The 70,056-nt window shown below is 49.3% G+C and overlaps 3 protein-coding genes and 2 long non-coding RNA genes across 13 annotated transcripts; 1 reads left to right on the forward strand and 4 right to left on the reverse strand.

The window, feature by feature from the left end:
• Window positions 1-1,420: 1,420 nt before the first annotated feature.
• Window positions 1,421-28,512, reverse strand: tekt3 (tektin 3). 3 transcript variants are annotated; one of them, XM_049013999.1, is made up of 8 exons: window positions 28,449-28,512; window positions 8,209-8,812; window positions 7,564-7,647; window positions 7,405-7,475; window positions 7,098-7,241; window positions 6,035-6,257; window positions 3,435-3,589; window positions 1,421-2,039 (listed from the first exon to the last, which is right to left on the reverse strand). In XM_049013999.1, exons 2-8 carry the CDS (start codon window positions 8,782-8,784, stop codon window positions 1,823-1,825), a joined length of 1,470 nt encoding a protein of 489 aa, XP_048869956.1. In that variant the 5' UTR covers window positions 8,785-8,812; window positions 28,449-28,512; the 3' UTR covers window positions 1,421-1,822. The 3 variants fall into 3 exon arrangements, with proteins under 3 accessions (XP_048869956.1, XP_048869959.1, XP_048869957.1); XM_049014002.1 differs by lacking the exon at window positions 28,449-28,512 and adding an exon at window positions 11,508-11,521; XM_049014000.1 differs by lacking the exon at window positions 28,449-28,512 and adding an exon at window positions 9,524-9,620.
• A 17,419-nt stretch (window positions 28,513-45,931) lies between these two features.
• LOC125743117 (ubiquitin carboxyl-terminal hydrolase 37-like) lies at window positions 45,932-47,530 on the reverse strand. 2 transcript variants are annotated; one of them, XM_049015797.1, is made up of 6 exons: window positions 47,421-47,530; window positions 46,939-47,003; window positions 46,721-46,802; window positions 46,315-46,454; window positions 46,040-46,096; window positions 45,932-45,966 (listed from the first exon to the last, which is right to left on the reverse strand). In XM_049015797.1, the coding sequence occupies exons 1-5, from the start codon at window positions 47,509-47,511 to the stop codon at window positions 46,082-46,084; spliced, it is 393 nt and encodes a 130-aa protein (XP_048871754.1). In that variant the 5' UTR covers window positions 47,512-47,530; the 3' UTR covers window positions 45,932-45,966; window positions 46,040-46,081. The 2 variants fall into 2 exon arrangements, 1 of the variants encoding a protein (XP_048871754.1); XR_007398282.1 differs by lacking the exon at window positions 46,939-47,003.
• A 5,533-nt stretch (window positions 47,531-53,063) lies between these two features.
• LOC125743118 (uncharacterized) lies at window positions 53,064-54,151 on the reverse strand. Its single transcript, XR_007398283.1, has 4 exons — window positions 53,942-54,151; window positions 53,536-53,675; window positions 53,261-53,317; window positions 53,064-53,187 (listed from the first exon to the last, which is right to left on the reverse strand). It is a non-coding gene; the product is annotated as an uncharacterized LOC125743118 (long non-coding RNA).
• Window positions 54,152-58,428: 4,277 nt separating this feature from the next.
• On the reverse strand, window positions 58,429-66,145 carry LOC125743120 (uncharacterized). Of its 2 annotated transcripts, none has more exons than XR_007398285.1 (3): window positions 66,024-66,145; window positions 61,881-61,980; window positions 58,429-58,477 (listed from the first exon to the last, which is right to left on the reverse strand). It is a non-coding gene; the product is annotated as an uncharacterized LOC125743120 (long non-coding RNA). The 2 variants fall into 2 exon arrangements; XR_007398284.1 differs by lacking the exon at window positions 66,024-66,145 and adding an exon at window positions 65,341-65,462.
• On the forward strand, window positions 61,599-69,806 carry LOC125743116 (uncharacterized). Of its 5 annotated transcripts, none has more exons than XM_049015796.1 (5): window positions 61,599-62,035; window positions 64,052-64,140; window positions 65,496-65,597; window positions 68,304-68,685; window positions 69,284-69,806. In XM_049015796.1, the coding sequence occupies exons 3-5, from the start codon at window positions 65,526-65,528 to the stop codon at window positions 69,451-69,453; spliced, it is 624 nt and encodes a 207-aa protein (XP_048871753.1). In that variant the 5' UTR covers window positions 61,599-62,035; window positions 64,052-64,140; window positions 65,496-65,525; the 3' UTR covers window positions 69,454-69,806. The 5 variants fall into 5 exon arrangements, with proteins under 5 accessions (XP_048871753.1, XP_048871752.1, XP_048871750.1 ...); XM_049015795.1 differs by lacking the exon at window positions 65,496-65,597 and adding an exon at window positions 66,179-66,280; XM_049015793.1 differs by lacking the exon at window positions 61,599-62,035 and having other exon boundaries at window positions 64,014-64,140; window positions 64,813-66,280.
• Window positions 69,807-70,056: the final 250 nt, after the last annotated feature.

Here is a 70,056-nt window from a genome sequence, read left to right on the forward strand (position 1 = left end):
GCTTTTAACAAGACAGAACTTTGTGAAAAGTGGCACGGACTCAGCCAGAAGGCAACCCATCAGGGAGATGGATTATAAACTGTACACTAAGTGTTGGATAAGTGTCAAGGCCTCCGTGAGAGCCATTGTTAATGAGCTCAGGTGTGACTAGCTGTCATCCCGATCATTTATGAAGTTAATTATCCTTCATCCATTTCAACTGTAATGATTATGTAGCAGTTCGGCGTATTCAAATACAGAGATTAGTATATAAAAAAAAAACTTTCATTAGCTTTAAAGATGCCTTAGACACAGTACAGAGCATCATTAAGAAATAGAGACGCTTTGGCATCCCCAAGACCTTGTTAAGAAGTAGGGAACTAGGAGGAAGCTGAATAGACCAGTCACTGAGAATCCGACAGGCACCTGTAGGGGGCGCTGTGTGGCTCAGTGGGATAGGCCTCTATTCTTGTGAGCAGAAGGTCATTGGTTCAAATCCCAGGCCCAGCAGAGTAGCCCTCCCGTCTGAATAAGCCATTATGCTCAAAAAATCCTCCAGTGATACTGTATAAAAAACTAACACTGCACTTTGGCCCCAACCTTTGCTCTCTAGATATGTGTGTGTCTGAAAAAGGGGGGGGCATGATAGAATATGTGAAAATACACATTCCAGTGTAGCTGTACTTCTGCAACTGGCAAATAAAGCGTCTCTTCATTTAACCGAAGGAGCTGCGGCCCATGTGGTCAAAGAATAGTGATTCTGTGTGTGTCACAGTATTAAAAGCTCTGCAGGAAGTCAAGAAGAAAACCTCTGTGCAACAAGGCCCAGAGCAAGGCGTGCAGCAGTCTGACAATTATGTGAAACATTATGTCATGAACTCTGAGCCTGCTGCCATGGCCCAGTCAGAACTCTGCGCCTGCTGCCGTGGCCCAATCAGAACTCCGAGCCTGCTGCCGTGGCCCAATCAGAACTTCGAGCCTGCTGCCGTGGCCCAATCAGAACTCTGTCCTGAAACCACTCGGAAACCTACGGAATGACTGGACGGGGAAGTTCACCAACAGTGTACAACACAGAAAGGCTAAGGATGAGCTTTCCTGCCAGATAATTCAGATTATTACCGAGGACGTCTAGCACCTACTGCCTACTGAGCATGTGCATGGCCAGTCTGGTATACAGGCCACTCCCAATGTGTAGATCACATTTGGAAATGCTGCCTTATTTATTCATTGACTCCTTGCAATACCTCCTTTACCGCCAAATGCACACTATTCATGGACATTTACAATTATAATTCAGCATTTATTGGTTAATTTCTTTATACACACGAACCTTGTTTCACAGTCTTGAAGCTGGGCAGCCAAGCATTTCACTGCATACCATACTTAGTGTAACTGTATATGTGACAAATAAAACTGTGATTCATTTATTGACTGAAATTTGATGGGACTTCAATGGCTTTGAGGTGTTCGGTTATCAAAGCTATTTCCTTTGGTTTGTTTTACATTTTTTGAATGCTGGAGGATTGTAGGCCGCATGTGACCATATGTAATCAAAGGCTGAAGGAACTCTCTTTATTTGCCTCGTTGGTTCGCTCACTCGCATACATCGACACTTTGTCAGGGGGTGTTGGTATCTACTACCACAGCTCTGAGTGCTTATAAAAGGTGCCCTTGTGTATAGACAGTGTGCTTGCGCTGGGACATGGAGCCTTCTGGAATGGGAACTTCCTAAAGGTACTGAGACTTCATCTCTTCAGGTTTCCCCATGTTCAGCAGACACCACGTCGCCTCTAAACCTCCCCCCCAGCTGGTGCTCTCCCCCCATCAGGATACCCCTCCCACTCTATGTATACCCCACAAGGCGTGGAGTGCTGGGGAAGGTCTTCCTCATGCCCATGCACTTCTCCTGGTCTAGGAAGAGGGAGTTGGCCTTGATGGAAATATCATGTTCTAAGGACACCTTGGTCTTCACCAGCGTCTGCAGGGCTCCCTCCGCTGCCTGCAGCCTCTCCCTTAGCTGGCCCATGGTTTCCTCGATCTCTCTGACCTCAGTGACCAGCCTGCAACGAGGGAAAGGACCAGAGGTGTGATGAGGTTCATCACAAGAATGCCAGAGAAAACCGCCCCACGACCAATTTCCCAGGAACCAAGTATCTCCATAAGAATTACATGTTCAACACAAGAATTTGAAGGTTGCCAACAGCCCCAGCCAGGCCGGATAATACTATGGGCCAGAGAAAACAGTACCATTTCCATAACTTAGCTGTAGCGTACCCAGCTAATTACCCGTAGTAACCCTGACATTGGTGAAGGAGCCTTCTGCAGCTCTAAGAACACTGACACTGTATGAGACACGCCCTTTGGCGAAGGATCCTTCTGCAGCTCTAAGAACACTGACACTGTATGAGACACGCCCTTTGGTGCAGGAGCCTTCTGCAGATCTAAGAACACTGACACTGTATGAGACACGTCCTCTGGCGAAGGAGCCTTCTGAAGATCTAAGAACACTGACACTGTATGAGACACGCCCTTTGGCGAAGGAGCCTTCTGCAGATCTAAGAACCCTGACACTGTATGAGACACGCCCTCTGGCGAAGGAGCCTTCTGCAGCTCTAAGAACACTGACACTGTATGAGACACGCCCTTTGGCGAAGGATCTTTCTGCAGCTCTAAGAACACTGACACTGTATGAGACACGCCCTTTGGCGAAGGAGCCTTCTGCAGCTCTAAGAACACTGACACTGTATGAGACACGCCCTTTGGCGAAGGATCCTTCTGCAGATCTAAGAACACTGACACTGTATGAGACATGCCCTTTGGCGAAGGATCCTTCTGCAGATCTAAGAACACTGACACTGTATGAGACACGCCCTTTGGCGAAGGAGCCTTCTGCAGCTCTAAGAACACTGACACTGTATGAGACACGCCCTTTGGCGAAGGATCCTTCTGCAGATCTAAGAACACTGACACTGTATGAGACACGCCCTCTGGCGAAGGAGCCTTCTGCAGATCTAAGAACACTGACACTGTATGAGACACGCCCTCTGGCGAAGGAGCCTTCTGCAGATCTAAGAACACTGACACTGTATGAGACACGCCCTCTGGCGAAGGAGCCTTCTGCAGATCTAAGAACACTGACACTGTATGAGACACGCCCTTTGGCGAAGGATCCTTCTGCAGCTCTAAGAACACTGACACTGTATGAGACACGCCCTTTGGCGAAGGATCCTTCTGCAGATCTAAGAACACTGACACTGTATGAGACACGCCCTTTGGCGAAGGATCCTTCTGCAGAGCTTCACAGCTGGTGCTGGTTTTTATTTACAGGCTTAACTTAACTAATCTATCACATAGGACCTTCTCGAGAAAAACTCTGTCAACACTTACATAATCTTCAGAAATCAAGCTATAAGTGATGACTATTCTGAAGCAGGAGCTCTGCGGCCGGCTCCTACCGGTGGTGGGGGCTGTCCCGGCACAACTCTATGTTGGGTCGGCGCGTTCTCTCCTCAAGTCTTGTTTGGGCCACCTTGAGGGGGCTCTCCTTGTCCCGGATGGCCTTCTTCAGGACCTCAATGAGGTTCTCCGTCTGGAAAATTTCCTGGAGAGTCTGGACATTGGGCAGAGTGGGCAAGCTGGGTTCACGTATGCTTTTGGGTGATAGTAAAGGCATGGATATAGAAAACTGGATTCCGCTATTTATAATGGTTTCCTGTACAAAACAGTTCCTTGTATCTTTGGTTTCTGCAAGTCATATATTGAGAAAAGCATTGCACCCATCAACTGCTTATGTCTGAGAAAACAGCATGCTACTTGTATGTATAAAATAAAGTGAAGTCATGCAATGATGTGAAGCTCCCTTCCTATCATTTCCGGCAGCACGTCACACTGTACTACTGCTCTAAGTATGTAATTCCAGTCTGACTAACTGGGGGAATCTAATCCTGCCGTTCGAGGGATTTCAGAAATGTTATTTTAGGCAGTGGCACCAAGCCGGCATTTGGGTTACAGACACAGAGGTCAGTCTCTCACCAAACAAGGACCAGATGAAGCACATAGTGTATAATCAGGGTGCATGCGGTCAAATCAGGACCCGTCAGTGGGTACGCAGTGAAGCAGAGCGAGAAAGCCAGTGGATATGCAGCCAGAGCTGATGGTGTACCTCACAGCGGGGAATACCATGCAGAGACCTCAGCGAGTAGTGTCTACTGCCTAACCGCAGACATGTATGAGTCAGCTGCCCGGTCACTGGCCCTTTGCTTTCAGTGACCTCATGGCGATGGCACCATCATTGTTAGCCGGGTTAGCCAGTTACGTGCTACACAGCATGTGTGACAGTCACGCCCCCCACCCCACAAGGCTTGTGACGAGGCTGAATGCCTCCAATCCCACCCCACGAGGCTTTTGACGAGGCAGCATGTCTCCAATCCCACCCATGAGGCTTCTGACGAGGCAGAATGTCTCCAATCCCACCCATGAGGCTTCTGATGAGTCAGCATGACTCCAATCCCACCCCACGAGGCTTTTGACGAGGCAGCATGTCTCCAATCCCACCCATGAGGCTTCTGACGAGGCAGAATGTCTCCAATCCCACCCATGAGGCTTCTGATGAGTCAGCATGACTCCAATCCCACCCCACGAGGCTTTTGACGAGGCAGCATGTCTCCAATCCCACCCATGAGGCTTCTGACGAGGCAGAATGTCTCCAATCCCACCCATGAGGCTTCTGACGAGGCAAAATGTCTCCAATCTCACCCATGAGGCTTCTGACAAGGCAGAATGTCTCCAATCCCGCCCATGAGGCTTCTGACGAGGCAGAATGTCTCCAATCCCGCCCATGAGGCTTCTGACGAGGCAGAATGTCTCCAATCCCGCCCATGAGGCTTCTGACGCAGCAGAATGTCTCCAATCCCACCCCACAAGGCTTTTGACGAGGCAGAGTGTCTCCAATCCCACCCATGAGGCTTCTGACGAGGCAGAATGTCTCCAATCCCACCCCACTTAAAGCTTTGCCAAGCCATGATACAAAAAGCGACAAACGTGGATTTTTCCACTGGGCATGAGACCATGCACTGCAAGCCTTCTGCTCTGACTTATCTCGATGAGATAAGGCAAGAATCCAAATGTTTTTATTGCGACCAGACTCCAGGCATATTAGCCTGTCAAAGTATTGACACTAGTTATCTTAAAGTGACTGTCGAGACTCTAAGACTTTGTTAAATATTGCAGTTTGGAAAAATTTGCTCTTTCGCTCGGGTTTTCAGGGGTTATGCTATTCCACTGATCCAAATCAGCTGTGGTGGCTGTGGGTGAGCTGAGAATATTTGATCACTTAGAAGACTTTTCATTTCCCCTCCCCCTCCTGGGGTCTGCTGCCTGTAGGCCCCCAAAAACTCAAAATATTCTGCCTACCCTGTTGCCTATACTACCTGATATGCTCCATGCCCCACATGCTGTCACCTGCCTGCCCCCCACATTTAGATTCGAATCTTAAAGTTTGGACAGTAAATAAGGATTTTGCCACATTGTTCATATGACTTCCTATGCCGGCCCCTGGAGGATGGGCTCCCCCTTTGAGTCTGGTCCCTCCCAAGGTTTCTTCCTTCTAGGGAGTTTTTCCTTGCCACTGTTACCTATGGCTTACTCACTGGGGGCTTTGAGCAGGGATAATGTAAAGCACTTTGAGGCAATGTAAAGAATGATAAAGTGGAGTTGAACTGATCGCTGTCCCTTAAAATATAGGAGACTATACTGGAATAATTTGAATGTGCATGGGGACCCGAGGGTGGGGTGCTGTATCAACAGGAAGTGCTGCCCTGTCTTGCTGGCAGAGTTGTAGTCTTGAGTCTGGCTGCAGTGGTGAGTTTGTATGGATCTGCCTGTCCATCTTATGAGTTTCCTCTGGGAAGACTACTTACCTTCCTGGAAGACTTACTACTGAGAAACAATGGATGACCTGACATTTCCCTGTGTCCTCGTATGTGATAACGCTGTGATTAATGGCACAATGCAAGAGAGAGAAGCGACCAACGGGGGAAGTCCAACGAGGTGTGACCTTGGCCAGGTGGGTCTGCAGGCTGCTCTTGGCCTCCGCGATTTCAGAGATGCGGTTGGTGAAGGCCACGTTGACGCTGTTGAACTGGCTCCACATTTCGTTGGAAGTAGAGCTAAGCAGGAACTCGATGTTGTCTCGGAGCTTGTGGGAGGCCGCCCGCTCACTCTGGGACCGCAGGATGTTGTCGTCCGTGAATTTTGACCACGAGTCGGGCAGGGACAGCCTGTGATGTGAAGCAGAACCGAAGCTGCGCATTTATACTTCTCACTAAGTCACAGGGAGTTTCAGAAAAATGGAAAAAAGCGAAAACAACATCTAAAGTAAGACAGGAAACTGGCATCCTACTATATTATGTCTTTGATTTGTCCTTGGTCTTTCAAGGAGCACAAACTCAGATATGCTGAGCCAGATTAAACCAAACAATGTCAATGATGGACTTTCATGTGTTTCCAGAAATTCTACAAAGTCACTCCTCTCACCCAAGACACTAACCCTTCGCGTCTCTACCCTATGACAGGATACTCTGGGCCATCAAAGTCAGAACCTCCAGAAATGGGGACAGTAACTGGTCTCCTAAGAGCTGACCCTTTGCACGTTAGTCGGCTGGGATCCTATAACTCTTCATAACATCAACCCTGTTCGCATACAATCGCTATTCATATGTCTGATTCTCTCATTACTCATTCATTCATTGATTTTTACCCTCTATTACATACCATGCTGCCACTAGACTGTAGGTAGGCAGTCTACTGTTAAAAGTCCTTACTTGTAAACTTACATGCTATACTATGGTACGTCGACCAAACAAATCCCACCCACCCGCTTTGTGTACCCGCTTGTCACAGGGTTCCTGAACCTATCCAAGAGGCTATGGGTGCTAGACAGGGACATGGCAGAAACTCAAACCCGGGTCCCAGAGGTAACAGTACTAACCAGTGTGCCACTGTACCACACCCTCAAGACCAACTTCTTGCACGTTTAATATACTTAGCTAATAACAATATTTCTGATAGCTTCTCGCCAGGATCCCTGGCATCGATCTCCTCATGTTGGACCCACTCACGAGGGGTCCAGCCGCTCGATGCCCCGGTGGAAACTGATCCCGTCCGAGGTGTTCCTGAGCTGCCGGCAGCGGCTGTCAATGCGCTGGGCGACGGCCTTGTCGCTCAAGTCACGCTCCATCTCATGCTGAGCAGCCCGGTTGGACCTGGCGAGAGACAGAAAGGCACTGGCACGGTCCCGGGAGCCGCTCAGAGCCGGGCCGCCTCTTTGGGCCCATTGTGACTCAGCCCACTCGCGGCATAGCCTGACCGTGAGTCATGTGGCGTGCCGCCCCAGCAGACCCCGCGGCCAATCCCCCGGTGACTCACGCAAGCTGGGCAGCCGCTAAGTCCGCATGCCGCCTCATCCGCTGCTGACACGACTTCATGAGCTCCACTTCCTGCGAGAACCGCAGGAAACGCAAACTTTCATTCTGCATGAGCCCCGGTATTGCTCATGGAAAGCCTGACACGCCACTGCAGTCTCACCCTGATTATCTCTTTCTCCACGTTGTCATGGACCAGGTCAATCAACATCCTCTTCTCCCTGTGGTACAGGCACTCCTGCGCAACCTAGTAGCCAAATGACAGGCAGGGGAAACCTAGTATTATTACCCCCAAGTCTAGGATAGAAAACCTCCTGGATACAAGCCTTCCAGGACCAGGGGGCCCAGCCCCGGCTGTACACTGTTTATTAATATTTATGAAAATCGTTTATCGTTTATTGTTTAATGCTTACTGTTTAAAGTTTTGTCTCTTTATACGTGTGTCCCCAGTTTTAGTCCTGGAACTGCTCAACCAAGCATTTCACTGCTACGCTGTACAGAGTATAACTATGTATGTGACAAATAAACTCATTGACCAACTGATTGAATTGTGATTGAAGCATTGATTTCACTGAGGGAAACTAAAAATAAATTTCAAAGGGGGTCACCTATTTATGGAGGGGGGTTGGGGTCCCCTTGGCACATTCTTGGCGATGTGCCTCCTCGAGATCAAACAGATTTCAGGGGGGTTCAAACCCGGAACTTGACTGCATGGCTACATGCCTGCCATCTGTGGATCAGTACCTCATCTGGACCCCCCCCCCCAGGTCTCCTGACCGCATGTATTGGCTCAAGGAAGCTTGCGTACCTGGAAAGGTCCCTCGGTCTCAGCCAGCGCCCGGTCCAGCCTCCTCTTCACCTCGGCCAGTGCGGCGATCTCCCCCACCATGTTGTCGATCTCGTGGCACAGCTCCGAGCGCCAGAAGGTGATGTCGTTGACGCGCTCCCCAATGTTGCGGCTGGTGGACTCCTGGCTCTGCCTCGTCAGCTGCTCCTTGTCCTGGATGAGCCGTACCGTGTCCCAGCGTAGTCGCTCGGCGCTGTTCCTCGACGACTCCGATTCACGGTAGTTGCTCTGGTTGGACTTGTGCCAGTCTTCGGGCGTGTAGCGGGCGGAGAGCGCCGCCCTGCTGGATGGGTACAGCGTGGTCTTAGCCCGAACCAGGTCCTCGGGATGCTTCTGGAGGGAGGCCAAGGTTGGGACAGTGCCAGGGCTTCTGAAGTACATGTTTGTCCGCCAGGGCTGGTCCCTGGTGCTCTGGTTCAGGCCCGCACTGGGCTGGTGCCCCCTGTAGCTGGCCGCCATGGTGGAGATGGCTGGGAGGAAGTGGCTGGTTTTAGGCCGGGTGTAAGTCGCCGTTAGCGTGGATCCCAGCAGCTCCATGCGTCACTCCGAGCGAGCTGGCTGCGTCCTGGAATGCGAGGGAAGTAACGGCGGCAGTCATACGTCATGTAGCGAGCAGGACCCCGAGCCCGGCGGCTTGCTGAGTGGCCTTTCCTGCCGTTCATTTCTCTCGGCCGTGTGCACGCCAGCGATTTATGTAAACAGTAATAAACATTTCCACATGTTCACATATCTGGTAGTGCCAGAAAGCAAGCACAGGACTTGCAGAAAAGAAAAGACTGAACTGCGTTTGTGTGGCACACATTGCTTTTTCCTTATGCTTTCATTCTCTCACACTGCAGCCTAATGTGTCACCCTTTAATAACTGAAGGTGCTTCACACTGAATTACCCTGTAATTCTCACTTCACCTTTACTTCCAGCAGCAAACATAATTAATTTGCTTTGCATTGTTTCTTTCATCTATATATCACAAAAAATCCTTCTTGGACAAACAAGGATACTTTGCTAAATACTGAATACCCCTGTTTTCATAATAAATGCAAATATTTTAACGTATTTCCATCAAAGCTGCATTTGCACATTTTTGGCATTTTTTTGGTTTTGGTGCTTGGAGGAAAATCTTACTTTGTAATTATGTAATTTAGCAAGCGTCACACATTACCCAATCTTAATGAGCTGTCAAAACAATCGCATTAATCAAAGCAATCGTATAGGAGACAGACACGATAGAAAACCTTTGCTTTGGCTTAATTTAAATTAACCTAATCTAAAACTTACGTGAAAAGGGGGCTTAGTCAAATATCCTCCCCATTCAGCGCTCCAACGCTACCTCGCCCACTGCCCCTCACCGGCTGCTTTTGCGCACACCTAGCTGCACGCTCAAGAATTTAGAAAGGTATCGTCGGCCGGGCTATTGATTGACAGTATCGCTGCCCAATCACGGTTGGCATGTAGGAGCAGTCGACCAATCGCCGAATGAGGAGGGAGTTTTACCCGACGCAAAATCGTCCAGAGTTACTCAGTTGCCACAGAGGCAGTTGCCATTGGTAACATCTCTAATCCTAGTAGTGGATAGTCGGTGCAAAAAAAACACACCGATTTTTTTTTTTAAAGAAAAACTGTATGTGCGTGAACTTCTAAGGACAAAAAGTGACACTAAAAGAAAGAAATTTTTTTCTACTGTTTTATTTCCTATAAGGGATGGAAGACGTTCGGTGAATTATGCATGATCATGCTGTAAAACACGCATAAATACCCATGCATGTTAAACAGCTGTTAGCCACAGATTTCTATGGTTTCTTACCTAGTTTTAAGTTTTGTGACGACTGCTGTAGTCAGTAGAAACAGCTGCTTATATTTTCCCCTTTGTCCACTGAAAGCTAAAGGCTTATACCAGCAAAATGAAAGAAATTAACATTAATCACTGCTGTAAATATGAATTATATATTTTTAATGATATGCAGGGATTGGTCACTGCAGTTATCTCATAGCTGTGAGGGGGGAGAGAGTTGGTGGCCCCCAAAATGGGAAGTAACTTTGACTTGAATGGCACCAAAGAGAGACAGGCAGACATCAGCCTGAAGGTGATGAAACATCCTGCTTTCGGTGTCCATGCGGAGAGGAAGTGAGCCTTCTACCTGCATCACTGGGCAAACTGGAGAAGCCTGGGAGACTCGGGTACGGCGGTGTCCCGTTTGGGCTCCCCGCGGGACGCCGAGCAGCGCACCAGCCCTCGCATACCATCTCCACTGTACATGGGCTGGGCCCCGGGGACGCCTGACGTTCAGGCAGTCCATCTGTGCAATAGGGGCCACAGGCTCCTGAATGTCCTGGGTGTGGTAACATCTGGCAGCAGCAGCTGGACAGGAAGGAAGGGGTGAGGGGAGGGGGGCTGGGGGGGGTCATAAATTTTGCAGCTGTGTGCACATACGGAGCCAAAAACACAGCCGCCCCCCCCCACCCCACCCCTCACACACACACGTTCCGCAAGGAACCCAAAGCCTCACTAAAACATGGTAACGTTAAACCTCGATGGCAGAGCGGCTGACAGCTCGAGACGCACGAGGAGCTGCTCCGTCTGTTTGTGGTCCGGGGTACCGGGGTACTGCCGGCCCACGTGTGGACTGGCTGGGTTATCCCCACATGAAGCCTGCGCTTCGGGGACAAGATACGGGGGGGGGGGGGGTCCGAACCGCGGATCCTGTCTGGCTGAGCCTCCTCTCAGTATGTGAGGGGTACAGCCAAACACAGCTGCAACGCATTTCCCTGCGTTCCGTAACCAACCCCCCCCCCCCCGCCAAGAAAACACACATTTAGGCAAGTGCTGCCCCTCCCCAGGTCATGTGACTTAGGGATTGTACCAGGCAGTATAGGCCAGAGGGCTGGGCTACACCCCGAACTGGATCGCAGTTCATCAGAGCGCATACAGTGCGATTATTAATGACAAGGCAGTATAGTTAACAGGTTTAACAGTATAGTTGATTGACAAGTTTATTCACTCCAAAAATTCTCCACTAATATTTATGCTGTTTCTGGATGAACCAAGGTGAATCATTGCAGTGTTTTAAAGCACTGAAGCGCCCAATCATTTCAAAAGGCAGAGATTCCCACAATGCACCTGAATGGTGGATATAAGATGCTCCCTGTAGTCTCTGTTGAGACTAAATTACCAGGGAGTTTCGCCAGGCAGACAGGATGTTCCTGGTGCGAGACTGAGTCCACCAGCAAATACAGTGCTACTCACGCATATATTATTAATTACCTTTCTATTAGGACCATTTGATTGCAGCTGCGGCTGGATGATTGATTATTTTATTGGGATTAGTCTGTGTTTAATGTGAAGTCCAATGCGTCGAGGCTCTCTGAGCTGGCAGGTGAAATCGGAAGCGCATCCTCTGCTCAGGTGATTTTTTTTTATGGTGTGGAATCAGGTGACTCTCTTGCCTTCCAGCAGCTAGGTTACAGTCGGCCTGATGAATCATTCAGGCCACCGAGCGCACAGGAGGCAGCTTAACACGTTATAATAATGGCCGTGTCTTGTTACGCCGCTTGGAGAGAGATCCCTTACACTAATCTGGTAAGACGAAGCCAGTTTTCCACTCGCTCTGGCTCTCCGGGCCTCGCTGATGACGGCCACCTAGACTGGACACAAAGCAAATCGTTTCGTGTGCTCATGTGCCATTGGTGCTGCTCCTCGGCGTGTGCATGACATGCAGGGGGTAGGATGAAGCGAACATATCCGTTCTTTTGGGTGGGGGCGGAGGTCCAGATTCCACCATAAAGGATTCGGTAAAGTAAGCTCCTTCTCACAGCCAGGCCCAGCGATGCCCCGGAGAGAAACGACAGCCCTTCGTTTGCTCCGATCAAACCCGCGGCTGCGAATCCAGGCTGAAGCTCTCTGTCGATTCCCGGCCGGGCTGCACTTCGCAGCGGCATCTGTCTCATGTTCCAGACCTGGTGTCACAGAGGGATCCGAATTCCCACAATTCATCTGTGCACAATGCATAACCAGCCCTAGAGCCTACTAGAAGAATTCATTGTATTCATTGTAAGTCATTTTAACAGATGATTATTAATAGATTAAATCATTATTTACTTTCTCTCCTCTTCAGTTACTGTATTTCCAATTCAAGGCTGCAGTTCACCTCTGCCAGGACGCACAGGAAGACAGCAGGAAACACCCAGGAGAGGATGCCAGTCCAGGAGGGAATCAAACCCACAACCTAGTAGATGTGAGAAGGCAGCCCTACCCCTGGATCCACCAATCACACCTCCCGATTTAGGTCAGTTTAATCTGCCTTAAAGCCTGCCTTGTAACCTGAGCTTTCATATCACACCTTTCATATCACACTGGTCGCATCCTTAAGAACCACGCCACCTGCTGTTCGTTTGCATCAAATCAAATTCTACAGATAATTATAAATGTCTAAATGCTTTGCATTTAATGCTAGTATCAGTGAGTATCAGTAACAGCGCAGTGATGATGACAGTGTCGTGTTAATTATAAGGAGCTGGAACACTGCCGCTAGTAAACACTGCTAACCACCGTGATCCTGGTGATCAGAGACACACACTTCTGGCACTTTCCCAGTCAGTTGCTACATTATCTATCAAATACAGCAACAAAAACTGAGTTAAATGCTCTGCGTGATGCAACCACCCCCCTGTGAGCTGCCTTGCAGCAGCTACTGTGCTGTTACACCCCTGTGCGTAAAAAGTCTCAGTCCGCAAGCGGATCTGATTCTCTCCTTCTCAGAGGTGACTCCCACCATAAAATTACTAACAGGGTTATTAACAATAGGAATAGTATCAGCACTACCATTAAGTCCAGTGTGCCGTGATGCAAAGTATGGCATCTCAAAGGAACAACAGTCCTTAAAGGCATGGACACGCCTCTCTATCCATCCTCTACTTCATTGGCTGTCCCAGAGCTGTCAAAGATACAGAGAACCTTAGCCAGACAATATGACACAGGACTAAGGTCGTGGGAGCAGTATCGAGCCACTTGATTGGTGGTAGAGATATCGGTCCGTCTGATTGGTGGGACAAATATCAGTCCTTCTGATTGGTGGGATAGATATCGGTCTGCCTGATTGGTGGGACAGTTCCTGACTGTGGGGATGGCTTCTGCATGTTACTGAGACGCATCTGTTTTGTCCCTCAGTGCAGATCGGGTGGTAAGGGGTCTCCAAATAGAGAGAGGGTGGGGGTCATTCCATGTGAGGTATTATTCTGGACTCCGCAGAAGCATTGTCGTAAACATGGCTGTTTTTAGCAGCCGTGAAACGCAGCACTGCTGAGGTCATGTAGGACGGGGCTGCGGCCGGCTGGGGTCTCTCTGCCTTAAATATGGTAATATGTCAATAATAATGACTGGGACTGGGAGGTTTGTGTGCTGCAGTCCTGCCTGCTCCTGACACACTGCGTGCTTCCCGACTGATTGTCCAGCTCCTGCCTCGTAAGTGTACAGATATGTCTCACACTTGTCTTTCCGTATTCGCAGGTTTCTGGTGTCTGCATTAATGTGCAAATCGCCACTCCAAAAAAATCTTAAATTATTCAAATCAACTAATGCCCTTGACCTTGTAACCTGACACCTCGAGCGTGTGGATTTGGGTCCAGTCCCCGCTCCCTGTTCCTGTGACACGCTCCTGACGCTCTCCTGGTAAACCTGCTCACCACGGCCCTGTCCCCTCCCTTCCCTTCCCTGTGCGCTGAGATTATCTAAGCTGCCCCCGTATCAGTCTGACTGTAACTGTCTTTGTGGTTAAGATAAACATCCACAGATCTCTGTCTCTGTGTCCAGCTGAGTCACCGGTGACAAAACCGGTTTGGGCACCGAAGGTGACACCATCTCTGGGGTCTTGCTGAGTGATCATCAAAGAGCAGAGAGCAAAACACGTGAAAGTTTCCAACATGCAGGGTGATTGGCCATAACTGGAAAAGATGCCTAATCTGATTGGGTGGAAATGTTCTGGAAGTGTTTTCTTGCCACTGCTGTGAAAATGTGCTATACAAATAAAATTGAACTGAATTGAATTGGGGCAGGGGCGACATGGTGGTGCAGTGGTTAGCACTGTTGCCTCACACCTCTGGGACCCGGGTTCGAGTCTCCGCCTGGGTTGCATGTGTGTGGAGTTTGCATGTTCTCCCCATGCCGTCGTGGGGTTTCCTCCGGGTACTCCGGTTTCCCCCCACAGTCCAAAAACATGCTGAGGCTGACTGAAGTTGCTAAATTGCCCGTAGGTGTGCATGTGCGAGTGAATGGTGTGTGAGTGTGCCCTGCGATGGGCTGGCCCCCCATCCTGGGTTGTTCCCTGCCTCGTGCCCATTGCTTCCGAGATAGGCTCCGGACCCCCCACGACCCAGTAGGATAAGCGGTTCGGAAAATGGATGGATGGATGAATTGGGGCATGCAAGTGCTTCAGTGATAGCCTGAGGGTCATAGGAATATATTCCTGGCTGTTACTCAATCTGTATGGCTTGGTGTGAAATTGCCCCCTACACCACTTCACCCCCCCCCCCCCCCCCCCCAATCATGTGAGATTAACATGACACGGCACTTGCTCCGTCTCCCAGGAGATGGGACAGGGGTGACATGGAAACTGACTGGACCATAAAAGTCAATGAGAGGTTTACCCCCCCCCCCCCACAGAGACACCGTTGGGCTGCCTTGAAGGGTCACACGCTTACCCTCCCATCTGTGAGCCACAGGGGGTCTGTGCTTAAATACACGTGTCTGCAAGTTGGTTAGATCCATTTATTCCCACTGTGCTCTCTATCTGCCCCCCCCTCCCCCCCCAGGGTTTCTTTTTAATCTTTCACCACAGCAATTATTAGCTTAGCATATTCGCCTAGCATATTCGCCTGACTGTCCTGGGTGATGGTATATATCACTAGGGGAGGGCAGTGACAACTACTGAATCGAATCCGGTATCAAATAACTGATTAATCTGTGCACTTTGAATAGGACGTGTTCCACAAGCATCGCGGCTGTCGCTAGGAGTCTGAGGCGTTCAGAAGTGGGGGATGTACGGCCAGGGTGAGTCAGCTGAAGTGTGTTAAAAGTGCGACAACTGACCCCATTCGGCAATCAGCCCCTGCCCCCTGTTCAAAGCCCTTGGCTGTTGGTGGCTCTTTGACAGACCTTCACTGTAACTGGCTCTAATCCCGCGGGGAGGGGGGGGCTTGGTTGCCTCGACACGGGTACTAAACTGAAATTACTCCGGAGGAGTGTCCATCTGTGTAAACATGTCAGCGAGAGAATGGAAGCCATGGCACTGGACGGAAACCCAGTGGCAACAAACATCACTCAGCTGCATCCAGCCTCCAGGGAAATGATACGCTAGACGGAGATCACGTTTTCATAAGAATCTCGCTGATTCAATCCTGCCATCCTATCCTCTCTCCGTGAGGGGTGAAATACAGGATTAGCTTACAGACACAAACGTCGAACATCACTGGTCCCAGGTATGGTTACTGTCACATTGGCAGCAACAGTGAGCTCCCCCTGGTTGCTGGGGGGGGGGGTTCATTTCAACCAAACTCTCAATTTCTGTGGTGACAAGGAGTCAAATCAACGAGTCAAAGGTCCTCACTCCTCCTCACGGAGTTGCTACTTTACTACTTTCTACAAGTCAGGGTGGTCGATGAAGAATGTGTTGGACTCATCCTCAGACCCCAGGTGACTCCTGATGCCCCCCAGGACTCTGTTACCGGGTCGTCACGTTAACCGCGGCCGAGTGACTCGAATATGTCAAAGCGACGGGGGGTGGGGAGGGCGTGTAAGAGCACAGACTCTCGCCGATTATCAGCCGGACAGGAGATGGATCCAAAACCGGGAAGGACGTTCTCTGCTCCGAGCTGAGAGACGCCTCTCAGCGATACTTACATTATTTATTTTGCTGGCTGGGGTTTTTATACAAACTGCCATTCTCTGCTGAGGCTGTAAACTCTCCCAGTTTTGCGGAAGGATGTCGGCCCCCACCCCTGAGGGCCAGAAGCACGGTGACGTTCAGGAGTCAGCTTCGGCCGACATCTCCGTGCTTATCGATCATCACCTGGTCTAATGCATTTACCGATATGTTATCGGTTTCCATGGATACATTAGTGGCTCCAACTGGGATAAGCGCTTTGTGGCCCCATCCAACCATGGGGGGGTGCAGTCTCCCCCCGTGACTGCAGCTCAAAAACATGGAGGGACACGCTGGTGGGACAGCTCACAGGGTGATGACGGTGGGCTCCCACCCATTCTGGAAACCAGACATGCTGTAGGGGGAGGTTCTTTCCACCCTCTCCTGTAAACCCGCCCACCCTTCCTTCCCGAGGGGGGCGAGTGTAACTAGGTCCAGGTGGGGGCAGGGGCACCCTGTTCCGTCAGTTCTGTGACTACCTCTCCTCTCCCGATATGGCCGCTTGCGAGAATGTCGGCTTTGTTCATGGGGGTGGTGACAATTACATTCCTCCAAGGCCATCGTTGGGGGGGTGGAGGCCTCTGAAAATGGTTCTGGGTGGGATGGCCAACCAGGCTCGCATCCCAACCCGGTCCTGACACTGTCCAGATTGCCCCGGGTCGGTGGGCACCCCTTACAAGCCTACAAGGAATGTGGAGAATGTCAGAGCCTCCGACAAGCACCAGGCTTCTCCTGGCCGGAACGTGGTAGAGCAATACCACACTATGGTGGGAGGAATTCGGGAGGGGACCATGGCCGGGGGGGGGGGGGATAGTAATCAAGTGGTCAGGAGTATGATACAGGGGCGGGGCCATTGGCCCCAGGTGAAGGCTGATTGGCAGCAAAGTTGCCCCTCCCCATTAATCACCAGTTCACCAAAGGAAATCCTACAGTCACTGGTGCTAATCTATCTATCTATCTATCTATCTATCTATCTATCTATCTATCTATCTATCTATCTATCTATCTATCTACCTATCTATCTATCTATCTATCTATCTAACAAATGTCACTTTCCTCCATTTCATATCTCCGCACCCGTGAGATCATATTCTAAACATTGCCCTCTCATGACCACTCAGGGTACTGCGGGCGGCTCCAGCTGATTTGATTGCTGTGCTTTTGGCCTTGTCATGCTATTAAACCGCCTGTGTATTTTGGTTCCCTGTCTGGAGGGGATCCAGTGGTGGAAGGTATGAGTCACGCCATGTATGTGTGTGCGTGTGAGAGTGTGTGAGTGTGTGCGTGTGAGAGTGTGCGTGTGTGTGAGAGAGCAGTGGGATCTGTAGCTGAAGGACACGCTGAAATTCAAACTGGGACCGCCCCCCCCCCGCCCCCCCCCGCCCCCCCCAAGCACGCCTTGCTTCCCATTACAGTCAGCCTCTCCCCCATGGCCCAGATCTTCCCTTCCGCCTTTCGCTCACTGCCTCTCTCTTCCATTTCTGGGGGGGAGGTTTGCTCACCATAATAACCAGCGACCACTGACCGTGGTGTGAACCTCGGCGTGGCCGATATGTTAACATCGGGCGAGACTTTCGGACCCCCCTGTGGGTCAGTGTGTGACCAGGTGGCTTCACGCCGGGGCCACGCTCACACGGCGGTCTGCCCCCTCCCCCGTGGGAGAGAGGGACGAATGCGTGCACGCTCCGCACCCACAGCGTCCTCTTCCTCACTGTCACCGGAGTCATTTTAACGTTTCTGATCCAGGAGGAGCATGGTAGACATCTGGGTCAGAGTCAGCGCGAGTCAGAGTCAGCGCGAGTCAGAGTCAGCGCGAGTCAGCCCCGACCCAGAGCTGCTATCAGGTCCAACAGCACCAACCTGTTTCAGCTCTTATACTGCGCAGTCTGACCGGAAGGCCTCTGTACCAGAACACTGGGTCCATTTCTCCACAAAGAGACCACTGTACATTTCACACTTTGTTCCAGCACATTCCGACAGCTTGATTCACTCTTCCATGTCACCCAGGGCCTCCCCAGCACCCTGGACCCTTGGAAATGCCAAGGGTGGCAGGCAGGAAGCTGACTCCCATCAACCCCCCCCCCCCCCCCACCAACAAGAAAAGGCCAATTCACCCCCAGATCAACAGGCACAGAGAGCCAAGCACAGATTGGAACATCCCCCTACCCCCCAGCTCCCACTCCCGATAGATACGGGCGGTGGGAGAATGTCCCACCCCCTGACCAGACCTGCCATATTTAGAAGGGCAAATTTTAAGACTTGCTGTCTTTCCATTTGCTCCGCCCATCAGCATCATGCTTAATGGCAGCTGGGTGCTCAGCTGAGCCGAAGGCCGTCTGTGGGCCGCTGGAATGTCAGCCGTGTCCGTTACGGGTGCCAGGCAGGGGGCGGAGGTATGTGGCAAAGGCCAGGATTCGCTGCCCAACCGGGTGGCAGACAGACTGTCACCTGCGTGGGGGGGTTCCACGTCACATTTGTCCATTACGAGCAGGTAGGTAAAGCTTAAAGCAGCTATGTGGGGGGGGGGGCAGATGAACATATAGTGCATGTTTTTGAATGCTGCAGCTCCCCTCAATTTAAGGTGCCACGGTTACCCCCTGGGATTTAGCCACCTCGTCCCCTATCCCCCCCCCCCCCCCCCCCCACATCTCTTCCTCTAGGCCCGACCCCCCACTGGCCACGGATTCCACGGGTGGGGCTGTTTTTTCTCTCACGTGTTCCGGCACGCGAGCTGGTTTGCAGAGCGAAACTGAACCCTGGCTCAGGGATTGGCCAGCCTGTGCTGTCAGTCATCTGGGTTCGGAGCCCACCCCCATGGCCTGATGGGGGAGGGGAGAGGAGCCGACCACCACGTGTTTTATATGGCTGCTGGAGCCGTGCACGCCTCTGATTTGTTTCATGTGTTTCTGCAGTACCCCCCTCGCCCCCCCCCACCACACACACACTGAGCCAAACTGCATATTTGTTCACCTCTCCCTCCCGCTGGAGCCCCACAACCCCAGCCCAACTCTCACATGTGGAGAACTGAACTCTTTATTCACAGATGCCCCCCACCCCCCCTGGGCCAGTAATATGAGTCATCTGTCGGCTATGATGCTATGGAATATAAGAGCCTCAGAGGCTCCCGTGACGTCGCAGTGATCCCCCGTCCTCCTCTTTGGGGGGGGGGGGGTGATGTTTGTGCCATGTCTGCATTTGGCATGCGTGTGGTCCTTTAAGCTGGCAGCTGCCTCATGGCCAGATGCTGATTGGTTGATGCCAAGGTGGGCGTGGCTATATGTGGGTGTGAACTTGTGTTTCGAACCCCGCCTTCCCCACTCCCCAGCAAACACAGGGTGTCTTTTACGATCCTCCACTGTCCTGCCCCAAATTGGCACTGCAGCCCCCTATGTGTGAACAGCTGTCTGCTTGGGTGTCATTCACCTCCCTTGAATGGGAGGGTGGGGGGGCTACTTTCGCATTCCTCGGCAAACCCGCCCCAAACCCCTGGTGAGGCCCTCTCTGCTGACCCCGATGCCACCATACTGATTAGCATCCTGCCCCAGCCAGAGGGTGCAAGTGTGACCCCTTCTGCCCCAAAACTGTCTGCCAGGTCATGACATCACAGGTCTGAGGACCCCGTGCTGCAGGGCCCCCGCCACTCCACACGGTTATGGGTCTCTGAAACCCCCCAGGAAAGCTCCCTGCGAAATCTCCCGAGGAATTCTTCATGCAGTGTCTGACGACTGCGCTGCCCGGTCTCTCCTCTCCAGCTTACCCCTCAGAAATGCCATCCCATAATGCTCTGCCCATCTCACATCTCTGTCTCTGTGCACATTTCATCCTCCTCTTACTCCGATGTAGTTGATACTATCTAATGTCTAATATTTACTTTCGTCTAATATCATATAGGACATTAAAAAGGAATGCAGTTGTCTACTCAGCTAGTAATGGTCACCTGTAAGCGAAGGCTGTATGCCCCCCCCCAGCTTTAGAATCAGCCATGTTACCTCACTGCCCCCCTCCCCACCCCCACCACCCAGTAGAACCAAAATCCCTCTCAGCTTGTCCTCTAAAGGGGCTGGTCTTACAGACTCACCTGTCCACTTAGGGTCGTAATTGAGGACATCAGGGGGACTTATGCAATAAAGGCACTCAAACGGGGGGGTGGCATGTGCCAGGCCAGCGTGAGAACAGCTATCTGATACGCTGGGGTCATGTGACACCTAAGTGGGGCCAGGCCAGCGTCCGCACAAGACTGTTTCCACAAGAGAGAGAGGCAGCAGCTGGGAGAAGGAGTCCGCTCAGCCACACATCACAGCAGCCAATTAGCATGCAGCCATAGAAATGGCCACACCCCCTTCCTTTCCCCAATCAACATGAATAAAATCAATATTTGATGTAGCACATGAGAATAATTGTGGGTTAAGGTAAGCGCTATAAAACAATGTTGGGGAAAAAGTGTGATACATCCATCTGTTTTCTGTAGCCACTTATCTTGTGGGGATCCTGAGCCTGTCCTGGGAGCTGTGAGAGCAAGACAAGGAATAACCCAGGATGGGGCACGAACCCATCAGAGAGCGCACACACACACACACACACACACACACGCACACACACGCACACACACACACTCACACACGCGCACACACACACTCACACACACGCACACACACACACACACACGCGCACACACACACTCACACACACTCACACACGCGCACACACACACTCGCACACACGCACTCACACACGCGCACACACACACTCACGCACACACTCACACACACACACGCACACACACTCACACACACGCACGCACACACACACACACGCACACACACACTCATGCACCACACACGCACACACACACACTCAAACACCTACAGGCTATTTGCCAACTCCAAGTCACTGCTGCCTGTTTTTGGACTGTGGTGGGAAAGCAGAGCAGCCAGAGGAAACCTTACAATGACACAGGAAGAACATGCAAACACACACACATGGAACCCTCACGAAGACCTGAACACAGATCCCAGCGGTGGGAGGTGACAGTGTTAATCACAGTGGCAACTGCCATACGTATACAACCCCCTTACAAAAAAGTTGTAACGCTATAAAATGTAAATTAAAAACGGAATGCGACGATTTGCAAGTTATAAAACCTATATTTAACTGAAAATAGAACAAAGGCAACATAACAAATGGTGAAACTCAGGAGTTTTATTGTTTCATGACAAATATGTGCTCAATTTGAATTTGATGCCAGCAACACTTTCAGAGAAGTTAGGGCCGGTCGTGTTTCACCACCTTGCTGCCTCACCTCCTCTTTTAACAACATTCTGTAAACGTTTGGGAACCGAGGAGACCAGTTGCTGGAGTTTTGAAAGTGAAATGCTGCCCCATCTTGCCTGATATACAGTTCGGGTCGTATTTTTCTTGCCATGATGCGTTCACAGTATGAACGGCTGATGTGAGGGACGTTTTCTTCTGCAAGCAGCTGACGTTCAGGATTTCTGAGAGATTCAGTCAGATCAAAAATCATGAAGTAAGTCTGTCCAACTTGGGGGGAGAGGGGGTGCATGTCAGGCTTCTGAAATCAGGGCTTGAATGGTGTTGGGATTCCCCCACACCCCACTCCAACACACAGACTATACGTATTTGTGCAGATATGAGGTCACGGCCTAGGCTCAGGCTGATACCGTTAGACTCCCCATACAGTCCAAAGGGCCTTCTCCTACATCAGCCCCCAGATCAGCCCTCCGCCCTTTCTCACGGCACCGCAAGGCCTGCTCCCCCCCACGATGCCCGCTGCCTGACAGCCCATGACTGACCTTACACATCCCCCCCACGATGCCCGCTGCCTGACAGCCCATGACTGACCTTACACATCCCCCCCACGATGCCCGCTGCCTGATAGCCCATGACTGACCTTACACATCCCCCCCACGATGCCCGCTGCCTGACAGCCCATGACTGACCTTACACATCCCTCCCACTATGCCCGCTGCCTGACAGCCCATGACTGACCTTACACATCCCCCCACGATGCCCGCTGCCTGACAGCCCATGACTGACCTTACACATCCCCCCACGATGCCCGCTGCCTGACAGCCCATGACTGACCTTACACATCCCCCCCACGATGCCCGCTGCCTGACAGCCCATGACTGACTTTACACATCCCCCCTGCACGATGCCCGCTGCCTGACAGCCCATGACTGAACTTACACGTACCCCCCACGCTGTGTGCCGCCTGACCAGCCATGACTGAGTTTACACGTCCCCCCCTGCGATGCCCGCTGCCTGACCGGCCATGACTGAGCTTACACGTCCCCCCCCTGCGATGCCCGCTGCCTGACAGCCCATGACTGACCTTACACGTCCCCCCCTGCGATGCCCGCTGCCTGATAGCCCATGACTGACCTTACACATCCCCCCCAGGATGCCCGCTGCCTGACAGCCCATGACTGACTTTACACATCCCCCCTGCACGATGCCCGCTGCCTGACAGCCCATGACTGACCTTACACATCCCCCCCACGATGCCCGCTGCTTAACAGTCCATGACTGACCTTACACATCCCCCCCACGATGCCCGCTGCTTGACAGTCCATGACTGACCTTACACATCCCCCCCATGCGATGCCTGCCACCTGACAGCCCATGACTCAGCTTACACGTCCCCCCCCCCGCACGATGCCCACCGTCTGACAGCCCATGACTGAACTTACACGTACCCCCCACGCTGTGTGCCGCCTGACAGCCCATGACTGAGTTTACACGTCCCCCCTCTGCGATGCCCGCTGCCTGACAGCCCATGACTGACCTTACACGAGCCCTTTCAAACCGCCAGCTGCTCTGATTACCCTGGACGCCAAGGGCCATGTGGTGGCCCGTGGTTAAGGACTCGGAACGTGGAAGGTCCTGGTCCGCTTCCAGGACCGGCTGGGCCAGCGGGCCGAGAGCCTGAAATGATTTAGCGCAGGGACAGTTCCAGCTCAATATGTGTTTATTTTGGGTAAAAGTGAGGAGCAGGAATTCCGTGCAGGGTGTCCCCTGTGCTGCACATGTGGGAAGGGGCTCCGGGCTCCGTATTTACAAAAGATGGGCAGAGCCAAGGATCAGCATGTCAGTGTATCTTTGGATACGTCAACATTTGGTTGTTTTCACAAATGATTTTTGATTCATATTTTTACTGAATGAATGCATTGTATGATGACTGCACATTTACGAAAATGACATGTACAAATGTATTAATTGCAGAAATGTAAATTTGTAAATCTGTATGAATTGCACACAGTTTGAGACTTACACATAGTCATTGACTTCTGCATTTTACTGCCCCCTCCACCCCCCTGGGACAGTACAGACATGGTGACTTCGATGCCAAACTGGTCCTCAAACACCCAGGTTCCTTGGTTATGTACACGTTTCACTGAGCTCCTTCCTTGTGCCTGGGTGCCTGCTATGTTACGTTTGTGTTCTCCTATGTTCCTTCTTGGTGTCTGGACGTTCCCCACGTTCTGTGCTTTTGTGTGGATGTTCTCCTACATTCCCTGTTTAAGTGTGTACGTTCTCCTGTTTCACATTTAAGTGTGTACATTCCCCAGCATTCCTTGTTTGCGTTTCGATTCCGCCTTACCTTGCCTGTTTACGTGTGTACATTCTTATATGTTTTTTGTTTGTGTGTTCTATTATGCTCCATGTTTGTGTTTGGAAGTTCTCCCACGTTCCTGGTCTACACAGATAGCTTTTCCACGCCACTTGGCATGGTGTGCTTTCTGACTCAGACTGGCTTATCCTCCAGAATAGTGGTGGGGGGGCATCGCCACAGGCATGATCAGGCAGCATCAAACAAAGGGATGTTGTGTTAGGAGATCCCCCCTGTCCAGCACCCCCCCCCCCCCCCCACCCAACTTTGCTGAGCTGGGAAAAAAAATCACTGCTTACATCTTCCTGCCTACAGTCCTCCCTCGTGAGGCATGGACATCATTCCACATTCCCACCACAGCCTCGCTGGCCAGCCAGCCAGCGTCTGAAGCAGCACCTTCACAGCACCACTCGTCAGCGAGGGGGGGTCAAACAGACATGTGTGTGCTGTGGCAACACACATTGACTCTGTTTGCCCAGGCTGAACTGTATTAGAGCCGTTACCCCCCAGCCCATTTGATCTACACCATTGTTTATCAGATAGTTCACATCACCTTCCTCCCTCCACACACTAAAAGCTTTTAATAACAAATTAATATTCACAACTTTGATCAACAGCACAGTGCCAGTGGGTGTGGAGATTCAGACAACTCAGTTCATTGATTTTTTTAATATGGTGCTTTCACAACATAGTAGCCCCAAGGTACTTGGCAAGGGCGTGGGGCTGTCTATTACTTATAGAAAATGGTGTGTGAAAACGAGAAGAAAGAAAGAAAGAAAGAAAGAAAGAAAGAAAGAAAGAAAGAAAGAAAGAAAGAAAGAAAGAAAGAAAGAAAGAAAGAAAGAAAGAATGCTAGAGACAGTGGAGGAGAGGAATCAGGCTGGCTCTTCATTTTCATTCACAGGTTTGTCATCTGTGTTTATGGCTGACTCTCTGGCCAGTAGCCGTGGTAACTGTGGTAAGTGATGCACCACACTCTGGGGTAAATGACTATTTCTAGTTACGTGGCACAAGCAGCATGCGTGGGCTGTGTGGTGCGTGTGCGATGCCATTCGGTGTCCCAGCAGCACCGAGCTCTATATGCGAGACCCGATGAGAGAGCGGCTGATCCTCTGACGGTCATGTTGTGCGTTTACACTGAACCGGGCCGCTTAGAAGCAGCTTCAGTGCAGCTCCTTGCCCAATAGCTATACAGAGAACCCCACCCCAAACAAAATGCCTTCGAAGGGCTGGTGGTTGATGAGAGCCAAGGATGTAAAGCCGGCATCCTGGTTTTCCTGTGTGTTATTGTAGAGGGCTGGTGCTGTGGGGCTGGGGGGGTCATGTCTGTAACAGCATCCAGACAGTAAGCAGACAGAGTGTCAGTCTGAAGCTCTGCCGGATCGGTGTGACACTCAGCCTGTTTGCTGGAGACACGAAAAATGGCACGAACTGGAAAAAGCCTGAACACGCTCATCCTCAGAGACACACACACATACAAACTCATACACACACACGCACACACACAGAGTTGGCCTGACTACATGTGTATATGTGCCCGCAAGTCCTATCCATTCATCCTCTGAACACCTGCTCATGGGGGAAGGACTCACCTTGTCCGGCAAACTCGGAGAGGTGACATACTTGGAGAATATTCCTTGAAATTTGTTTCTGTACTACATTACCCATGATGCTCAGTCGTCTGGGCTGTCACGAAAATAACAGGTTATAAGTTCTCTTGGAGCACTTATACCTTCCCATCACATCATCAGGAATGTCCCTCTATGTCCTATGAATTCATGGGGCCCAGATTATGCCCTCAAACCCCAGAAGGTGTGGGATTATACCGGAACACGACGCGACTCCTCAGAGCCTGGGCAGAGATGGAGGCTATGAGTGCTGACCTTTCTGCGAATATTCCCGTAGGCGTGCGACGTGGCCGCCGGGTGCCTGACATTACCGCGGGCGACCTCAGTCAGAAGAAGGCCGCTTTCATTTTAGATTTCACAAGAGGCCTCCTGTGCTCGGCCCGGCCCGGTCTGCCCACCCCAAAAGTTCAGATGACAAAAATGCCATTGGCGGGAGCCAGAAGACTCTTAAATTTTGTTAATTCCACCCTCTGTCTTTATTTAAAGTCACGATTCCCCTTTTCAGGGACGCAGCCTGGTCGAAACCCACGGCTGTGTATCAGTCGGCCTCTCTGTCAGCAGGTTGGAATCTCACACACACACACACACACACACACACACACACACACGAGTGTACATGCACCCACTCAGGTCAGGGCTCTATACCTGTGCTCAGAAGGCTGCCGGTTCAAATCCCAAGCTTGGCAAAGTGACCATATTTCCACTGGGTGCTTCAGCAAGACACTTAACCCTCAGAAAAATGCCCCAGGGGCACTGAATGAATGGACCCCCTTCCGCTCCGACCCCCAGCTTTGCTCTCACCTCTACATGCGTCTCGAGAAAGATGAGATATGTGAATTCCAAAGTACTTGTTCTTGCACAAATGGCAAATAAAGGTTCATTTCACACTCACAATGTTTGGGTTTATCGAGGTGTGAGTCACACAGGAATGAACAGAAACTCAGGGCTAATAGCCAAAGGAGAGGCATTAGTAAGAGAAGAATAAATGAAAAGACGTTAGGAATGATTTCACGTGTTACTGAGGCGTGACCCACGCGGGGCCCCCCCAGGTTGTGGGGCCAGGAGCAAAACAAATCCCTTCATCATCTCCTTTCGTCTTAGGCCACCTTCCTCCAGTTCAGGCTGTGCTCTGTTGGCTGGTAAACTAGCATCATCTTCATAAAAAATTATAATGCTTTTCAAACCGTAGGAAGCCAAGATTCATATATATTGTTAGCTGGCAAAGACTAAAAAATATTTAGTATTTTTATGGTACATAAATACAGCCGCCACATGCACACACACACGCCGAAGGATAATCTGCAGGTAGCTAATTCAGAACTTCCATGATGTTAGGTGTTCCTGAATGGAGCGGGACGAGGGCTGATATTTCCCAGTGTGACTGTCCTTGTTTGGTCATGTGGTGTCCTACTGCGAGACCAAACCGCGAAGCCGCGTCTGAGCGAGAGCCCTGTGATCACGGGGGTGGGCAGGGGGGCACTCTGGGCATGTTTACATACATATTCCTGCTGCAGGCTCTCGCAGCCCCACCCACCCATCCTCCCGCGATGCTCCCGCCTGTTATTTCCTCTCCTTCCCTCCTCCTCTTCCCTATCCCTCTGTTCCTGCCATCATCCATCCCTTTTTTGACTCCTTCATAACTTCTGTCCTCTTCCCTCTTTTTCACCCTTTCTCTCTTTGATTGGAGACGAATCTTACGGCTCCGTTAACAGCACATCTTTCTTTTTTTATTAGGGGGTGGGGTGGGGGGGGGCGGTTACTTGGTGTATCTGTGAAATAATCTCTCAGATAATGATTATACAAGGCGACGCCCCCATCCCTCTGCATGAAATGCGTTATGTAAATAAAGTTCCCTTGTTTTCAATACAATTCATGTAGCACTTTATATATTAGGAAACGTTTAATTGGTGTAATAAAAAACAGGTATAATTTGTGCAAATCAGAGAGATAAACGATTATCAGAAGAATCTCTCTCGGTTATTGAGCTGGTGAGGAGGGGTAGTCAGGCTCTCAGGTAGTCAGGCTCTCAGGCTCTCAGGTACTCAGGCTCTCAGGTACTCAGACTCTCAGGTACTCAGGCTCTCAGGTACTCAGGCTCTCAGGTAATCAGGTACTCAGGCTCTCAGGTACTCAGGCTCTCAGGTACTCAGGCTCTCAGGTACTCAGGCTTTCAGGTAATCAGGTACTCAGGCTCTCAGGTAGTCAGGCTCTCAGGTAGTCAGGCTCTCTGGCTCTCAGGTACTCAGACTCTCAGGTACTCAGGCTCTCAGGTACTCAGGCTCTCAGGTAATCAGGCACTCAGGCTCTCAGGTACTCAGGCTCTCAGGTACTCAGGCTCTCAGGTACTCAGGCTCTCAGGTACTCAGGCTCTCAGGTAATCAGGTACTCTGGCTCTCAGGTACTCAGGCTCTCAGGTACTCAGGAACCTCTGTCCATACGAAAGAGCGCTTGAAAAGAATCGGACAGTAACATCACTTATTCATTGACCGGCCCCTCCCCCCCGGTAGCCTTCCCTCTTCCTCAAGGCCCCCCACCCCCAAACCCCTGACATGTGGGCTTCTAACCCCCCCCATCCCCAGGGCTCCGTCTTCCTCTGGAGCCCACAGCCTGCTTGTTAAACCTCGCCTGAAACTCCACTGACCCCAGACCAGCTGCTGAATGCAGAGGCACAACAGCATCTACATTAAATATTACAAACACTGCGCTGTGACCCTCTGCTCCCGTGTCTTCCCACACATGCCCCCCCAGAGGCCGGGCACTCTTACTGCACCCTGAGCCCGAATTCCCTGTTCCAGCATCTGGTGCCTCCCTTGCAGCAGCAGGATCAGGCAGCATATGGTGCCTGACATTCCAGGGATCTCACACGAGCATCGCAAATACAAGCCTATGAGATGGGAACCTTATTCGACCATAAAACACGCCGCTGGAAGCCCAAAGCCAGAGCGTCTCAGTGCCATATTCCCAGGAAACAGGCCATAGTGAATAAACATCACAAAGTGCTACCCTCCCCCAGCATAAAAAAATATACATACCCTCCACATTCTGCCTGTGATGGGGCCATATTACGGCCGGCCCTCTCTGAGGGGCCCCCGCCCTCTCTGAAGGATGTACGCAGCTCTAATTGAAGCCAGGGTCTGTTTTTATTTGAATTTCGACGGTCTAAAGTTACACAGACTTGGGGCTGTCATTACGCGCTGGCAAGGCTACAACCTCGCCTGCGGTGGGAGGCGGCGGGAGGCGGTAGGGGGCTGTCGGAAGGCGGGATCCCCGCGGTCACAGCATGCTTAAACCGGGCTGGGGACTAGGCTCTTCTGCGTCCTGAGAAGGACAGATGCTGGCATCTCCAGCATTTCCTGGAAATCTTTGGAAAAATGACTTTGTACCACTTCCTCCGTACATGAAGATACCTTCAGCCTTTTTGTTGTTTTCAGTTGTTAAAATGAATCAGTTCTGTTTACGTTTTATCAGTGGCAGTCACTGTCGTTCCAACTGCAATCTCGTATACAGTGTTACAGGATCCAGGCAGGGACAGGCGACCCGCCCTGGATAATAGATTATGGTAGATGGGGAGCCAGGATGTCAGTTAATGTGCTTATGTGTTCATAAGGTTACTTTGGTGATGCTGTTACTTGTACCAATAAAACAATATAGATCTGTTAGGGCCCAAATGTAGTGTTGGCAAGGGCGGAGATTTGGGTGTGGACAGCGAGGACCGTTTAGGAGGAGGGAGGTTCAGGGATGGCCCCTACAAATGCTGAAACCAAACCTACAGGGCAAGGAGGTAGCAGGGGTGAAGGCCATAAGGGGTAAGGAGAAGGAACTGGGATTTTATTTGGGGATGGAAAAGGAGGAACAAGCACAAGACACTGGTCACCTGACTTTGCCCCACTCCTGTCTCATCGGCCCCCACCCCTCCCATAATTCGAAAATATAAAACTTTCACAGAGAGCACAGCGGAGACACGCCCTCCTATTTTCGCAGCGCCCCACCCTGACCCCAAAACCAACAAAGTACAAGGAGTTGATTGTTTTTAGCACAACATTCAATAAAAACAGAGCTGCCCCCCCCATCCAGGAGGAGGGAATGACTCCCAGCCCCAGCTCTCCTGACTCTGTTCCCACTTTCTGCAGATGTCCCTGGGACTGGCCATGGTCACGCCCCTCGTTGCCTTTTACCCCCCACCCCCCCTTGCCTACCAACCCCACCGACCCCCCCGACCCCCCACCGGATGCACCGTATGGACCTTAGGGAAGGAGAGGTCAGCAGTGTGACCTGCATGCCACACAAAGCAGCACAAAAGCACTGAATCGGAACGAGCCAGGAATCTGGAAGAATTTAACACCCGCTGGATGCACACACAGAGCATCTGTGTTCGGGACAATAAGCGGGACACCCCTCCTCATCCCTCAGGAATGTGCCCCCCCCCCCAACAGTCAGCAGCTTTCAAAGCCAAGCCTCCATTCCAGCTTTAACCTGTTTCCATTCCAGCTTTATGGGCTGTTCTCTGTATCTATCATCCTTCAGGGATGAAGCGGTTAGCATCTTCATGGTCAACCATGGGCAAGATCTATGTCATTGTCATCTTTGTCAAAATGTCATTAAGTCCAGCATCAACCAGCGGCCGTTAGTGACAGTCTGCCAGACACAGCCTGCTACAAACTGGGCGAACGGCAGTACCAGCGCATTTCGTACATGTTTACATAAGCTTGCTATTATTTAAATGTTCATGCAAACATGAAGCACAGTGATGCTAATTTAATTTATGAATTAGCATGTCTGGTTGGAGACACGAGGGACACCAAAGTAATAATAGTGCCCGTGAAGACGTAGAAGGCCTTTTCTACCGGCACACCAGCATACATGACCCCTGGTGTCTGTGAGTTCACGCCCCACGCATGTTCTGCGAAGAATTTGGATGCTGCCAACCAGCAGGTTTGAACAATGGTCCAGCTGGGGTCCTTGAGGACCCCAACATCTGTGTGTCTCATGTCTCAGGGACAGGAGACTGTCCAAGGCTGTCGATCACCGGCGTGTTTTACAGCACTTGGGTGGGGCCCTTCACAAATACTCCCTTCACTAAATAGTAAATAAATGTGTTATTTAAGAGATGCTGAAGCAGCTAGCTAGTTTGCGCCTACTGACTGCACTCCTGGCTATTTATTTTGCCTTTGAAACATCTGGGGGTGCGGGGGCAGGGGGCTGAAGTGACCTTTAGGGGGGGGGGCCCCAAAGACAAGAAACCGGCCCCTGCTGATGATCTATGACACAGAGGCTGTCCTATGTCATGAAACGTCTCTCTCCTCACCGTCACCGCCGTAAAAACGAAGAGATCCATCTTCTCTTTTTGTCCGCGATCGGAAATTCAAGAGAAGCAGAAGCGTTTCAGAGCCGCGCAGACTGGCTAGTGATGTTTACCTTCAACCCAGGTCCCGGACAACTAGACAAAGATGCAGAACATGTATTACCGACAGCATGACATAATGAAGGGGCCGCATGGTTGGGTGCAGTGGTTAGCACTGTTGCCTCACACCTCTGGGACCCGGGTTCGAGTCTCCACCTGGGTCACATGTATGTGGAGTTTGCATGTTCTCCCCATGTCGTCGTGGGGTTTCCTCCGGGTACTCCGGTTTCCCCCCACAGTCCAAAAACATGCTGAGGCTAATTGGAGTTGCTAAATTGCCCATAGGAGTGCAGGTGAGTGTGAATGGTGTGTGAGTGTGCCCTGCGATGGGCTGGCCCCCCATCCTGGGTTGTTCCCTGCCTCGTGCCCATTGCTTCCGGAATAGGCTCCGGACCCCCCCCCCCCCCCCCCCTGCAACACAGTAGGATAAGTGGTTTGGACAATGGATGGATGGATGGATGACAAAATGACACAGCTGACGTGAGCGGGATGACCAGCGGAGCTGAGCTTCAGGAACTGCAAGGGCCCATGGCCAGTAAAGCCTGTGGTAACTTTAAATCTGCACAGAGAAATATGTGTCAGGAAAAGCAACCAAAACCACAGACTGCCTCCGCAAAACTGCCAGTCTTCTGAACTGAAAGAGAAAATGATTTTCTCAATTGAAAGAAGAGAACCGTTTTTCTCGATTGCTTTGGAACATGTCATGCGACATACGTAACATTCTCAGGACTATACAGCAAGAGAATTTCCCAAAACAGTTCATGCATATAGCAGCGTGGTTTAGCTGTAAAGTGCTGTACCTCATTCACCCAAAATAATGATCGTTTGTCTCACTTGCTGTGGGTTAGCACTGCTGTACTTGTTTCCCACAGAACATGATTTTGTTGTTCTTTTATTACCATTTTGGTCTTTTGTCTTGTGCAGTGATATGTGACGTTTTCATTTCTCGCTCTACTGTGTCCTGAGATCTGGAGAAGCTACGTGTGCAGGAAGAGGCCTTTCGCTTGCTCGTGAAACTTACGTAATGCAGTGTTAACACTGGCGTCTTTGACATAAATCAGTATTAGTTTGCTCATATAAAGCTAGTGATCAGGCAGTGACAATGGGAAAGTGGGAAGTGACTGTCCCTCAGCACTGTACAGCTCAGGAGCAGCAGGCTTACACTGACATACTGACAACATATCTCAATATTTTGACTCTCATGGTTAACAGAACTGAATATGAACACTTAACAGCTGAATATTCGCATATACAGCTCCGGAAAAAATTGGCATTTTTAGTCAGGCTATAGGTAAGCTACTGCGTAAAATATACATTTTTTGCAAACTTCAACCTGACTCTTCTTTATTTCTTATTAATGAAGAACATCTTCCTGGCTTTTTGGGACTTCAGTTCTGCTTCTAGGAGCCTGATATGAGCTGTCTTAGCAGTGCCCTTCACACCCGCACTTAATGTTTCCCATTCCTGCTGAAGGTCACTTGATGTCATCCTTCGATTCATAAGACACTGTCGGATATGTTGACAGTCATCTCTGGCATTAGAAAGGCAGTTTTGCCGTCTACCTGGTTAGTATTTGGTCTTTCCTAGTGTCTCCTGCTATAACTTGTTCTTGTGTCCTGCTGTTTTAGATATTTTGAAGCCTGGAAGCAACCTGCTGCTCAGTGTAGCCTCCTGTGAGCAGAACCAGGAAGAAACCAGGACTTAACAATGCAGATTCTTAAAAAATATGGAGTGGTCTCTTATTATTTTCAAGAGCTGTACGTACAAACCATTTAGAAATTTGTGTGAAGCCATGATACGTGACACATTAGGATGTGGGGATCACACTTGTTGTTTTGCAAATGTTAATGCTCCAAAGCAATCGAGAAAAACTCTAATTGTTTTGGGGGAGTTACGGTGCTTTGCAGCTGAACCGTAGTGTTGGGTTTTTAGCATAAACCGATACGAGAAATGCTCTTACGGTTGTGAGAATGTTAAGTATGTCTCATGAACTGTGCCAAAGTTATTGAGAAAAACTGTAAAAAGAAAAATCCGCAAGCTCCCTCTTAACACACTTGCTTTGTGTTGCCGCACAAACAGACCTTCAGATGTACACAAATGTGCCGTGCAGGTCTGTGTGTGGCCCCCCTCTTAATTTCATCCCCTGAAAATAAATGAGCCCTCGGCTGTGGTCTAGTAATAGTGGCAACATACCGGTTCCTGCAGTGTTTTCCCAGACAGCTGGGGCTCTGTCTGCTATGGTCCCCAGTTCTCCATAGGCCCTGCTATTGGGATAGTGGGAGGACCCACGCGATGAATTGCTGGTGGCTCATTCTCTTGGGCAGAGCAGTAAAATTTAAAAGGGATTGTTTACTCAAGAGGGCCTGTGTTTCCAAGTCAGACACTAAATCCTCTTTATTCAAATGAACATATTTTGTCTGATACTCTAAGTGCTGAGGTCATCTCCAGTTTTATCTACCCTGCTGTTTCTATAACTGCTATATCTAAAAACACTTCTTCACAAATGACTTCTTCTCCAAAACACAGTTCTGTCCAGGGGGGAGGCGTACAGCTGTTAATGGTTAGTTTTTAAAGTATAATTATTGAAACAGTTATTGGAGGAATTCAGCCGTTGTGCAAAGGGCCAGCTTGTTTCGTGCTTTAATAATTGGACACCTTTTTTAGTTCTCAGACAGTGGTTGCAGTTATATGTTGGGGATCTGGGGGGGTTGAGACATGGAGGGGGGGAATTTGACAACCACGGTGACAGGAGACTCAGCCAGGTCATATCCCCCTGTCGATCTACGCAGAGCACATGTCCCCTGTCGCCCACTCATCCCATAATCCCATCTCCAGGAGAAAAAAAAAAACATTCCGTCTAGCGTGGAAGCAGAGGCCACGCCTCTCTGGGGCAAACGGAAACATTAGTGGCTGTTTTCATTCCCCGAACACACTGAGCGTGTGCGGAAACAGCCGCCTGCCTGCCTCCCAGCAGACGCGGCCTGCCCTGTTCCTGTGGGCGTGGCTCTGCCAAAGGCCCCGCCCCCACACTCTCCTCTGGAAAACCGACGTCGTTCTTTCCCGTCGCTTGCCTGCATCGCCAGCTTTTCCATTTCCGCCAGCCTCCGCTACGTGAGCCCTGTGAGCCAGAAGTCAAATGTCAAAGGTTAGACAGTGAGCCTGAAAACATGCTGCGGTGATTGCTGACAGGGGGAGGGGGGAGGGCAAGGAGGCAGAATCAATGCACACCCTGCCTCCTCCTGCTTTACCCTAATCCTAACCCTCCTTCACCAAAACATGAGGCTTCATCATGCTGTGTACCAGCTGCTATATACCAGCCGATGCCATTAGTTACATGCTAGAAAAAGACACAGTAGCACAAGCTGCTTCATTAAAAATAATTGAATGATATTTTTGGATGTCACTTTCCTCAAAGCGGTGCTCTTCGGGGCTGGTCTGTTGCAGAGCCAAACTGCACGGCTGCCCTGGCCCATGACAGCCCCCCACCAGCCTGAACACTCCTGACTCGGCCCCCAGGATCACTAGACCCCATGGCGTTCCGCCTAATATGGGTAGCTAACAGCTGGCCTCCCCGTCTTAAGCCTGGTGGAGCATTCCTTCACACGACCATCCGTGCTCTGCTTTGCCGCTATTCACATCTGTGGGTGATGCAGAGGTGTCACCCTCCTCCTCCTCTGTGCCGTACAGAGTGTTTTTTATGAGCTCGTTAGGGTGACACACTCGGAGCACTCCCACTGTCACACCCGGAGCACTCCCACTGTCACACCCGGAGCACTCCCACAGTCACACCCGGGGCACTCCCACTGTCACACCCGGGGCACTCCCACTGTCACACCCGGGGCACTCCCACAGTCAGACCCGGGGCACTCCCACTGTCACACCCAGAGCACTCCCACAGTCACACCTGGGGCACTCCCACTGTCACATCCTGGGCACTCCCACTGTCACATCTGGGGCACTCCCACAGTCACACCCGGGGCACTCCCACTGTCACATCTGGGGCACTCCCACTGTCACACCCGGAGCACTCCCACTGTCACATCTGGGGCACTCCCACTGTCACACCCGGGGCACTCCCACTATCACACCCGGGGCACTCCCACTGTCACATCTGGGGCACTCCCACTGTCACACCCGGGGCACTCCCACTGTCAAACCCGGAGCACTCCCACTGTCACACCCAGAGCACTCCCACTGTCACACCCGGGGCACTCCCACTGTCACATCCTGGGCACTCCCACTGTCACATCTGGGGCACTCCCACTGTCAAACCCGGGACACTCCCACTGTCATCAATGACTTTGAATTTCAGGAAAAATAAATGTGAAGTGTTAGTTGCTCCTGCCTCAGGCTTGAGATTCCCCGAATGGGATTGTGGTCAGAAAACTGGGACCCTGTATGTTCTATACTCAGCCATGGACTGTTATCCACGCCGCTCTCTCAGCTCCTCCGGAGACTCCACAGTGGGGAGGAGCCATGGAGGGTCCCCTAGAGAAGGCTCCTGTTAACCCCGCGTCTCCGGAAGCATGGAGCCGCGCGCCCACTGTCCCCTCAACCCTTCAAAGTGTCGGGGAGTGAGGGCCGGTGCTCAGGGACAGCTTTGTTGTGTCTGGGGGGGCCAATAGTTACTTTGCCTCCAGCCAATTGTCAAAAAAACTAAATAAATAGCTAGAGAGCAGAATCAGAAGCTTATAGCTAATTAGCTGGTTAGCAGATCATGCTGCTTCAGCAACTACCAAATAAGGAATGCATTCGTGTCACATGTAATGTAATGACTATTTGTGGCCAACAGGGGGCCACATGCAAACGTGTGGTTCAAGTAGTGGTGAACACAGTGTCGAGCCTCCCCTTTGCTCAGCGCCATTTCGCATTTGGGGTGTTTCTCCTTTCTAAACCTCCTCATGCGTCATGGTGTCGCCCCCTTCAGGTCGACAGTGCTATCCTTGCATGCGGATGTACTGTATATAAAGTGAAATAACCTACCCATGACTCCCGTATCCTGGCTTCCAGAACCTTCCGTCTGCCGTGACTCTTCACTTGTACACAGGCTTGTCAGACCTGCATGTTCCCCTTGGAGAGCAGCCATTAACACAAACTTCTGAGTCTCCTGCCTCACATAGTTGTCTTCACTGTGGAACTCTCTCACTTTAATGGGTTCTTATACGTAAAGGAAGGCAGCTCTCCCCAGTATTGTGCAGCATTACCCTGCGATAAATCGATTACCTTCCGTCTCTCTCACTCACTAGGTCTCCGTTGTTCCTCAGCCAGACCATCTGCAATATCACATTACAGATGTTCAGACAAAATTCATAAAACATTATCAACAAGACCAAAGGTAACAGCCCCCCCTCCCCCCCAGCCCACTTTTGAGCTAATCAGGAGCTGTTTTAAAGGTTCAGGTTCTGCTTTTTTAATCAGCACATTTATTGCACATTGTGGAACTTTAAATAGGCATCTTGAAGAACTTAACAACATTTGCTAATGCGTATGGATTCGTCACTCTGTCCCCAGCAGTTACGGGATGCCAGAGATGAGATCATTAAACACGCCCAGAGGGTTATATCAAGGAATTACCTAAAACTCATCAAATACAAACTGCAGATTCTCTGACTATTTTTTAAATGTTATTATTGTGGTTCCCTGCAATCACAAGGGAATGTGTGCATTCTCCTCGTAAATGAGTGACTTTCACCCAAATTCACGTGCACGGCTCAAAAATGTGCATAATTTTTGGGCTGTGATGTCACTGATGTCATTCAGGATAGGGTTACCACTATTGCTCAAGGGGCTGGTGACTCACTCTCCATAATCGCATCTCAGGTGCACTTCTTACAGCTGGAATTTTAACTTAACATGGATATTTTCTGAAGAATTCCACGTGTCAGGTTGAAGTGCAGAGATATTTCCTAAAGCTGGGTGTCTCACAACCACCCCGTGTAACTTCACTGTTGCTCATCATTCGTTTGTTATTTAAGCCTGTTGTTGGTGATCATATGACAAGCCCTGATGCTATTAATTTAGGTTGCATTCTCCCACGTATGCTTGTGATAAGCATATGTGTGAGGAAGGTGAGATCTCACTCTCCATGTGCGAAGGAGGTGAGATCTCACTCTCTATGTGCGAGGGAGGTGAGATCTCACTCTCTATGTGCAAGGAAGGTGAGATCTCATTCTCTATGTGCGAGGGAAGTGAGATCTCACTCTCTATGTGTGAGGAAGGGGAGATCTCACTCTCTATGTGCGAAGAAGGGGAGATCTCACTCTCTATGTGGGAGGGAGGTGAGATCTCACTCTCTATGTGCGAGGGAGGTGAGATCTCACTCTCTATGTGCAAGGAAGGTGAGATCTCACTCTTTCTCCTTTGCTTCCTGCCAACTGAAGGGACCCATCACCCAGGATGGGAAGGGGGGGCGCCATCCCTCAGTTGTCTCGGCTGGGAAAAACACCCAGCAGTAGCTTCCCTTACACTACCCACGACACGTCTCACTCCATCTCACTCCCAGCTCTCCCTGGTGAAACATTATCTCTGCAGTGGGGGGGGGGGATTATAGATCCGCGGCGTGGTCTGGGACACATCAGTGCTCAGTTTACACTGTTAAAAAAGAGAGTTTCCCGATGTTTTCCATCTCTGCTGCCAGCACCACTGAGGCATGAAGCTGTGTGAGACCGAGAGACCGTTTGCCGACTTCTGAGGCATGACACAGTGATTTGACCGAGATGTGCACGGCTCTGACCATGGACAAACTCTGCATCACCATGCCAGGCACGGTAAAAAGCTAGCACTGACCCCGGTAAAGTTTGGGGCCACTCCTGCTAGGCTGCAGTGCAGCACAGATCTGTTTTATGGTTTTAGGGCAGGTTTTGGGCAATAACTCATCACCCTGAAGCAGCTTCTGCCCTTACTCTCACCCACAGCATACCCACCCAGATGCCTACTTCCTGGGGGAGGGGCCACCCAGCACCCCACCTTCCTGAGGGAGGGGCTGCCCAGATGCCTTCTTCCTGGGGGGAAGAGCAACCTGGAGACCACCTTCCTGGGAAGAAGGGCCACCCAGATGCCTCCTACCTGGAGGAGGAGCCACTCATATGCCACCTTTCTTGGGGGTGGGGGCACTCAGGCATCACCTTCCCGGGGGACGGGTCATTCAGATGCCTCCTTCCTGAGGGAGGGGCCACCCAGAAGGCCACCTATAAGAGTGCCTTATAGATATCTAATGTGAACTATTACCTATAAGTGAATCACTCTTGAGACTAAGGTGGAGACTAAGTTGGAGACTAAAGTGATCTCTTCTGGTGTAGAGCAGCCGAACCCCATTCTTTGTAGGCCGCTCCTGACACTGAACTCCAAACCTAGGCTGTTTCCTCGCCCCTTGGGACTGTCTGGTTTGAACAGTCCCATCTTTCTCGTTTGAACTCCTACTTCCAGGATACCTCCTGCCTTTTAGTCTCACACCCAACCTCCAGCACCAAGGTGAAGCACTCTACAGTCCCCATGACAACAGCCCTGTGCAGCCCCAATGCAGCCACTTTTGGGGATGCAGTAGGCTGGCAGGCTGGGGCGGATGCTTCTCCATCCTTGCATTATAATATGTCCCGTCACTAGAGGACAGGCATGAGTGTTTATTCAGCCCTGGAAGGAATCTCAGTAAAGCGTCATGAGCTTCTGCTGCAGTGCCGGCACAGAGGCGTCTGCTCGCCCAGGAGAACGTGGGTATGCAAGAATTTGGTTCCACCAAATGGAAAACCTGATCAGCAGCCTTTTCACACCCAGCTGACAGAACAATGGGTGGAGGGAAAAGCTGAAAATTAGTCAAGGGACTGGGTCTACATTTTCCCAGCTGAGGTGGGGAGGGGGGTTTGGGTCATGAGTCAGGGTCTGGAACCCTCTCCGGGAAACTGGCGGGGTGTGACCTCATGCTGTGTTCCATTTATCTCGGAGGTCGGAACTCAGAGCTGGGAATAACAGCACACATGAGTTAACAGCGTTCCAGTACAGCAAGTCGGAAAGCCATTTAGCAACACCAGGGACCTGTTTCAGACAGCAGGATATCTTGTTTAGCCGGATAACTTGGCAGATTTAAGGTATCCCAGTTTTAATGGCCTTAATCTTTGTTCACTTACATTCAGCCCAGACTACCTTAAATCCTAACCTATTTAACGAGTCACAAATAAGGCATTAAGTACTAATAAACAGTATAAAACTACTGCTTTAACTTCTGCTGATGAAGGGTGCAGCCATCTTGGATTCTGAGGTTGGGGCTGTGTAGGTTCCTCTGACTTCAAAGGGCGTTCCAGCAAAATTTTCCGATTAGAAATGTCCGAGTTACGAGTTCAAATGGAACGCAGCATCATTCTCTTAACATAGAAACTAGGAGTTTATCTGGAAGCCAAGGGAGAGTCATCTGGAATCATCGCTAAACTGAAAGTGCAGATTGAAGCCTCAAGCCCAGCGGCAGGTCATCTTTGAACAAAACGCAAACATTTGATTGGAATTATAAAGAACAAATGTAGTCAAAACAAGGTTTTCCTCAAACATGTGGTACAAGCAGAAGTACAGCTGCTGCTTTATTTCACGTGAATATGGCTTTGTATTGGCTAACCTGAGATCATGTGACACCATTTGAATTCCTCACATATAGCTTTGTATTGGCTAACCTGAGATCATGTGACACCATTTGAATTCCTCACAAATAGCTTTGTATTGGCTTACCTGAAATGCTTTGTATTGGCTAACCTGAGATCATGTGACACCATTTAAATTCCTTACAAATTCCTCGCAGCTTTAATAAGCGCATCTTTAAAATAGGACCTTAGGCATATGACTTATGACCCCTGACATACAAAAGCAAACATGGGCTGGGAGGGACCCAGCAATCCCTGCTTCCTCCTAACTCCTTGACACGGGACAATCCTTGCAATGGAGGGGCCCCAAAACGGCAGAGGCTTAGGGAGATAACGAGCAGGAAAGGGACAGGAAGTGATGTCACATCATCCCACACCCTTCTGAAGACCGAAGTGGAAGACAGCAGCAGCCATCTTAGCTCACTGGGGTCTCGCTGGGGGGGGGGGGGGGGGGGGGCTCTATGAGCCGTGATTCCTTTCATTCCGTCTTTCATCTTGCTGAAGTTAAAATTTTAGGGGGAGGGGTTTCCCCTCCTCCTGTTCTTCAGGAATGGGCCCTTCTGCAGACAGCCCTCCCTCACAATGGGCCCCATTTATAACTCTGTCCTCACCTGCTGCCCTCCCCCACCCAGCCTCTGCTTCCGGAGAAACATAGAGTGAGACAGAGAGAGAGCCCCAGTGCCGTGTGGGGAGGGGGTGCACCATCTGGGGTAAGGCTGTGGGATTTGGGGGGCGACTGTGAAAAAAGTATTTTAACATTACTTGACATTAACGTTTCCCTGTAAATTAAAATTCCACACGCCAGCCAAAATTCCTAAATCAGGCGTACCACCCCCCCACCGCAGTCCATAGCATACAGACTTTGACTGCAAGCCTTTAATGCAGAATACGTGGTCACATGACCGAGGATGGCAGCCTTGCAGGTTCATGCTAATTCCAAGGAATTAAGCAGACTTTTTGCAAATCACCCCAAACTGAAATATGTTTGAATGATCCATAAGGGTTCAAACGCTCATTAATCAGAATGCAGTGTTATTCTGAGCCCTCTCACGCAGTGGGAGGCCATGAGCATGCTTAACCCAAGACCAGTTCATTTGACGGGTGCGAACGCTCCGTACCTTGCAGACTGGATCATGTTCTCATTTTCACATAATCACTTCTTGTAGTGCCCCCTAAAAAATCAGAAAGGGTCTATCCATCCCAACACCTCTTCCTTATTATCCATCCATCCATTTTCCAAACCGCTTATCCTGCTGAGTCGCAGGGGGGGTCCGGAGCCTATCCCGGAAGCAATGGGCACGAGGCAGGGAACAACCCAGGATGGAGGGCCAGCCCATCGCAGGGCACACTCACACACCATTCACTCTCACATGCACTCCTACGAGCAATTTAGCAACTCCAATTAGCCTCAGCATGTTTTTGGACTGTGGGGGGAAACCGGAGGAAACCCCACGACGACACGGGGAGAACATGCAAACTCTGCACACATGTGACCCAGGCGGAGACTCGAACCCGGGTCCCAGAGGTGTGAGGCAACAGTGCTAACCACTGCACCAGCATGCCGCCCTTCCTTATTATTATTATTATGAAAAATGCACATGAGAGAGCGCTGCATGTAAGGAGAATGTTGGGGGCTGGGGGTGTCAGTATGCATGCTATTGGTTCTATAAATTTTGAGAAGATGCTGCACAGATGAATGGATGCACAAAAAACTGTCAAACTGCATTTCTTCCGTAATGTTTCCCAAACCTTCTGAAGGTCACCTGATGTCATCCTATGATTCATGAGAAACTGTCGGATAAGTTAATGGTCGTCTCTTACATTAGGAAGTGGATTCTGCCCTTCACATGGCTGGTTTACCTGGCTGGTTTCCGGTTATTCCCAGTGTCTACTGCTTCATCTTTCTCTTGTGTACTGCTGTCTTGAGCCTGGAAGCAACCTGCTGCTCATGTTGCTCTACTCGAGCTGGGCTGGGATACCAGCATGCAGGGACTGCGATGTAAACAGCCCCCGCCCCCACCATCACTTTCATGAGTACCAGAAATCGCTGCAGTAGCGCCTCTGTTGCTGACAATTCAACACTTCACTTATGAACTCAACACACCTCAGTGTAACTCAATGGACAGCAGAAAGCAGAGAGACAACACAGCTCTTCATCACAGCATAACTTTAATACCCCCCATGTATTTGATTGGTAGATACCGTAACACAAAGCACCTTGGTTATTTACTGCTAGAACGATCGTGAGACTGAACCCGCGACCGCAGGTCACACACCCGTCTCGGTGAACTTGGTCATGTGACTCTGATGACCACTAATCCAGGTTCCATCCATCCAATCCGGTTTTCCGGCCCTCTGTCTGCAGGGCTGCTGGGTGTCCTCCTTTCGGCCCCCTTCTCTGCCTTTTTCCCTCCCCACTACCTGCCTTCCTGTCAATAGCTAGCAACATTGTCTCCCACCCCCATGGAACTTGAGAACAGCCATGTTTGGGTTTGTTTTGTATTTGCAAGAAAAAGTGACCTTTTCCGGAAACGACTGGAGCACATGGCAGAAGGAAGTTTAAACCAAGGGAGGGTTGCATGGGAGAAAACGTGCAGGTTCAGCATCTGGGGGTGACCTATGGCATGTGTGTGTAAGTCTACTGGGGGAGTTAAAAAATGGGGAAAAGCAGCCCCCCTCCCCAGGACCCGCACACCCCTGCAGGCACCACAAACACCCATATGTTTTTGAAGATTAAGAAAGCCTGTGTACATCTCACATCACATTTATCCAAAGCAACGTACCGTTGTTTTTTGAGAGAACAGGGTCAGTCCTGGAGCAGTCGGGGGTTAGGGGCCTCACTCAGGGGCCCAACAACCAGCCATGGGGTTCAAGCTGGTGACCTTCTGATCACAGGCCCAGCAGCCTAACCTGCTGAGCCATACAGCGTCCCCGCTGGGTCATGGCCTTCCCCTGGGACTGGACCCTGTCTTGCACTGGCACTCCTACCCTGCCAAACACCCATGATAAGCTCTAGAAGGTACGGTTACTCCTCTTGCAATGGAAGACCCTCCCCCAGCTCACCTCCCCCCCAGTTAAAACATGACCCCTTGACCTCATCTGCTTGACTGCTCTGTCTCACTCAGTGATTAACGTCATGCGTCTTCAAACCTGCAAGCCGCACTCGGCTAAATATTTCCGTGTTTTAAAATGCATTCGTTCCTCTGGGTGGCACCCGGGGCTGGCTGCTCCTCCTCTGGCAGCGTGCTCATTATGCCAAAAGCTGTCCACAGATGGGGTCGTGCTCCCTTCACCCCAGACCCTCCTGGTTCCTGTAAGTCCCTGGGAACTTGCGTTTCTAGAAGGCAGACGTTACTGGAAATGGCGGGAAATGCCGTTCCTGTCTGATCCGCAGGATTCGGCAGATGTGTCTGAGCGGAGTGAGCGTGTCTCAGGCCTACTGTGCGTAAATCGTTGTTTGTTACAGACACACAGCCAGCAAAACAGGAGCTCACGGCCTGCTCTGCTCAGTTTTTTCATTGCCTTAGGAGTGTGGTCCAACTGTTCCCCATCCCACCGAGGCTTCCCTTCACTGCATGCATTTCAGTCACATATACATTACATCTTATTCAAGCCACTCAGCAGATGTTCCACACCAGCACACTAGTGAAAGGAACTCGATTTTCCAGGAACATGTTTCCGCCTGTGTGTCCAATCCCAAGCCAGTGGATCTGCTGTCAGGGCACCGGCAATAGCACACTGACTGGTTACCCGCAGCTTGTTGGCTCAAGTCTAACAATGTACCGATCTGATTTTTTCAATTCCGATACCGATACCAGTACCTGAATTTTGGGTGTCGGCCGATCCCGAGTACTGATCCGATACCAGTATTTCATTAATAAGCTGTTTACCCCACTATGGGAAGGAGACTGAGATTATTGTTATATTTACAGAAACATCAGGCTTAAATATTTGAATTAAATACTGTTTTCCTAACTTTGTAAGACATAAACACATAGTACATTATACAGACATACACTGAATTATTTATTATTAAGTCAGCCAGCTAATGGTTACTTTTAATCATCAATTCATTCTTATAATCTAGTTCACCCCACGTGTGGGCTCCAGGCCACTAGCAAACATAACATACCTGGGACACCAACAGATTAAGTATGAGCCAGGCAGTCAGAAACCATGCTTTTCTCTGCATGCATGTGATGGACTTTCCCTCTATATTTCAACAGATTGCTTGTGATTTTACTCTGCAAAAAGACTTGTTACCTGGGTGTTGTCATTGACTCTAGTGAAATGTAATTATACTTTTGAATGTTTAGTTCTTTCCATCACCATCACTAAAAGCAGGGTCTCCATGTGTGCTGCGTGATTCCACACACAGATGCAGACGCGGGCTGTGAGAGAGATCTCTCTCTTCTGGGTTAAGAATAGCAAAAATGGAGTCAGACACGCACATTTCCCTTGTATATCACAAGGCGTAGCGAGTGCGCAAAACAGCTTAAATTAGCCACTCCCAAATCATGCATTGCTTTTTTAATATTACTCTTGCTATCTTGCGCAATTGCGTGTGCTTCTGCAAATAGCTCTGCTACTAGTTGCTGCCTCAAACACACACTGAGTGGCAAATAGACTGAATGACAGCGTTGGTGTTCAGCTTGAATGGCATAAAAAGCACAACTAAAATGAGAAAAAGCTGCCATGCAGTTGATCGTAAAAATCGATTTAGCAAGAAATAGGGGCTTTCACAGACTGATGAAAACTAAATAGTCTAAGTAATGGACATGAATCGGTCACATACAGCCGATACCCCATCCGCCTAATTAGGTATGGATCGGTGCCGATACTGATCTGAATATCAGATGGGTTTAGCCCTGCTCGAGTCTGCATTTTATCCCTCTTTTTGTCTGTCACCTGCTGGCTTTCAGTTGCAGGCTAAGAGTGTCCAACTTTGACTCACTACTGCAGATGAATATTTGCACTTAGGGAACCCATTAATCTGCATGGTGTTTTATCACACCACGATGGGCTACCTGGGACAGGCTACAGGTCACAATATAACCAGCGGGCTGTCTTTTGGAAAAGGTAGATGCTGGATAAGATGTCATGACTGTGCTGAAATTTAGCAAACAACTTTGGCTGTCAAAATAACAGCGATGTACTGAGAGAGAGGCGCACTGGAGCACACTGCTTTGCAATAAGTGCCAAACCGTACCTGAAATCCCGAGAATACATCCGGAACGCTCCATAAGTTAGCTGTGGAGAAAAGGAATGAGGACGGTATGGAACTGAGGGGTTCTGCAGGGGACAAATCTTAGAGCTCAAATAGAATGCTTGGCCCCACCCTATTTCAACTAAACCCCATATCTCCCCCCTCCCCCAAATACTTCAACTGTTCCCGCTGGCAGGTTCGCTAATGCCTTCCAGATTTCCTGATTAACTTCCCAATCGGCTGCCAGACCTTGAGCTCTGGAACCTGAAGGCAAAAAGTACCAGAGATCAAACATCGCCCTCTCCTGTGGAGGACAGCAAACTGCAGTTTTCAGAAATGGATTTTGAATTACAGCAAATGAGCCTGATTGGGGTCCACTCAGTGCAACATGAAGTTTTAGTTAAAGAAGACAGAGAGACCAGGCATCCACACAGGGTGAGGTCAGGGATTTCGAGACGTAACTCGGGTGAGCAACTCAACTGTGTTTGAACTGAACCGATAAAGTTCCCCAGACTGATGGCATTTAAGCTTTAGTAAGAAAAGACAAACTTCATTCTTTGTCACTCAATTCCTTTATTTATTTCCTTTGATAATTGTGCCCTTGAGAGGTAAAGTGGGATGTCCAACAAAAACAGAGTTTTGAGAAAATGAGCTCCAAAGTTGAAACTTTTTCAAAAAAATCAGTGTGCCTATACCCTACAACTGATATATATCATAGGTAGCACAGAGGTATGACTTAGACAATAACAACTTATCCAACTGAAAATATTCAATAAAAAGGGGGTAGGGGTCAAAAATGTGAGAGAGCCCATTTTACCTCTCAAGGGCATAAATCAAATTCAAATTCAGATCTTATTTGTCACATGCATCATCATACATAGTACAACCTGCAGTGAAATGCTTATTGCAACTGCTCCAAGGGGGGTGGGTGGAAAGAGTGATGGGTTCATGATGTTACTCCATCACTGTTACTCTCTCGCATCCTGGCTATTGTCCTGGTTCAGACACCAAATAGCTTGAGGGAAGAAGCTGCTCCTCATTCTCTCTGTTGGCTTTTAGAGAACGAAATCGCTTCCCCGACCTCAGAAGGTGAAGAGTCCATTGTTGGGGTGGCTGGGGTCTTCCATGATCGTCCTGGCTTTGGTTTGACACCGTTTGATGCAGACAGATTGCAGGTCGGGAAGCTCTGTGTTAATGACGCATGTGGCCGAGTGCACATCTGTCCTGCATTGTGTCCATTATCTCCAGCCAATGGTGATACTCAGTGCAGGTAAAAGCACCGTACACCTCTGCCTCTGGACCTCCTCCGTGTCCTTCAGTGCCTGTAATTTGACAGTTACTGGTACCATGTGATTCCTCCTTTGGCTTCACAAAACCAGAAGGCTCGGGGTTTACCTGATTTTTAAGCTTAGCTCCAATATGGAGGCATCAGGGTCTTTAGTGTGAAGATTCCTGCAGAATAACACACATTTGACATTACATATGCATCAAGTGGTACAGCCTGCTGCCTTTTAATAGTGTAGCATAAAATACAAAGCATTCAATCTTGTATTTTGGACAGTGACATACTGCAATGAGGCATGTAACTGTATGTGAGTAGGGGAAAGGTGTCTGCTGTCTGCATTTAGCTGCTGGGTGTAACAGAGTTTATTCGCTGTTTCTCTGTTTACCTGCTGGCTGTAAAACAGCACATAGGCACTGCTGGCTCTCTTCCTCAGCACCGATGCCTCGTCTGCCCGCTTCACCTTGTGGGCATTAAATGTCAGCCAGGCCTTTTCCTTCTCACTGAAAGCATCGCTGACATAGTGACCTACAGGACAGACAGGTAAGACACCCTCTGATTATTTGATTTAAAATACGTCTTCTAGGTCACATGACTTTAGCATCTTAAGTATACAAATTGAGTGGCTACTCTCACGTAAGTATTTTGCCTTGTCTTGCTACAGAAATGTGTATAACAGTAAGAGCAGTGGGTGGCATTACAGCACTCAAGTGATTCCTTGCAGTGAATAAAGAAGGTCTTGTTAAAAAGCAGGACCTGTCTGAGGTCCATGTGTGTGCGTACATGTATCTTACCATAGGTGGTGCTGGAGCCTAGGTGGCTGAGAACAGAGACGAGCCGATACATGTGCCTGGCTGGCGGTCTCTCTGTTCCTCTCTGAAGAGAAAAGTCACGGTCAACTTCAGCTCTCTAAGGCAGCTCCACCACTCTGCATCTCCAGTTTCTCTGGCTCTCATTTCTTACTCTGCTTCACTAATATTCTAACGTCATTCTCTCTCTCCCTCTCACTCACATATCTTCCTCCATCTCTCCCTACTGTCAGCAGTGTAGCTGTACGCTGCTCTGTCTCTGCTCTGTCTAAGGGGGACGGCAATCATAGGAGAAACCAAACACAATCACATGAGAGGTGAATTGACATTTGCTCCTGCAGCCATAGATAAAATAAGTGGTCTAACCAAAATACGAGAGTTGCTGGGCAACATTCTCTTGCACAGAGACACAGGACTGTCCAGGACCATCCCACTATTGTGGGGATTTAATCCATTCTTGCTGGTTTCATCACTATTACTTTCAAATTCTTTGAACTGTAGTAAATGCTTCAATATAATTTGCTGTATAATACACTGTTATGACTACGTATAATGGAAGCATGCCCTAAAGTAGTTATTTACTTCCCTGTGATGGTGTTTATCAGTGCATCTGCCGCAACAATCTATAATGTTAAAATACAGGAGCCTGTTGTGTGTCTGAGCCCAGCCATTTACCCAGGTGTACCTGCAGGGGGCGGTGACTCCACTTCAGGCGGGCTCCTGCAGAGTGTAACACTCCCCTCCTTCACAGGAGCCGGCCCATCCCCGGCGGCCATTCTCAGGGCATCATCTGGTGTGCCCACCGTCAGGTCCTGTGTTTTTGGGGGCTCGAATCCCCCGTCGCCAAACCTGACGGCTGAACCCCGATGATTCCCGTGATCTAGAGCATCGGCTGACCTGCAGGAGATTCATGCAGTCAGACTATTGTTCATACAAGTTCAAATGTGCTTATAAGTACTGTTGGTCTATTTAATCCCATTGCTTTTAAGAACTGACAATGTACATGATTATGTGTCTGCTCTAATTTTGGCATTTAATGTACGTCTCTATGCAAATGCAGACTTACAGATGTGCCTCTTTCAGAGGAGCTTCCTCTGTCTTGGGAGTCACTGACAGCTGGGTGATCTCCTCGCTGAAGTGGGGGAGCAAGGTGACCTCCCGACAGAGGAGAACCCGGTCCTGCACTTTCTTCAGCTTGTACTGTCGCGTAACTCTGAACCTTTTCTAGTGCAGGACCAGGATTCTGCAGAAGTACAAGGACAGACAGTGAGAGAAAGAGGATTGATATTGAACACCCACACCTCACTGTCAATGAAGAAATGAATTAGGCCTATGTACAGGTCAACCGTAGACCACACATTTGTCATGCTATTAACATTACTGAACAACATGCACATATAGTGTGTTCCTGCTGTTGATTTCACTGGAAAAGTATCCAACTTACCGAGGCAGTGTAACAAATGCCCATGAGAGCACAGCCTGGCTCCCCCCGCAGGCGTCACATTCGGACTCCACTTCCGTATCCTGTAACAGCACACAGCAGTACTCGGTGATGAGCGCCGTTCACCAGGATCATTACAACACGACGCAACACAACACTTCTATGTGTCAGTGCCAGCTAGTATAGCATGAAGTCAGTAGTTGTACAAATGTGTGTGTGTCTCTGGAATACAGCCAGTTGTCAGTGATCCTGTGTGAGCGGAGCTACAGGCACCTTGAAATAGTTCTTGAGTAAGTTTTGCACAGACCCACGGGGAAGGACATCCACAGATAGATTATTAAATTTCTCTGTCCTAGAGGTCTGTGCTCCAGAACTGCCAGAAACCAAGAAGGAGGAAAGAGATACAAAGAAACTGAATATTTCAAATACGCCCGATCAATAACATCTGCACCTTCAATAAGAACTGGATCCCTAACGCAGGTCTATCAAGAGTTTAGGTCTTTGTGGCAGCAGCACGCAAGGAATTCAGACAGGTGTGTAAGAGCAGTAAAATCTGCAGCATTTACCTGGTACAGGTCTTCTGGCAGAGCATTTCAAAAGCCAGGTTTGCCTCAACCGGGCAGAGGTACGTGGCTGTACTCTCTGTATCCTGAATTGATGTTCCATCACTCAGCCGAGAAATCAGGATACTGAAAAATTCATGGGCATCCTAGATGACAGGAGATAAGCAGAAAATGTTTGCAAACTGAAAATGTTTACATAGAACTTAAAATTTTCCAGTGAATGGTGCTTATTTCATCATTGTGTTCTCCTTGGTCAACCACACTACCCTAAAGACAACAGTCAGAACAGTTTAGTGATTCTGTTTTTATGTGTAAAAGAATTTTCTTACGCTCTGCAGAATACTCTGCAGAATACACTCTGAATAGACATAGATAAAGCAAATATGCCATCACAAATGTCATCCTCCTTAGGCTTGGTTTATTAAAGTTTTGTTCCTCAGAAGCAAGAACAATTTACAACGTAGTAATAAGGTACTGTTTCGTTACAAAAAAACTGTGACATAAATTAAGCCAGAAGATCATGCGCCCCGATTGCTGATCATCCCGAACAGCATTTAGTCCACACGACCGGAATCCTACAGCTATACATGTTGATGTTTTTTTATAAGTTTGTCGACACATTGGTTCTATCGACCAATCGGTCTTTTGCAGATGACGTCACATTCGCTATAACCGCGGTGTATTGTGAGTCGAGCCGCCATTTTGGGTGCATGCAACGCAAGTGCGAGCATTTGTGTCCGGCATTATCTTTCGTCAGATGGGACACTCATTCTGTGTGAGAGGCTGCCATACTAAGTCACGTGTTAGAAACGGCAGAAAGGTGGAGAACAACATGAGATTTTTCCGCTTTCCCACTTGGGAAAGAGGATATGGACAGCAGGTAGAGGAGGCAACGAAGAGGCGTCGGGCGGCCTGGGCCTGGGTGAGACGGAAGGACATCACTATGAAAACGCCGAGAGCCGTGTTGAAAGGCAAGTAAGAGGTATTTTATTTAAGTAGTATTACTGAATATGCTTTTTTGTCTTACTTTTTATACTGTCTAAGCACTACTTCTCATTTGTAACTCATTAAATCGGTCGCACACGCTATACCGTCCAACTTATCTGTGGACGTGTTGCTACTGAGTTCTATATGAAGCACCGCGCGTAATGTGTTATCAACTGTTATACTACGGGACCGTTGAATGCTTGAATCTGATTGGCTGACGAACGTTCTGAGGTGTGCAATTATTTTCAGATAACCGCACGGCGAACGTGGTTCCAGGCAGCTCTCTTGACCGCATTACAGTTCCATATCACTTCGCATAGTTAACTGTAATAACGGAAATTCGCATACAGTACCTATACAGCACACAGGACTAACAAAAACAACAACATGACAGACGATTTTCCGAAAGTAAATTTTAATAATTACGGTGAATATGAAACTTTCAACAACTGGGCTGCAGCAGTATTAGTTAGCCTAGTGTACCAACTTAAAGGCTACACATGACATTTCTCGCTAGCGAGGTAATAACAGCGCTGCATCTTAAAGCAGACTTACAGTTTAGAGATGGTGCTTCAGAACACTGTTGAGGGACACAGAGGTAGCCTAATTCATACAAGCTCTCTCTCTCTGTTTCTCTGTGTCTGTCTCTCTCGCTCTCTTTCTAATAACTTCATTATTAACTGCATTAGTCTGCTATCAACGGCTCAAGCCTCCATTGCCAGCTTTAAAATGACGTTTTGGAACTAGCAAAAGAGTCGTTGGATGAGATGCGGAAGAAATAATCCTACTCACAATAGCGATTTAAGTAGAAAAACCGGACGAATCCCTTGAAATATATCATCTGATCGATGTCTTGAGGTGTGGCAACCGTAGTTTCCGCTTCGCGTCGTGGCCGCATTACCACCTCGGGTGTGCATTATTTTCTAATAATTCAACGGCCCGTCGTCAATTATTCCTTACATATTGCTAACAATGGTTAACTTAACCGGGGTAGATTTAAGATGATATATATTTTTAGATATAATTGTAAGTGAAGGAGGATAATGGCCATTTAAACTGAGGTACCTAAATCCAACGAGTTCTCTGGCTAAACAAAAAAAATCTTGCTTTTTCATATGGATGCATGGTATTGCTATTTTTGTGGCAAATGGAACGCATACGACTCGGTTTGTCCGAGTTTAGCAGATGTGACGTAATCTCGGAAACCGAAAATCGGATCCCAAGGCAAATGGAACGCGCCATACCTATCGAGGGGTGCTATCGAGCCTATCTGCGCATGTGCAGTTCCACCGTTGCTTTTCTCTGCATGCATGTGATGGACTTTCCCCTCTATATTTAGGTACTTGGAAATTTTTCAGCAAGGTGTCTTGATTAACTTCACACCCGTTTTAATGGAAAGAGATTAAAAAACCATAAGAAACTATACCTCATTTGTCAATATCTTTAATAGAACCAGAGATATTGAAGATTTAATATGCCTGTAATCGGCTTTTTGTTCTAATGTAATTACAGTTAGAACTGTAGAAAGAGCTGTGACTACTTAGAGCAACTTCGCTCTGCATAGGCGGAGGGCAGCCTGTGCCTCATTCAATAAATGTAAGAAATTGCAAATAGGGTAAATGCATGTGGGCATGCATCAGTCGTCATAGTTGGCAATTTTCACATTTACGGTGCAATAAATATGCCTGTGCACAAACAATCGATGCCCCACGATTCTTTCAATTTTTTAGTGCGTGAAAGTTACCTTGTATTCAAATTGTTGTTGCTCCGCGAATACTGAACCGATTTTGATCCGATAAAAAATAAGAAAATCAAGGATAAATAAATTATTCAAAACGGCGGACATCTCATAAGTTGAAACCAGGGCTAGCCGCGAAAACCGCATTTTCGCACCCAACCCGTAGCCGCCGCTGAAAAAATGACGTAATCACACGGAATAGTAGAGTGAGCGACCAAAGCAGGATTTCCAAGTCTCTACTATATTTTGACAGATTGCTCATGACGTTACTCTACAAAAAGACTTAATTGGATGTTGTCATCGTCTCTAGTGAAATGTAATTATACTTTTGAATGTTTAGTTCTTTCCATCACCATCACTAACAGCAGGGTCTCCATGTGTGCTGCGTGATTCCACACACACACAGATGCAGACGCGGGCTGTGAGAGACATCTCTCTCTTCTGGGTTAAGAATAGCAAAAATGGAGTCAGACATGCACATTTCCCTTGTATATCACAAGGCGCAGTGAGTGTGCAAAACAGCTTAAACTAGCCACTCCCAAATCATCCATTGCCTTTTTCATGTTACTCTTGCTGTCTTACGCAATTGCGTGTGCTTTCGCAAATAGCTGTGCTACTAGTTGCTGTCTCAAGCATACAATATTTCCAGATTGTTACTCCCTTATCTCCTGTTCTTTTTACAGCTGGGTGATCTCCTCGCTGAGGTGGGGGAGCAAGGTGACCTCCAGACAGAGGAGAACCCGGTCCTGTACTTTCTCCAGCTTGTACCGTGGTGTAAATCTGAACCTTTTCAAGTGCACATATGAGCCATATGAGCCAAGACTTGCCTAATGACTGTGCAGCTGAGAATGGACCTGAAGACAATGTCGTGCAGGTGAGCAGCCAACAGGGCAGTGCAAGCTCAGGAATAGAACTGAATGTTGATGGAGATCTAATCAGAAGGAGGATATTAAGAAGTAGGCTTGACAGGAGAAGCACCCAGCACCAAAAAGGAGACCCACAGGGTGAGGTCAGGGATTTCGAGACGTATCTCGGGTGAGCAACCCAACTGTGTTTGAACTGAACCGGTAATGATCCCCAGACTGATGGTATTTCAGCTTTAATAAGAAAAGACAAACTTCATTCTTTGTCACTCAATTCCTTTATTTCCTTTGATAAATGTGCCCTTGGGAAGTAACCCCTACAATTGAGATGTATATTATACACAGAGGTATAACTTATCCAGTTGAAAATATTCAATAAAAAAGGGGGTAGGGGTCAAAAATGTGGGATAGCCCACTTTACCTCTCAAGGACACAAATGAAATTAAAATTCAGATCTTATTTGTCCCATGCATCATCATACATAGTACAACCTGCAGTGAAATGCTTATTGCAACTGCTCCAAGGGGGGTGGGTGGAAAGAGTGATGGGTTCATGATGTTACTCCATCACTGTCACACTCTCGTGTCCTGGCTATTGTCCTGGTTCAGACACTGAATAGCTTGAGGGAAGAAGCTGCTCCTCATTCTCTGTTGGCTTTTTGAGAACGAAATCACTTCCCCGATCTCAGAAGGTGAAGAGTCCATTGTTGGGGTGGCTGGGGTCTTCCATGATCTTCCTGGCTTTGGTTTGACACCGTTTGATGCAGACAGACTGCAGGTCAGGAAGCTCTGTGTTAATGACGCATGCAGCCGAGTGTCATTACACCTCTGCCTCTGGACCTCCTCCGTGTCCTTCAGTACCTGTAATTTGACAGTTACTGGTACCATGTGATTCCTCCTTTGGCTTCACAAAACCAGAAGGCTCGGGGTTTACCTGATTTTTAAGCTTAGCTCCAATATGGAGGCATCAGGGTCTTTAGTGTGAAGATTCCTGCAGAATAACACACATTTGACATTACATATGCATCAAGTGGTACAGCCTGCTGCCTTTTAATAGTGGAGCATAAAATGCAAAGCATTCAATCTTGTATTTTGGACAGTAACATACTGCAATGAGGCATGTAACTGTATGTGAGTAAGGGAAAGGTGTCTGCTGTCTGCATTTAGCTGCTGGGTGTAACAGAGTTTATTCGCTGTTTCTCTGTTTACCTGCTGGCTGTAAAACAGCACATAGGCACTGCTGGCTCTCTTCCTCAGCACCGATGCCTCGTCTGCCCGCTTCACCTTGTGGGCATTAAATGTCAGCCAGGCCTTTTCCTTCTCACTGAAAGCATCGCTGACATAGTGACCTACAGGACAGACAGGTAAGACACCCTCTGATTATTTGATTTAAAATACGTCTTCTAGGTCACATGACTTTAGCATCTTAAGTATACAAATTGAGTGGCTACTCTCACGTAAGTATTTTGCCTTGTCTTGCTACAGAAATGTGTATAACAGTAAGAGCAGTGGGTGGCATTACAGCACTCAAGTGATTCCTTGCAGTGAATAAAGAAGGTCTTGTTAAAAAGCAGGACCTGTCTGAGGTCCATGTGTGTGCGTACATGTATCTTACCATAGGTGGCGCTGGAGCCTAGGTGGCTGAGAACAGAGACGAGCCGATACATGTGCCTGGCTGGCGGTCTCTCTGTTCCTCTCTGAAGAGAAAAGTCACGGTCAACTACAGCTCTCTAAGGCAGCTCCACCACTCTGCATCTCCAGTTTCTCTGGCTCTCATTTCTTACTCTGCTTCACTAATATTCTGCTTCTCTCTCTCCCTCTCATATCTTCCTCTATCTCTCCCTACCGTCAGCAGTGTAGCTGTACGCTGCTCTGTCTAAGGGGGGTGGCAGTCATAGGAGAAACCAAACACAAGCACATGAGGTGCAATGACATTTGCTCCTGTAGCCATAGATAAAATAAGTGGTCTAACCAAAATAAGAGAGTTGCTGGGCAACATTCTCTTGCCCAGAGACACAGGACTGTCCAGGACCATCCCACTATTGTGGGGATTTTATCCACTCTTGCTGGTTTCATCACTATTACTTTCTAATTCTTTGAACTGTAGCAAATGGTTCTATATAATTTGCTGTATAATACACTATGTTATGACTATGTATAATAATGGAAGCATGCCCTAAGGTAGTTATTTGCTTCCCTGTAATGGTGTTTATAAGTGCATCTGCCGCAACAATCTATAATGTTAAAATACAGGAGCCTGTTGTGTGTCTGAGCCCAGCCATTTACCCAGGTGTACCTGCAGGGGGCGGTGACTCCACTTCAGGTGGGCTCCTGCAGAGTGTAACACTCCCCTCCTTCACAGGAGCAGACCCATCCCAGGCGAGCATCCTCAGGGGATCATCTGGTATTCCTGCCGTCAGGTCCTGTGTTTTTTGGGGGCTCAAATCCCCCGTCGCCAAACCTGACGGCTGAACCCCGATGATCCCCGTGGTCTAGACCTTCGGCTGACCTGCAGGAGATTCATGCAGTCAAACTATTATTCATACAAGTTCAAATGTGCTTATGAATACTGTTGGTCTATTTAATCCCATTGTTTTTAAGAACTGACAATGTACATGATTATGTGTCTGCTCTAATTTTGCCATTTACTGTCTCTATGCAGATGCAGACTTACAGATGTGCCTCTTTCCGAGGAGCTTCCTCTGTCTTGGGAGTCACCGTCAGCTGGGTGATCTCCTCGCTGAAGTGGGGGAGCAAGGTGACCTCCCGACAGAGAACCCGGTCCTGCACTTTCTTCAGCTTGTACTGTCGCGTAACTCTGAACCTTTTCTAGTGCAGGACCAGGATTCTGCAGAAGTACAAGGACAGACAGTGAGAGAAAGAGGAATGATATTAAACACCCACACCTCACTGTCAATGAAGAAATGAATTAGGCCTATGTACAGGTCAACCGTAGACCACACATTTGTCATGCTATTAACATTACTGAACAACATGCACATATAGTGTGTTCCTGCTGTTGATTTCACTGGAAAAGTATCCAACTTACCGAGGCAGTGTAACAAATGCCCATGAGAGCATTGCCTGGCTCCCCCTGCAGGCGTCACATTCGGACTCCACTTCCGTATCCTGTAACAGCACACAGCAGTACTCAGTGATGAGCGCCTTTCACCAGGATCATTACGACACAACACAACACTTCTATGTGTCAGTGCCAGCTAGTATAGCATGAAGTCAGTAGTTGTACAAATGTGTGTGTGTCTCTGGAATACAGCCAGTTGTAAGTGATCCTGTGTGAGCGGAGCTACAGGCACCTTGAAATAGTTCTTGAGTAAGTTTTGCACAGACCCACGGGGAAGGACATCCACAGATAGATTATTAAATTTCTCTGTCCTAGAGGTCTGTGCTCCAGAACTGCCAGAAACCAAGAAGGAGGAAAGAGATACAAAGAAACTGAATATTTCAAATACGCCAGATCAATGACATCTGCACCTTCAATAAGAACTGGATCCCTAACACAGGTCTATCAAGAGTTTAGGTCTTTGTGGCAGCAGCACGCAAGGAATTCAGACAGGTGTGTAAGAGCAGTAAAATCTGCAGCGTTTACCTGGTACAGGTCTTCTGGCAGAGCATTTCAAAAGTCAGGTTTGCCTCAACCGGACAGAGGTATGTGGTCGTACTCTCACTGGCATGAACTGATGCTCCCAGGGCACTCAACCGAGAAATCAAAAAACTGAAAGATCCATGGTCATCCTAGATGACAGGAGATAAGCTGAAAATGTTTGCAAATTGAAAATGTTTACATAGAACTTTATATTTTCCAGTGAACGGTGCTTATTTCATTTGTGTTCTCCTTGGTCAACCACACTACCCTAAAGACGACAATTTAGTGATTCTGTTTTTATGTGTAGTAGAATTTTCTTACACTCTGCTCCTCTTCAGAAATCCGGTCTGAAAACTTCACAATCAACCTTCTCAGTAACTGCTCCTTTTCTGTTGCTTCGTGAGTGGAAGCCAGAAGATCATTTAGAAGTCTGCAGATCAAGAGAGGGAGAGTTGGTATCTACACTTTCACTCAGATCATTATGACTGTTGTGATTCGGATATTAATACACGTGGACACTGCAAGTGAAAAATCATGCGTAAGAAGTTCAGTATGGGGTGGATATTCCTGCTGGGTACCTCATCAGGTCTCAGTGCTCCTTCTGCCTAGTGAGGTCCTGGCTGAAGGACGGTAGGTGAAAAAGGCACTGCAGGGTGGCATTCATGAAACAGTTCTGCCCCAGGTTTGGTAGCCTGAAAGACAGAGAAACAGATGTGCCTTAAAACCTCGCCCACCCACGTTATTGGTACTGTTTGTAACAGTCGGAAAACCCTGACCTGGAAGCTTCACAGGAGCTTAGTGCTTACCCGAGGCAGACCAGGGCCGGGCGCCGTCCCTCTGCAGAGTCAGACCTGTCATTATTCAGGAACCTGAGAGTGGAGATGATGCCGGAGAAAAAGAGAATGAAGTAATAAAAAGCTTATTAGACGTCTTAATAGGGTTAATTACAGACATACCAATATGATCAAACATATACTGGTTACCTTTTCAGGAAGCTGGACTTCTGTCACCACCGGAGGGGACTGCTGCTCCTCTTCTTCACCCTCAGGAGAGGATGTGCTGGATGTCAGTGACTTGGAGGAAACAAGAACACATTCAGCTTTAGGAATGGATACGAGGTCACCACTGGATTTTGAAATCACACTTGTATTATCTCCGATCTTTGTACCTCAGTGTCGACAGTGACTACACAGGGACTCTGGCTGCTCGCGGAAGCATCACTGTCAGCTGACTTCCGTCCAACCTCCTCTGAGCTAAAAGAGCCACAACCGCTGCAGTGAGTAGCTCCAGTGTCACATTGCTGTTAACAGAAGATGAGTCAGTGTAAGGGAACAAGCACTGAATACAGACATAGATAAAGCAAATATACCATCACAAATGTCATCCTCCTTAGGCTTGGTTTATTAAAGTTTTGTTCCTCAGAAGCAAAAACTATTTACAACGTAGTAATAAGGTACTGTTTCGTTACAAAAAACTGTCCAAGACTTGCCCAATGACTGTGCAGCTGACAATGGACCTGAAGACAATGTCGTGCAGGTGAGCAGCCAACAGGACAGTGCAAGCTCAGGAATAGAACTAAATGTTGATGGAGATCTATTCAGACAGAGGATAGTAAGAAGTAGGCTGGGCAGGAGAAGCACCCAGCACCAAACCTTACAGCGGGTGAAATGTATAGTGGACAACAGACATGCCCATTCTGAAAGTGATTTGGGGAGACCTGCTGAGAAGCAGAGGCGGCGGCCCATGAGGAGATTCAACCAGAGGAGACCCATTCTGACTCGCACAATGTCATACACCGAACTGGTGAATCCAACAAAGTCAGACTGGGGAGAGCCCAGCCCCCAGAGAGCTGCAGACAGTACCTGGAGAGGGATGGAAGAGCTCCCCACTATGCAGGCCACGTAAACATGTTCCACGTGGTGTGTGTGACCCTCCTCCTGAAAGCGACTCGCCTCTAAAATGACCCGCTTCCTCCACAAAGACTCTCGCCTCCTCAAAGTGACCCTCAAATGACCCTCAAATCGATATAGGTTTAAGTAGCAGAAATGTGCAGGGCCCAGTCAATGACAATTCTCAGGGTTCAAGAAAAAAGTCGTCTTGTCTCAGATTCTGGAGGAAGTTGGCTAAAGTGAGCGTGGCTGAAGTGAGCATGGCTGAGGTGAGCCAAGACTTGCCCAATGACTGTGCAGCTGACAATGGACCTGAAGACAATGTCGTGCAGGTGAGCAGCCAACAGGACAGTGCAAGCTCAGGAATAGAACTGAATGTTGATGGAGATCTATTCAGACGGAGGATAGTAAGAAGTAGGCTGGGCAGGAGAAGCACCCGGCACCAAACCTTACAGCGGGTGAAATGTATAGTGGACAACAGACATACCCATTCTGAAAATGATTTGGGTAGACCTGCTAAAAGGCAGAGGCGGCAGCCCATGAGGAGATTCAACCAGAGGAGACCCATTCCGACTCGCACAAAGTCAGACACCGAACTCATGAATCCAACAAAGTCAGACTGGGGAGAGCCCAGCCCCCAGAGAGCTGCAGACAGTACCTGGAGAGGGGTGGAGGAGCTCCCCACTATGCAGGCCACGTAAACATGTTCCACGTGGTTTGTGACCCTCCTCCTCAAAGCGACTCGCCTCCACAATGACCCGCTTCCTCCACAAAGACTCTCGCCTCCTCAAAGTGTCCCTCAAATCGATATAGGTTTAAGTAGCAGAAATGTGCAGGATCCAGTCAATGACAATTCTCAGGCTTCAAGAAAAAAGTCGTCTTGTCTCAGATTCTGGAAGAAGTTGGCTAAAGTGAGCGTGGCTAAAGTGAGCGTGGCTAAAGTGAGCGTGGCTAAAGTGAGCGTGGCTGAAGTGAGCCAAGACTTGCCCAATGACTGTGCAGCTGACAATGGACCTGAAGACAATGTCATGCAGGTGAGCAGCCAACAGGACAGTGCAAGCTCAGGAATAGAACTAAATGTTGATGGAGATCTATTCAGACAGAGGATAGTAAGAAGTAGGCTGGGCAGGAGAAGCACCCAGCACCAAACCTTACAGCGGGTGAAATGTATAGTGGACAACAGACATGCCCATTCTGAAAGTGATTTGGGGAGACCTGCTGAGAAGCAGAGGCGGCGGCCCATGAGGAGATTCAACCAGAGGAGACCCATTCTGACTCGCACAATGTCATACACCGAACTGGTGAATCCAACAAAGTCAGACTGGGGAGAGCCCAGCCCCCAGAGAGCTGCAGACAGTACCTGGAGAGGGATGGAAGAGCTCCCCACTATGCAGGCCACGTAAACATGTTCCACGTGGTGTGTGTGACCCTCCTCCTGAAAGCGACTCGCCTCTAAAATGACCCGCTTCCTCCACAAAGACTCTCGCCTCCTCAAAGTGACCCTCAAATGACCCTCAAATCGATATAGGTTTAAGTAGCAGAAATGTGCAGGGCCCAGTCAATGACAATTCTCAGGGTTCAAGAAAAAAGTCGTCTTGTCTCAGATTCTGGAGGAAGTTGGCTAAAGTGAGCGTGGCTGAAGTGAGCATGGCTGAGGTGAGCCAAGACTTGCCCAATGACTGTGCAGCTGACAATGGACCTGAAGGCAATGTCGTGCAGGTGAGCAGCCAACAGGACAGTGCAAGCTCAGGAATAGAACTGAATGTTGATGGAGATCTATTCAGATGGAGGATAGTAAGAAGTAGGCTGGGCAGGAGAAGCACCCGGCACCAAACCTTACAGCGGGTGAAATGTATAGTGGACAACAGACATACCCATTCTGAAAATGATTTGGGAAGACCTGCTAAAAGGCAGAGGCGGCAGCCCATGAGGAGATTCAACCAGAGGAGACCCATTCCGACTCGCACAAAGTCAGACACCGAACTCGTGAATCCAACAAAGTCAGACTGGGGAGAGCCCAGCCCCCAGAGAGCTGCAGACAGTACCTGGAGAGGGATGGAGGAGCTCCCCATTATGCAGGCCACGTAAACATGTTCCACTTGGTTTGTGACCCTCCTCCTCAAAGCGACTCGCCTCCACAATGACCCGCTTCCTCCACAAAGACTCTCGCCTCCTCAAAGTGACCCTCAAATCGATATAGGTTTTAGTTGCAGAAATGTGTAGGACCCAGTCAATGACAATTCTCAGGGTTCAAGAAAAAAGTCGTCTTGTCTCAGATTCTGGAGGAAGTTGGCTAAAGTGAGCGTGGCTAAAGTGAGCATGGCTGAAGTGAGCCAAGACTTGCCCAATGACTGTGCAGCTGACAATGGACCTGAAGGCAATGTCGTGCAGGTGAGCAGCCAACAGGACAGTGCAAGCTCAGGAATAGAACTGAATGTTGATGGAGATCTATTCAGATGGAGGATAGTAAGAAGTAGGCTGGGCAGGAGAAGCACCCGGCACCAAACCTTACAGCGGGTGAAATGTATAGTGGACAACAGACATACCCATTCTGAAAATGATTTGGGAAGACCTGCTAAAAGGCAGAGGCGGCAGCCCATGAGGAGATTCAACCAGAGGAGACCCATTCCGACTCGCACAAAGTCAGACACCGAACTCGTGAATCCAACAAAGTCAGACTGGGGAGAGCCCAGCCCCCAGAGAGCTGCAGACAGTACCTGGAGAGGGATGGAGGAGCTCCCCATTATGCAGGCCACGTAAACATGTTCCACTTGGTTTGTGACACTCCTCCTCAAAGCGACTCGCCTCCACAATGACCCGCTTCCTCCACAAAGACTCTCGCCTCCTCAAAGTGACCCTCAAATCGATATAGGTTTTAGTTGCAGAAATGTGTAGGACCCAGTCAATGACAATTCTCAGGGTTCAAGAAAAAAGTCGTCTTGTCTCAGATTCTGGAGGAAGTTGGCTAAAGTGAGCGTGGCTAAAGTGAGCATGGCTGAAGTGAGCCAAGACTTGCCCAATGACTGTGCAGCTGACAATGGACCTGAAGGCAATGTCGTGCAGGTGAGCAGCCAACAGGACAGTGCAAGCTCAGGAATAGAACTGAATGTTGATGGAGATCTATTCAGATGGAGGATAGTAAGAAGTAGGCTGGGCAGGAGAAGCACCCGGCACCAAACCTTACAGCGGGTGAAATGTATAGTGGACAACAGACATACCCATTCTGAAAATGATTTGGGAAGACCTGCTAAAAGGCAGAGGCGGCAGCCCATGAGGAGATTCAACCAGAGGAGACCCATTCCGACTCGCACAAAGTCAGACACCGAACTCGTGAATCCAACAAAGTCAGACTGGGGAGAGCCCAGCCCCCAGAGAGCTGCAGACAGTACCTGGAGAGGGATGGAGGAGCTCCCCATTATGCAGGCCACGTAAACATGTTCCACTTGGTTTGTGACCCTCCTCCTCAAAGCGACTCGCCTCCACAATGACCCGCTTCCTCCACAAAGACTCTCGCCTCCTCAAAGTGACCCTCAAATCGATATAGGTTTTAGTTGCAGAAATGTGTAGGACCCAGTCAATGACAATTCTCAGGGTTCAAGAAAAAAGTCGTCTTGTCTCAGATTCTGGAGGAAGTTGGCTAAAGTGAGCGTGGCTAAAGTGAGCATGGCTGAAGTGAGCCAAGACTTGCCCAATGACTGTGCAGCTGACAATGGACCTGAAGGCAATGTCGTGCAGGTGAGCAGCCAACAGGACAGTGCAAGCTCAGGAATAGAACTGAATGTTGATGGAGATCTATTCAGATGGAGGATAGTAAGAAGTAGGCTGGGCAGGAGAAGCACCCGGCACCAAACCTTACAGCGGGTGAAATGTATAGTGGACAACAGACATACCCATTCTGAAAATGATTTGGGAAGACCTGCTAAAAGGCAGAGGCGGCAGCCCATGAGGAGATTCAACCAGAGGAGACCCATTCCGACTCGCACAAAGTCAGACACCGAACTCGTGAATCCAAGAAAGTCAGACTGGGGAGAGCCCAGCCCCCAGAGAGCTGCAGGCAGTACCTGGAGAGGGATGGAGGAGCTCCCCACTATGCAGGCCACGTAAACATGTTCCACGTGGTTTGTGACCCTCCTCCTCAAAGCGACTCGCCTCTAAAATGACCTGCTTCCTCCACAAAGACTCTCGCCTCCTCAAAGTGACCCTCAAATCGATATAGGTTTTAGTTGCAGAAATGTGTAGGACCCAGTCAATGACAATTCTCAGGGTTCAAGAAAAAAGTCGTCTTGTCTCAGATTCTGGAGGAAGTTGGCTAAAGTGAGCGTGGCTAAAGTGAGCATGGCTGAAGTGAGCCAAGACTTGCCCAATGACTGTGCAGCTGACAATGGACCTGAAGACAATGTCGTGCAGGTGAGCAGCCAACAGGACAGTGCAAGCTCAGGAATAGAACTGAATGTTGATGGAGATCTATTCAGATGGAGGATAGTAAGAAGTAGGCTGGGCAGGAGAAGCACCCGGCACCAAACCTTACAGCGGGTGAAATGTATAGTGGACAACAGACATACCCATTCTGAAAATGATTTGGGAAGACCTGCTAAAAGGCAGAGGCGGCAGCCCATGAGGAGATTCAACCAGAGGAGACCCATTCCGACTCGCACAAAGTCAGACACCGAACTCGTGAATCCAACAAAGTCAGACTGGGGAGAGCCCAGCCCCCAGAGAGCTGCAGACAGTACCTGGAGAGGGATGGAGGAGCTCCCCATTATGCAGGCCACGTAAACATGTTCCACTTGGTTTGTGACCCTCCTCCTCAAAGCGACTCGCCTCCACAATGACCCGCTTCCTCCACAAAGACTCTCGCCTCCTCAAAGTGACCCTCAAATCGATATAGGTTTTAGTTGCAGAAATGTGTAGGACCCAGTCAATGACAATTCTCAGGGTTCAAGAAAAAAGTCGTCTTGTCTCAGATTCTGGAGGAAGTTGGCTAAAGTGAGCGTGGCTAAAGTGAGCATGGCTGAAGTGAGCCAAGACTTGCCCAATGACTGTGCAGCTGACAATGGACCTGAAGGCAATGTCGTGCAGGTGAGCAGCCAACAGGACAGTGCAAGCTCAGGAATAGAACTGAATGTTGATGGAGATCTATTCAGATGGAGGATAGTAAGAAGTAGGCTGGGCAGGAGAAGCACCCGGCACCAAACCTTACAGCGGGTGAAATGTATAGTGGACAACAGACATACCCATTCTGAAAATGATTTGGGAAGACCTGCTAAAAGGCAGAGGCGGCAGCCCATGAGGAGATTCAACCAGAGGAGACCCATTCCGACTCGCACAAAGTCAGACACCGAACTCGTGAATCCAACAAAGTCAGACTGGGGAGAGCCCAGCCCCCAGAGAGCTGCAGACAGTACCTGGAGAGGGATGGAGGAGCTCCCCATTATGCAGGCCACGTAAACATGTTCCACTTGGTTTGTGACCCTCCTCCTCAAAGCGACTCGCCTCCACAATGACCCGCTTCCTCCACAAAGACTCTCGCCTCCTCAAAGTGACCCTCAAATCGATATAGGTTTTAGTTGCAGAAATGTGTAGGACCCAGTCAATGACAATTCTCAGGGTTCAAGAAAAAAGTCGTCTTGTCTCAGATTCTGGAGGAAGTTGGCTAAAGTGAGCGTGGCTAAAGTGAGCATGGCTGAAGTGAGCCAAGACTTGCCCAATGACTGTGCAGCTGACAATGGACCTGAAGGCAATGTCGTGCAGGTGAGCAGCCAACAGGACAGTGCAAGCTCAGGAATAGAACTGAATGTTGATGGAGATCTATTCAGATGGAGGATAGTAAGAAGTAGGCTGGGCAGGAGAAGCACCCGGCACCAAACCTTACAGCGGGTGAAATGTATAGTGGACAACAGACATACCCATTCTGAAAATGATTTGGGAAGACCTGCTAAAAGGCAGAGGCGGCAGCCCATGAGGAGATTCAACCAGAGGAGACCCATTCCGACTCGCACAAAGTCAGACACCGAACTCGTGAATCCAACAAAGTCAGACCGGGGAGAGCCCAGCCCCCAGAGAGCTGCAGACAGTACCTGGAGAGGGATGGAGGAGCTCCCCATTATGCAGGCCACGTAAACATGTTCCACTTGGTTTGTGACCCTCCTCCTCAAAGCGACTCGCCTCCACAATGACCCGCTTCCTCCACAAAGACTCTCGCCTCCTCAAAGTGACCCTCAAATCGATATAGGTTTAAGTAGCAGAAATGTGCAGGACCCAGTCAATGACAATTCTCAGGCTTCAAGAAAAAAGTCGTCTTGTCTCAGATTCTGGAGGAAGGTGGCTAAAGTGAGCGTGGCTGAAGTGAGCATGGCTGAAGTGAGCCAAGACTTGCCCAATGACTGTGCAGCTGACAATGGACCTGAAGACAATGTCGTGCAGGTGAGCAGCCAACAGGACAGTGCAAGCTCAGGAATAGAACTGAATGTTGATGGAGATCTATTCAGATGGAGGATAGTAAGAAGTAGGCTGGGCAGGAGAAGCACACGGCACCAAACCTTACAGCGGGTGAAATGTATAGTGGACAACAGACATACCCATTCTGAAAATGATTTGGGAAGACCTGCTAAAAGGCAGAGGCGGCAGCCCATGAGGAGATTCAACCAGAGGAGACCCATTCCGACTCGCACAAAGTCAGACACCGAACTCGTGAATCCAACAAAGTCAGACTGGGGAGAGCCCAGCCCCCAGAGAGCTGCAGACAGTACCTGGAGAGGGATGGAGGAGCTCCCCATTATGCAGGCCACGTAAACATGTTCCACTTGGTTTGTGACCCTCCTCCTCAAAGCGACTCGCCTCCACAATGACCCGCTTCCTCCACAAAGACTCTCGCCTCCTCAAAGTGACCCTCAAATCGATATAGGTTTTAGTTGCAGAAATGTGTAGGACCCAGTCAATGACAATTCTCAGGGTTCAAGAAAAAAGTCGTCTTGTCTCAGATTCTGGAGGAAGTTGGCTAAAGTGAGCGTGGCTAAAGTGAGCATGGCTGAAGTGAGCCAAGACTTGCCCAATGACTGTGCAGCTGACAATGGACCTGAAGGCAATGTCGTGCAGGTGAGCAGCCAACAGGACAGTGCAAGCTCAGGAATAGAACTGAATGTTGATGGAGATCTATTCAGATGGAGGATAGTAAGAAGTAGGCTGGGCAGGAGAAGCACCCGGCACCAAACCTTACAGCGGGTGAAATGTATAGTGGACAACAGACATACCCATTCTGAAAATGATTTGGGAAGACCTGCTAAAAGGCAGAGGCGGCAGCCCATGAGGAGATTCAACCAGAGGAGACCCATTCCGACTCGCACAAAGTCAGACACCGAACTCGTGAATCCAACAAAGTCAGACTGGGGAGAGCCCAGCCCCCAGAGAGCTGCAGACAGTACCTGGAGAGGGATGGAGGAGCTCCCCATTATGCAGGCCACGTAAACATGTTCCACTTGGTTTGTGACCCTCCTCCTCAAAGCGACTCGCCTCCACAATGACCCGCTTCCTCCACAAAGACTCTCGCCTCCTCAAAGTGACCCTCAAATGACCCTCAAATCGATATAGGTTTTAGTTGCAGAAATGTGCAGGACCCAGTCAATGACAATTCTCAGGGTTCAAGAAAAAAGTCGTCTTGTCTCAGATTCTGGAGGAAGGTGGCTAAAGTGAGTGTGGCTGAAGTGAGCATGGCTGAAGTGAGCCAAGACTTGCCCAATGACTGTGCAGCTGACAATGGACCTGAAGACAATGTCGTGCAGGTGAGCAGCCAACAGGACAGTGCAAGCTCAGGAATAAAACTGAATGTTGATGGAGATCTATTCAGACGGAGGATAGTAAGAAGTAGGCTGGGCAGGAGAAGCACCCGGCACCAAACCTTACAGCGGGTGAAATGTATAGTGGACAACAGACATACCCATTCTGAAAATGATTTGGGAAGACCTGCTAAAAGGCAGAGGCGGCAGCCCATGAGGAGATTCAACCAGAGGAGACCCATTCCGACTCGCACAAAGTCAGACACCGAACTCGTGAATCCAACAAAGTCAGACTGGGGAGAGCCCAGCCCCCAGAGAGCTGCAGACAGTACCTGGAGAGGGATGGAGGAGCTCCCCATTATGCAGGCCACGTAAACATGTTCCACTTGGTTTGTGACCCTCCTCCTCAAAGCGACTCGCCTCCACAATGACCCGCTTCCTCCACAAAGACTCTCGCCTCCTCAAAGTGACCCTCAAATGACCCTCAAATCGATATAGGTTTTAGTTGCAGAAATGTGCAGGACCCAGTCAATGACAATTCTCAGGGTTCAAGAAAAAAGTCGTCTTGTCTCAGATTCTGGAGGAAGGTGGCTAAAGTGAGTGTGGCTGAAGTGAGCATGGCTGAAGTGAGCCAAGACTTGCCCAATGACTGTGCAGCTGACAATGGACCTGAAGACAATGTCGTGCAGGTGAGCAGCCAACAGGACAGTGCAAGCTCAGGAATAAAACTGAATGTTGATGGAGATCTATTCAGACGGAGGATAGTAAGAAGTAGGCTGGGCAGGAGAAGCACCCGGCACCAAACCTTACAGCGGGTGAAATGTATAGTGGACAACAGACATACCCATTCTGAAAATGATTTGGGGAGACCTGCTGAGAAGCAGAGGTGGCGGCCCATGAGGAGATTCAACCAGAGGAGACCCATTCCGACTCGCACAAAGTCAGACACCGAACTCGTGAATCCATCAAAGTCAGACTGGGGAGAGCCCAGCCCCCAGAGAGCTGCAGACAGTACCTGGAGAGGGATGGAGGAGCTCCCCACTATGCAGGCCACGTAAACATGTTCCACTTGGTTTGTGACCCTCCTCCTCAAAGCGACTCGCCTCCACAATGACCTGCTTCCTCCACAAAGACTCTCGCCTCCTCAAAGTGACCCTCAAATGACCCTCAAATCGATATAGGTTTTAGTTGCAGAAATGTGCAGGACCCAGTCAATGACAATTCTCAGGGTTTAAGAAAAAAGTCGTCTTGTCTCAGATTCTGGAGGAAGGTGGCTAAAGTGAGTGTGGCTGAAGTGAGCCAAGACTTGCCCAATGACTGTGCAGCTGACAATGGACCTGAAGACAATGTCGTGCAGGTGAGCAGCCAACAGGACAGTGCAAGCTCAGGAATAAAACTGAATGTTGATGGAGATCTATTCAGACGGAGGATAGTAAGAAGTAGGCTGGGCAGGAGAAGCACCCGGCACCAAACCTTACAGCGGGTGAAATGTATAGTGGACAACAGACATACCCATTCTGAAAATGATTTGGGAAGACCTGCTAAAAGGCAGAGGCGGCAGCCCATGAGGAGATTCAACCAGAGGAGACCCATTCCGACTCGCACAAAGTCAGACACCGAACTCGTGAATCCATCAAAGTCAGACTGGGGAGAGCCCAGCCCCCAGAGAGCTGCAGACAGTACCTGGAGAGGGATGGAGGAGCTCCCCACTATGCAGGCCACGTAAACATGTTCCACTTGGTTTGTGACCCTCCTCCTCAAAGCGACTCGCCTCCACAATGACCCGCTTCCTCCACAAAGACTCTCGCCTCCTCAAAGTGACCCTCAAATGACCCTCAAATTGATATAGGTTTTAGTTGCAGAAATGTGCAGGACCCAGTCAATGACAATTCTCAGGGTTTAAGAAAAAAGTCGTCTTGTCTCAGATTCTGGAGGAAGTTGGCTAAAGTGAGCGTGGCTAAAGTGAGCATGGCTGAAGTGAGCCAAGACTTGCCCAATGACTGTGCAGCTGACAATGGACCTGAAGACAATGTCGTGCAGGTGGGCAGCCAACAGGACAGTGCAAGCTCAGGAATAGAACTGAATGTTGATGGAGATCTATTCAGACGGAGGATAGTAAGAAGTAGGCTGGGCAGGAGAAGCACCCGGCACCAAACCTTACAGCGGGTGAAATGTATAGTGGACAACAGACATACCCATTCTGAGAATGATTTGGGAAGACCTGCTGAAAGGCAGAGCCGGCAGCCCATGAGGAGATTCAACCAGAGGTGACCCATTCCGACTCGCACAAAGTCAGACACCGAACTTGTGAATCCAAGAAAGTCAGACTGGGGAGAGCCCAGCCCCCAGAGAGCTGCAGGCAGTACCTGGAGAGGGATGGAGGAGCTCCCCACTATGCAGGCCACGTAAACATGTTCCACGTGGTTTGTGACCCTCCTCCTCAAAGCGACTCGCCTCTAAAATGACCTGCTTCCTCCACAAAAACTCTCGCCTCCTCAAAGTGACCCTCAAATCGATATAGGTTTAAGTAGCAGAAATGTGCAGGACCCAGTCAATGACAATTCTCAGGCTTCAAGAAAAAAGTCGTCTTGTCTCAGATTCTGGAGGAAGTTGGCTAAAGTGAGCGTGGCTAAAGTGAGCATGGCTGAAGTGAGCCAAGACTTGCCCAATGACTGTGCAGCTGACAATGGACCTGAAGGCAATGTCGTGCAGGTGAGCAGCCAACAGGACAGTGCAAGCTCAGGAATAGAACTGAATGTTGATGGAGATCTATTCAGATGGAGGATAGTAAGAAGTAGGCTGGGCAGGAGAAGCACCCAGCACCAAACCTTACAGCGGGTGAAATGTATAGTGGACAACAGACATACCCATTCTGAAAGTGATTTGGGGAGACCTGCTGAGAAGCAGAGGCGGCGGCCCATGAGGAGATTCAACCAGAGGAGACCCATTCCGACTCGCACAAAGGCAGACACCGAACTGGTGAATCCAACAAAGTCAGACTGGGGAGAGCCCAGCCCCCAGAGAGCTGCAGACAGGGCCTGGAGAGGGATGGAGGAGGCCATCGACCCAACGACGGCCACGGCACCAGACTCCAGTATGTAAATAGTGAAATAAGAACAGTCAAGCCTTGGACTGAGAGTAACTTGGTTTGCAAGTGGTGTTTTGCAAGGCGAGCAAAATTTTTACATAAATTTTAACTTGATAAACGAGTGTGGTCTTGCAATACGAGTATTATATATACGCTTTGTCTGCCGAGTGTCACGTGATCACAACTGAGCCGACGGTTCTTCTCTCTCTCGCTGCGGGATTGTGGGTATTCGTCTCCCATGCTCGGTCTCAGTCGGCGTGCCTCTGTCGTATAGTCAAAACTTAGTAGAAAAGCACTACTCGAATAAGACTAGCAGTACGAGCGATGAATCTGTTTAACGACAATGGAATGTCCAAATTTCCGCGAAATGGAAAAGGGGGCAAAAGCAGCTGTCATTGGACAGGTTCCTTGTTAAAGTCGCACAAAAGTCACGTTGTGTCGGTGTGTGGACAGTCTCAGGTCAGGCGGGTGGGACAGCAGGTGGGGGGCAGCAACAGCCGCAGCCATGTGGGGGCGACAATGAGTTCTGAACGGCCACCGTATGTGGACAAGATATTCCTTTATGTGTTATACTAACAAGGATATTGTTATTTCTGCTTTTCAGAGCTCCCCACTATGCAGGCCACAGAAACATGGTGCCCGTGGTTTGTGACCCTCCTCCTCAAAGCGACCAGCCTTCTCTTGAAAGCGGCCCATCTCCTCAAAGTGACTCGCCTCCACAATAACCCGCCTCCTCCGTCTGACGACACACATCAAGACCAGGAAGGTGCATAATGTTCATACTTGGGTGCGTTTGTCGGTCCGGAAAGTAATTAAATCTCGTCATGTAGGCTACGTTCTTAAAAACTGCTTGGATATAGCTTAATTATATGCCGTGGGCCTTTTAATGTGTTTGTTTGCAATTTCGCCAGGTAGGCTACCTTCTTTAAACTGCGTTTTGTTAGACTACATATTTCGGGATGTTTTATTGTAGTCTTTGTAAATATGTATATAGTTTAGCCTAACCAAGCCACGTAAGGGAGCCAGCCAGTTCAACTAGGTGCCGGTCCCAAGCCCGGATTAATGGGGAGGGTTGGCGTCAAGAAATAAAGATACTGTATCTTCACTGCATCACTGATGTCAAAATGTGGGGAATGTGTGGTTGTATAAATAAATGTGTTAAAGTAGGTTGATGATTCTGTGCTGTCTAAATTGTATAAAAAAATTCTAGGCATAGCAAAACAATTCTCCTCCTGTCTGAAAAGGCGTAGAAACGCCACTGAAACTTTACAGTTTTTGTGAGGGACAGTCGAATTCTCTCGTGAAGTTTTTTGTGATCCTGCTCCTACACTTTAAAAGTCGTTTCACCGCCGCATTCCCTGCTCCTTCAGTATTACC

The sequence above is a fragment of the Brienomyrus brachyistius genome, chromosome 5 (assembly GCF_023856365.1).
Source record: "Brienomyrus brachyistius isolate T26 chromosome 5, BBRACH_0.4, whole genome shotgun sequence".
In the NCBI taxonomy this organism is placed as follows: Eukaryota; Metazoa; Chordata; class Actinopteri; order Osteoglossiformes; family Mormyridae; genus Brienomyrus; species Brienomyrus brachyistius.

Coding starts and splice junctions, on each gene's coding strand:
- tekt3 (XM_049013999.1), bottom strand. CDS start 8,784: ATGGAGCTGCTGGGATCCACGCTAACGGCGACTTACACCCGGCCTAAA. Junction 7,648..8,208: donor AGACCGAGGGACCTTTCCAG/GTACGCAAGCTT, acceptor TTTGGCTACTAG/GTTGCGCAGGAGTGCCTGTA. Junction 7,476..7,563: donor TGGAGAAAGAGATAATCAGG/GTGAGACTGCAG, acceptor CGGTTCTCGCAG/GAAGTGGAGCTCATGAAGTC.
- LOC125743116 (XM_049015796.1), top strand. CDS start 65,526: ATGGCTGAAGTGAGCCAAGACTTGCCCAATGACTGTGCAGCTGACAAT. Junction 65,598..68,303: donor CTGAAGACAATGTCGTGCAG/GTGAGCAGCCAA, acceptor AATGTCGTGCAG/GTGAGCAGCCAACAGGACAG. Junction 68,686..69,283: donor GGCCACGGCACCAGACTCCA/GTATGTAAATAG, acceptor TCTGCTTTTCAG/AGCTCCCCACTATGCAGGCC.
- LOC125743117 (XM_049015797.1), bottom strand. CDS start 47,511: ATGGCCGCCGGGGATGGGCCGGCTCCTGTGAAGGAGGGGAGTGTTACA. Junction 47,004..47,420: donor GGAGTCACCGCCCCCTGCAG/GTACACCTGGGT, acceptor CGTCCCCCTTAG/ACAGAGCAGAGACAGAGCAG. Junction 46,803..46,938: donor GGAGAGATGGAGGAAGATAT/GTGAGTGAGAGG, acceptor TTTTCTCTTCAG/AGAGGAACAGAGAGACCGCC.